Source organism: Ictalurus furcatus, chromosome 20 (genome assembly GCF_023375685.1).
Source record: "Ictalurus furcatus strain D&B chromosome 20, Billie_1.0, whole genome shotgun sequence".
NCBI lineage: Eukaryota > Metazoa > Chordata > Actinopteri > Siluriformes > Ictaluridae > Ictalurus > Ictalurus furcatus.
In genome coordinates, this window is record NC_071274.1 from 19,061,731 (window position 1) to 19,133,561 (window position 71,831).

Consider the following 71,831-nt stretch of genomic DNA (forward strand, 5'->3'; position numbering starts at 1 on the left):
CCTGGAGCCTATCCCAGGGAACTAGAGGCACAGGGAGGTGGACACCCTGGACGCGGGGCAAATATACATTTACACACCCTTTCACACATTACTGACAGAGATGCCGATCAGCCTATAACATATGTCTTTGGACTGGGGAGGAAACCGGAGTACCCGGAGAAAACCCCCAAACATGCAAAGTCCACACGAACAAGGCAGAGGAGGGATTCGAATCCCCAAACCTGGATGTGTAAGGCAAACAGGGCTTTGGCTGCATGAGCGTTGTGATGACTTCACATGACGTGTCTTGGCCCAAATCTGTGGTAATTTTGAAAAACTGCAAGCTCCTCCGAATACTGAAGAGTTTGCTTGATTTTGTGTTAATTTCTGCGATCACAAAAAATTGTTTCTAAAACAAATCGGTGTAGAGACATGCTGAAAGCACAGGACAGATGTAAGAACCACACCATTATAATTTATTAGGTTTGAAGGTACAACAAATGCATGGGAAATCAAACCATACTACACTGTTGGTCGAATTTAATAGAATTATGGCCTCATAACAGAAGGATTTTTACATTTCACCAGCAGATGTAATAACTCAGACACCATATACTCAAACAACAAAGTCTTTTTGAGTGAAACAAAGCAACATTTATTGTAGTAACATTGCAAGAATTACATATTGTGGGGAAAGATTTCATTAAAGAAAGTTTCATTCTCGTATCTCGTAAATTCTTCCTACCCTCAGGTAGGTCAGGGTACTTCCTCCATGTTCTCAGTATTAATCCCCTCTTATTTTTTCCTGATTGCAATCTCAGCAGGCTGTCATCTCACAGCTGGGTAAGTATGCGAGTCTAACATGGTCATATTAGAGTACCAAAGTCTTAGAATAAACATACAGCATCTATTCAATCACCCGAACAACCTCACATAATGGGTGTTCCTCATTCTCACTCTGGTTGTTGTTACTTAAGCCATGTCTCACAAAAAAAAAGAAGAAATAAATAACCTTTTATTATTGATATGGGCAGTATCTGCTTACAAAGTACACCACACCAAAGTAAAGGAAACCATTCACATCAGTCAGTCAGTCAGAGGAGAGGAATAGATTAAAAAAAAAAGAAAAAAAAAAAAAGAAAAGAACATGAAGCTATGTTCTGGATATTTAATTCCCTGTTTAATTTCAGATGTATAGTCTACATTTAGCTTTGATACTACCAATGAGAATAACTAGAACATGAAAGCGCTATGCACACAAGCAGTGAACGGCAGAAATAAACATTTTGTAATTTCTTATAAATCAGACGACAAAAGGCTTTAAATTAACAACTGTGACTCCAAGAGTGGAAGTTTTTCCTCCCAGTTTAGAGCAAAGACTAAAAAGGTAGTAACGCCAAGCTGTTGTGACACTAAGCAAGGAATAACTGCAAGGCATGAACATTCTAGGGTTAATGAAAATGACAAGGCATCACATGTTGCTGCATCAAAGCATTATACGAGCACAGCTTTAGAAAAGAAAGGATTTATATTTAAAAAAGAAAAAATAAGTCTTAGATCATGAAGTGGATATTTTGGTACACCTCACATTCATATCTAGACTATAGAAATGAAATATGCAATTTAGGTATTAAAATAATAAAGACAGTAAGTAAGGGGTAAAGCAACTTCAACAACCAATGACAGGGGGAAAAAAAACAACAACTTAATCACAAAATAAGAGAGACAATTAATATGGAGGCACATACACAACCTCCTTAGCAGAACACTACCATCTATGCGCACACTGGCATCCAAGTAAGCAAGAGATGAGTACAGCAGCCTCTCTCAGTCTGCTTGTGGTAAACAGATACAACAGAGAGAATCCCACCTGCCTGACCTTTACCCTTTAACAAAACGGCCACTTTTGTGATTTTGGGCTATATTTAACTCATGGTTCAAACTCAAGTATAGGAATAAATTAACTGAAGAACTCAGTCTGATATGTGGTGCATTATAATGACTTTTACTAAATAGGTGGGCGATTATGGGGGTGGGGTGGGTGGGTAGAGAAATCTTTTTTCGTTTTGCAGCACTGCCTGTAGGGGAAGCATAAAGATTTTAATGCCGGTACTGAAGCCAGAGGAGCTGACCACAATCGATATGCTACTTGCTAGAACTGCTGTTGAACACGAGAGCAGCACTTTACTCGTCCTACAGGTTGAGCTAATTCTCTGAACTCTGTATTATCTCCTGCAGTCTTGTCAGCTCACGTTATGCAGCTCACTGTGAAGAATAGCGGCTCGACCACTGGCTTTTTGGCTCGTTTTCTTGTGCGCCTGTGACCTCAGGGTTTCCCCATATAGAGACATCAACAAGCCACTAACGACCTAACCCTAAATTTAGGTTCTGCTGCAATTGTTTATCCGGGTTCAAAACAATTTGTTTAAAATGGCAAAGAAAAACTTCAAATCTCTCAACTCTTCCATTTTGATATATTGTTAAAAAAAAATATCACAAAGCCATTTGTTAAGACTCTCCTCCTTTTCCATTGTTAGACACCCAGAGCAGGTGACATCTCTCACAGCTGTTCCATTTCTGAACCACTAATCCACAACCTTCAACCAGAAAACTTTCCTCAAAGTTGAATCTTTCTTCAGAGACTCCTAGCACCATTTGTAAAGATGGGACCACCAGAAAAGAAAAAAAAAACTGAGTAAAACCAGAACCCTCTGCCGTAGATGTTTCCCCATCCTCTCAAAGATGTTTGGTGGTAATATCTCAAAGTCAGATTCCAACTTTGAAGGGAAAATTTTCCCCAAAATCAGCTGCTTAAAAGCGTTTTTTAAAAAAATCATCTTTATTTGATCTTTTTTAAATTTTTTTTTTTTTTTTTTAAAGACGTCACCTCATCTTTCAGCTTGTGGAGACGACAGAGCAAGCGTGGCGTTTTTTTTGCAGGTAGTTTTAAGAGAACTTCGTCTTCTCTCCGTCTCAGGTGGCAGAGCGAGGTCTGCGGCTGCCGGCTGCAGCCTGGCGAGAGAGAGGAGGCAGGTAAGGGACTGCCCTGCTCCCCAGGAGGCGCCTCGACTATGCGGAGTTGCAGATCGAAGATCTCGTTTGGTTTCCCTCCTACATCGTCTCCTCCTATGCTGCGTCTGCTCCTCTCTACTCCTTCCCATCCTTAGCGAGTGGTGGGGTGGTTTCCTCCCGCCACTCTCTTTCGTTCCCTCTTTTCTTATCCTGCTTTTCTCCCTCTTTTTTCACACGTGATTGGTTTGATTCTCTCCTGTTGTTCTCACACCATGGTGCTTCAGTTGTAACAGTGGAAAACGGGCATCCATGTTTGTTCTTTTTTTATATTTACCCAGATTTAAAATGCTGATGAACTAAGCTCAGCGTAGGCCTAGCTCCAGTTCCAACAACCTGAGGATGCAAGAAAAAGAGCTCCATCAACATTACTGCTACACTCTGAGGACTGGTTTATAGAATACTATATTCCTAAAAGCAGTATGGCACTGCAAGGAGTGTTGGGAACGGTGCAAAACTTATATAAAATATTAAAATAGCATGCAACACCACATTTATTTTTGTATTGTGCAAGACTACACAATATAAATAAAATAAATAATTAATGAAACATGAATCACATTGTTCATCTTGTTTTAGTTTGTTCTTTTATTCAAATAATGTGTCGTGCATATCATGGCCTGTGCATAGGTGTTGTGGTATTGTGTGCACGTGTTCTTACACTCTAGTACTGAGAGAGTCCGGTCACTCCTCCGTGCTGGTATGCCCGTTCACCCTGGTAAGTGGAATCCTGGGACAGAGCCACATCCATCTGAGACTTGAACTCATCACCCAGGTAACTGTCCTGTTGGGTAAAGGAGGAGGACAAGATCATTACAGACAAATCAATACAAAAGTTCTTCTGACTGATCCTGTTTCTCCTGTAATGAAACGTTTTCCTCCGGATGCGGATAACCCCAACCACAGGGTACAAGGGCTCACTGAATGGTTTGAATGGAGTATGAAAATGATGTACACTACCGGTCAAAGGTTTGTAGACTCTTGACTGAAATGTTTCTCATGATCTTAAAAACCTTTTGATCTGAAGGTGGATGATTAAATGTTTGAAATCGGTGTTGTAGACAAAAAAATATATAATTGTGCCAACATATTAATTTCTTTCATTAGAAAACTAACATTTTATTTACAAAAAAAGCTAAATATTCCAAAAATCAGCCAATAAGTGTCCAGTGTAGGTGTGAACAACTTTAATACTGCTTTAAAAAAAAGCATCTCCGGGAGATTCCTCAAGAAATCAGTTGCGAAAATGCCAAGAATACATTTCTGGAAATTCAAGGCAAAAAGTCTACTTTTGGATGCTAAAATATGAAATTATTTTGATTTATTTTGGATTTTTAATCACAACATAATTCCCATAATTTCATTTGTGTTATTCCAGCGTTTTGATGACTATTATTATTCTAAAATGCGGGGGAAAAAAGAAATAAAGAATTAGTGTTTCTACACTTTTGACCGGTAGTGTATATGCATATGCTATGGCATGTTCACCAGATCTCCACCCAACTGAACACCTATGGGAGTTTCTGGAATAATGTTTTAGACACTTCTCTCAATGACCACCTCCACTAAACACCAACTGAGAGAATATGCTTTGGAAGAACGATGTTTTGTCACTCCAGAGCTGTTTGAGATTTGTAGAATGTATGCTAAGGCACATCGTAACTGTTCTGTCTTTTCTTGCAGCAGCCCAACACCTTACAATGACAATTTCCACATTCACAAACAATATTATTCAAGTTATAAAGCACCTTTCACAAATACACAGTCGTTTTGCCTCAAATATAGAATACCAATATGAACAAAATCAGTCACCGCAATGAAGAAGTGTGTGCGTGTGTGTACCTGGGATAGTTCAGGCTGGGACAGGCCTGGCTGGCTCATCTGTGAGGGCTGGCTCATGGTAATGTAGCCCTGGGTGAGTGGGCCCTGGGAGAAGGGCTGAGACACCAGATCCTGACTGGCCTGGCTGTTCGCCATGTTAGTCTGTCCACTGCCATGGTTACCCATGCCACGATTCCTCTGACGTCCACCACGCCCACCCGTCTTACCCTTTGGAGCTCCGCGGCCTGAGCGAGAGTGGAAAAACACTAATTTAAGAGATGTAAACCAATTCCACATTATTTAATCTGACACTCTCCTAGCTAGCCAAATTCTACATCAGAGGTTCTACGTCAGCAGAGAATATAAAAGGGCCGGAGTAAGAGTGCAGAGCCATCATACCAGCAGCCGGGCCATTAATCTGGCCCAGGTAACCCGGTGGGGGCATGGGGGGCATGACCAGGTTGAAGGGTATGGGAATATTCATTGAGGCCATAGGGTTCGGCCCTGCTCCAATCATCCCGATCTGGTCGTGAGTTTGGAAATACATGTTCGACGGACGACCTGGAATGACAAAAATAAAATATACAGTACAGAGTGGGAGTTTTATTTTTGTGCTTTGTCAAATCTAGCAGAAGATGAACAGGTCTGTTTAAAATCAACCAATGGTTCCAGTTCCAATGTTCTGTACAAACTTAGCCCAGCTCATGAAGCACATGATTAACTAAAGAATTGATCTAGGCATGATGGACATGATCTGAAAATGCTCAGAGCTTTGGAGAAATTGTACCGAGTAAACAGCACTAAAAGAACTTACAAGATTCATTAAAAAAATGCTATCTTGATTTGTTTCTTAATGCAATGCAATTCAAGAACCGAATTGATTCTACAGCATTTGCACTCAAGCAACTACTGTGCAGCCCTTCAAAGAATGATACGCAAGAATAAAAGTCTTTTTGCATTCCTCACCAGTGTTGCTCCGGTCATACACAGAGCCAGGGATCATGGCCTCCCTGGCATCATACATGGCAGTGCTCATAAAACGAGCTCCCTGGGACACAAAGAACACACAAATGAACTTACTTCAACTGACACCAAGACATAACGTTAATCAAAGCTTTAGATCAAGGCCCAATCAATTCAATATGAACTGAAATTTAAAAAAAATATATATTTTTTTATTTCTCCCCATCTGCAAGCATTCACATAACCCCAAACCCCACCCATGTGTGCACCAGATCAGTCACAGTCTGTCAATGTTTATGGTATTGTTCATGGTTAGTCACTGCAGTGCAGTGAAAATACAAACCAGCCACACGCTTTCTTAACGGCAGGGTCTGAAAAGGTTTTGTAACCTCTGTGGAAAGGCACCGAATAAGATATCAGAGCCTAGACCATTTGGCTGTCTGATGAAAGACTTCTAGCAGAGCCACAAGAGCTACTAAAACCAATTACATTTTTAAAACCTCTCCATTTATGTACATGACATAAATGCCCATGCTATGAGGTTAGTATAACAGCAGCACTGCCCTAAACCTCCTGCCTCTGACTGTGTGCATGTGCAAATGCAAGTGAAACACTCACAGGGTTGATGGTGTTGACGAGCTTGCGAGGTTTGCTGAACTGCATGAGGCTCTCTCTCAGGTTGTTGAGGGGCCCCTCCACCAGAACCTTCTGCTCCTTGTAGTAGTTCAGCAGGTGGTTCCAGAGTGGCTGTTTAGACAGAGCTTTAGGATTCCCCACAATGATCACACCGTATCTGATGCACAAAAAAAAAAAACCCACAACACAGATTCATATTTGTTTCCAATTAAAAACTAATTATGCAGAGTTGTGGCATTCACCAAGTGGGTCATAATTTGAAGATTAACAAGTGTGTTGAAGACAAAATTAACACAATAAAATGTAACACACTAGTGTGCAGTCCTGTGGATAAGCATATTACCTGGCTCTGGTGAGGGCCACGTTCAGCCTGCGTGGATCATTAAGAAAGCCGATGCCTTGGTGCTCATTGGCCCGGACACAGGATAGAATAATGAAGTCCTTCTCACGACCCTGGAAGGCATCCACGCTGGCTATCTCTACCTCCTTGAGGGTAAGAAAAAAACACACTTATTACCGATACACCATAGTGCATGCACATGGTCGACTACTTAAAATTTCAAATGTTATCACACTAACTATTTTTACAAGCACCTTAAACAGACTGTTATTAAGCAGACCAATAACTCAGTTAGATTAAAACATTTATGGAAGCACCTAAACATGCATCCAATCATCACCACTCTAAAAAAAATTATGGACATAATGAACTTGTGTAGTAAACTGTAAATAACTACTGTGACTCAGCGTGTAAGCAGTGTCTGTTTGCACCTGGTAGAGCTTAGTATGAAGAGAACCGCTGAACTGCATGTACTGCACCAGGTAGGAGCGCTGGCCCTCGTATGGAGTGATTATGCCGATCTGGTCAGGTTTGGCTCCGGCCTTCAAAAGGCGAGTGGTGATTTTCTCTACATTAGCAGCCTCAGTCCTGCACACACAACTTACGTCTCATTCACAGCTCCCAGGAGAAGCCTAAAGCTAGTCTTATACAAGGCCTCTTGAAACAACTTGACACAGAGTAGAACAGTAGTTAATCTAGTCAAAGGTAGGCTGAGATCTAAACTTCAATATATTATTTAAATATGCATTAGGTAAGGTTAGAATATTCAATGTGGGATTTCACAGCAACTTAATACACTTTTGCTAAGGTGTTTTTTTCCGTAATACAACATTACAATTTCTCTCCAAAGGAAATATTGATCCTTAACAGTATACCTGTTAAGATAGGAGGTGCCTGAGCTGGCAATCTCTTCCTGGCCCTGTGTCACATAGAAGAACATGGGCTTATCTGGCTGAGGCCACTGGAAATCAAAGCCCTTCTTGATGCGGTCAGCTAAAGGAGAGAAAAGAAAACACTTAACTTAAACAAATTCATAAAAGAGCTCTTAACAGAACTCCATAAACATTAACGAGCTAAACATGTACTCAGACTGCCTCCATAACTTTAAATTCCATCACTTAAAATATAGTATTCAAATGCCTTCATGTATTAATAAGCCTATAATGCTATACTGCCACAGAGCAAACATTGGCAGTGATACATAACTACACGTTTATGTTGCATAAACAACAGAAAATTAAATAGAGAATGAGGTCAAATTTAACTCTTAACATTTTTGTGTCATATGACTCGAGTATCAGGATAACGAATCGAAATCGAAAATTTGTAATGTAATGAGCTAATTTGCAAATTAACATGTAATACAGCAACCATATTTCAGTTTGTCTGACCAGAGACACATGACCACAAGTGCACAATCTCTATGCAAGACACAGGAAATGATCAGGTGTAAATATGTTGTTATATTGGGTGACTAAATTTAGAACATGGGGTTCGAAACGTTTATTGTGGACACAAACTGATCAGGCTAGATGTTATGAAAACATGGATAATGTTCAAGCAATGAAATCTGTTTCAAAAGCCCTAACGCTGAAAATACATGTTCACACCAGGGATGCACCGAATGTTCGGCAACCGAAATTATCCAGCCGAAAATATATTTTAAAAAATAATAATAATAAAAAAACACTTTCGGTGTTCGGCCAAATAAGTGAAAAGGCCGAATAAATTTAACCGAACAATGACGTGTTTGATGACGCGACCAAATAGCCTAGCAACCAGAGTGAGACGCGCGAATGTCATGACCTCCACTTCCGGCAGCGCGCTCGGAGAGATGAGGGGGAGCACACATGCATGATCTACGTGCATGAGTGCTCAGCAAGCGCGTGCTCTTCAGATGTTGACAACTGTGACGTTGTTTACTGTGGACACGTGTGTTTGTTTTGTTTCTGTTCCGGAGTATTCTGTCACGTCGCGAGACATAAGGGAGTAGAGTACAGATGCAGGTAAAGACGTATTTATTTAAGGGCAGGCAGACAAATCCAAATCGTAATCCAAAAAAATGTAGTCAAGACAGGCAAAGGGTCGGGTGATCGGCAAACAGGAATCAAAGTCATGGTCACAGATAACAGGGTCAAAACACAAAACAAGAAACATGAACTAGTACTATGGACTGGGAGCAGAAAAACCAGTGGGGACTAAATGAACTAATCTATAAACTAACTAAATCCATCAAGGACCATGACATTAACAACGTATCTAACTATACTATATCTACTATAATACTCCACAAGGGGTACAGGGACGCGAGCGGTATACAGCCCCAATATAATCAGCCGTATAGAACCATTTTTTGCACTCTTGTCTTTTTTGTTGTAGGCTACAGAGTGTTACATTCTTTCAGCAGTCAGTTATAGGCCTAACATAGGCTATTCAAGGGGGGCTCAAAGATAAGCACATAAAAATATTTTTATTTTACTCATTTACTTATTTAAAGTTATATTGTGCCTTTTTGGTAGCATATGCTTGCTGGAATGAAAAAAAAAATGTTCAGTGTTAAATAAATATTTTGAAATTGTAGTTTTTGTAATTGATTTTTTTCTTTGAAAAGCAAGACAAAATAGTAAAAAGCACGTTTTGACTATTTAATTTATGCAATGGTGAAAAAAATGGCAAAATAAATGGAAAAAACGTGTTCGGTATTCGGCCAAGTTTTTCATTTTATCTGGCTTCAGACAAGAATTTTCATTTCGGTGCATCCCTAGTTCACACAGTCAGTCATATATACAGGAAGAAAAAAATAATAATAAAAACCACATACCAGCAGTGACTCCATTCTGGAGAGATCCTTCATAGAAGATATTGGAGGGGAAAGCGCTGAGTGCAGGGTGCATACGATACTGCACTTGAAGGCGGATGGGTCGGATGCCCAGCACCACCAGTCTCTCGAAAAGAGACTGGGACAGACCCGCCTTAGCAGCCTTTTTACACATGACCACTGGACCTAGCTGGCAGTGATCACCCACCAGGATCAGCTAACAGATGAGGGAGAAAGCAAGAGAGCTGCCAGTTACCAGTGGGAAAATATATATTTTCAAATGCTCGTGTATCTAAGTTTAAACGTAAGAAAAAGCAGTCTGTTTGGGTGATACCTGCTTGGCTCCCAGCACTACTGGCACCATGCATTCCGGCTCAGTAGCCTGGGTACTCTCATCTATCAGGATGGAGCGGAACTGCATTTTAGCCAGACGAGGATCACCCGCACCCACACAAGTACAACAGATCACATCTGCATTCTGTCACAGAACGAGAGACAATCAAGTTGCAGGGATATGGAAAAAATAAAGGATGCCCTTGTTTCTACCGGACATTGTCTGAGAACACTGCTTACAAGTAAACAAAAATATTTCGTCACAAACTCATTTTCGCATTCTTCCCTGAAAAATCTGTCGTGCAGAACATTAGCGTACACAGAAACGAACAGATAGCTCCTATGTTCGCTGACATTCTTATTTCAAACCACATGCTTTCCTCCAAACAAACTCGCTCGTATGCAGAGAGAATGAAACAAACCATGAGTAGCTCCCGTTCTGCAGTGCGTTTCAGGGCCCTGTAGCGCTTCTCATCCGAGGAAGACAGCTCTCCTGTTTCATCCTTCAGCTGTTGCAGCTTTTGCAGTTCTGGCATGCTGTACATGCACACACAAAACACATCAAACAATACCATAAGCATGTCGATTTTCACTCAAATTCAATTAGCCAAAATCCACATAATTGACAGTCCACCAGGACAACGTTCATCAATTTGCAGGTGCTCTGAACTGATACGAAAAGGGCCTTTTTTTTTTTTTTTTTTTACCTGTCCATGTTGCGAATCTGGTTGTGAAGAGCCAGGAAGGACACAGGAGAGTCGATGGCCTCTCGGCTCTTGGCACAAAGACGCACCACTTTCAGTCCTGTTTGGTGAATTTTCTCTGTCAGCTGGTCCACCGCGATATTGCTGGGAGCACATACCAGAACCGGCCTGGGTCCCAAGAAGAAACAGTGCAATGTGTTTGATCAGGCTCAAGAAACTGCCTAAAAATGTACTAGAGGTATTTATACACCTTTACTCTCAAAAAAAATGGAAGAATCTATGAATATACACATTATATGGAAATGCCCCTTGTCTTCCTGGCATGCCGACCTCACCCATCCTCCCTCACTATGTTGTGGCTTATAACAAAGCATGACAGCCCAAAAAAAACCCAAAAGGAAAAAAAAGGAGACGCAAGTAGCCACATTAAGGAAATTAAGGACATCCAACCTCACACGTTGGATGTAAAGTCCAAAGAAGAGGTGTGCAATTGCCAAAATTGGGCATCGGAAGCTATGATAACCCTGGTTATCTATCTAGTTTTCTTTAACGGTCACTGCGTGTATATTACTGTAGGAAAAATAATTTTGGCAAAACTAGGACAAGGTAGAAAAATAGAACAAGCAACAGGTAAGTATTTATGGTACCAGAAGACACAAATTTCAATGCTTAAATAGTGATAGCTAAACATTACAAAGCTAACAAAGATAGGGCAAATATCTGTTTTGCAATAAAATCTCTCAGAACAATGTGTAGTACATTATTAAAGCTTTTTTAAAGTTCTTTGCTAATTTTGATTCCACATCTGTGAAGATGATTTACATATTTCCTGTTTCAGTATAACTAATCCACTCTTCTGTGTTCTTACTATGTTCACTTAACACTTGATCAGTGGTGTGCGACATGAGTTTCAAGTATGGAAAAATGAGCAGATGTCTAAAAGCAAGCGAGTAACAGAATCACAGCCACATGTAAAAATGTATGACTAGTGTAGCTGAACAAGAGAAGTCACATGTCTCACCCGTTGCCCTGTCTAGCCAGATGGTAAACAATAGTTGCTGAGGTAACAGTTTTGCCAGTACCAGGAGGCCCCTGGATCAGACTGAGGGGACGCTGGAGCACCGTTTTAACAGCATACACCTGAACAAGCACAAACGGTACTGCTTCAATAACTTTGACCCAACACACCCTGGTTATAACCAAATGCATTCTTAGTATAAACATATTTCATCTTAATAAAATAGCTGGCTGGGCACAGCGGAGTCACTGCTTTTTAAACATAAAAGTACACATTAATAATATAGAGAAACTGGACGCGTGGCCCCACTGAGGCTCACCTGTGAGTGGTTGAGGTCAGGCAGGCCCTGGGCAGTGAAACGCTTGGGTAACTGGCACTTAATGATCACGTCCTCTACCTCGTGGCCAAGCAACTTGTGATAGATGTAACCAGACACGGATGTCTCATCTACTGCAAACGTTTTCAGGGCACTCTGCATGCTTTAAAAACAACATGAAACTAAATCATAAGGCTTTCCCCCCCCAGTAACACAAGCAAAACAGGGTAAAACAAGCTCAGAATTTTTTGCTTGAGATAAAATTTAACATTGGTTAATATTTATGGTCAAAAGCAAGCAATTGCTAGGGGGAAAAAGTCTGTTCTGATTTCAGACTACAAGGAACAGACCAAAAAAACCCCCCCAAAAAACAACCACTTGCTTAATAAGCAAAGTTACTTAATAACCTACTAACCGGTCAAAGGAAGTGGATTTCCAGACAAAGTCCACCTGGAAGTTGTGGGGCACCTCCACAGGAGCTCCAGCACTGCTCCTCAGTTCTATAGCAATCTCATCTCCATAGTCTGAGAGGAACTCATTAAGGAATATTACACTTAAAGCTTCCGAAAGCAATTCTGCCTGACATTCAGGCTATAATGAGCACTTTTATGTGTTGCTAATTATTTATTTAAACAGCTGGCATTTCAAAGCCACTAAAGACATTAATGGATGAATAAATATTACAACGAAAACACCATGCAAAGTGAGCAGGAAGGATACTATCCGGGACCTTGATTACATGTCCGATACCCTTCCAGAGAGGAGCCAAGTCTCCTTTGTAACGTAGGCAGATCTCATCCCCTTGCATAAGACGCATGTCTGCAACAGAACACACAATGGTTCATTTTATGCTGCTTACTTTCAGTTCGATTTATTAAATACCCACCAGATAGTGATGCATAAACATTTACAAAAAACCCACACATACAACCACAGACAGACAGACAGACACACACAGAAGTGCATGCGTCCGTGCATACATCGATGAGGGATGCATGGGGCACGGAGTTGGGGATGGGATGGATATGAACCATTGGTAGACACAGAAGATGATGAAAGTAAATATTACCACCTGAATCCGTCTTGGGAAGGGTGAAATAAGCAATCCTTTTTTTATTCAGTCCCAAATCCCACCTGACAGTTATATTGTCTTGGGTCTGAAAAGATCAATATGGAAGAAAAAGAACAAGAACAATTAAAAATAAGAAAATTATAGAACTATTGCCCTTAAAAAAAAAAAAAAAAAAAAAAAAAAAAAAACACTACTGACAGGACTATTCTTGTTTCACATTTGAAAAATCTTGCAGACAAAATGACTGTTAAATACTTTAACGCAGTGAAAGTTTCTAAATGAAGAGTAAAAAGGTGAGACGTTTTGTCAGAGCACCTGGGACTCTTTAAGCTTCTTGTCATAGTCTGCCTCCAGTTTGACCAATGGGCCAAAGATGTTCTGATACTGGTAGGCATCCTCATAGCGGAGCAGCACATGCTGAGGCTCTTCATCTACACCAGGCTTCTCCAAATCCTCAAGCGTCGCAGTTGGATTCTCCTGCAAACCGAAGACACAAATATAAGGATGCGAGATCAGGGCCACTCGCTCGGGCATTACGGCCAAAGGGTCATAAAAGTCCAGCTTTAGAAGCATTCTCAAGATGTTATCACAAAAGACATACAATGTTTACACAAAAGGAAAAGATTAGAGAAGATCTTGAACATGTTGGAGAACAGACACAAATCAACAAAATATTTCAGTCTGGAAATAATATCTTCCTCGTCCACACTTCAAAGATATGTTATTTAGCCCACGCAATCATACTCCAAACACGAATTCTTCTTGCATGTTCTGTTACCTTCCAGAGCTCCTCCAGTTTGTTGATCTGCTGGGCGGTGATCTGGCGTGCCCTGAGTTGCTCCTGCTCAGATGGAATCTTCACCAGCCAGGACAGAAAGCACCGGTCCTGGATCAAAGGCTGCCACTGGGAGCTGTCCCAGTTAATGTCCTTCAGACTGCTCTGACTGGCACATGGCTGCCTAAACACACAAACACACACCCATGTGAATATACTGTTTGAGATCTCACTTTGATCAACAGTGTTATTTCCCCCCCCCCAATTTTAACATATAAATGTTTTAAAAGAGTAACCATTGTTCAGATTAGGCTTGGGATATAGAAAGGGGATAAGTCTGATTCCGTGCCTATTTTATATTAGAGATGCAACAACTAATCGATAATGAAAATCATTGTCAAGGAATCTCATTATCGATTAGTCGGTCTGCTCATGGCACATTTACTCACAACATTACTTCTCTTCCGAAAACACGCTTCAGAAAGTAAATACTAAAGTTGTGACCCAAGTGACGTACTACATACTTACACTATGTACTCTACCATCTAGTGTGTGAATTTTAGACAGGCAATATCTCAAATGGAATACTAGCGTTTTTTTTACTAACCGGAAGTATAAGCCGCTTCCTAGTCAGTGGCGCATGACGTCATACACACGTAATGTGTCGCCGCTAGCCAGAATACCCAGAGTCACCAACAATAACTTTCTTCAGCTTACTGTTGATATCAACGTTACCTTTTATTCCCAACATGAGCTCAGCCACAATCAGACGGAGGAATAATCATCAAGTAACTGAGGAAGAAAGTGTGTGACCCAAGTCCTTTAAGGCAAGGGGGCATTTTATATTAAACAACCTGAAGATCAAACTTTAAAAAGCGGAGTCTGTGTAGCACGGAAGCACGACAGTGATGCTATCACGAGTTGCTTAAAAGGTTCAGTTTAATTTAAGTTTTTGGTCATTATATGCTGCATCAGTGTAACTTCTGTCGTTTATTATATCGGAGGTGATGTGTTAGTAAGGAGGCCACGTTGCTCCTCACGCACGGTGTAGACGCGGTGATACACACTGGGAGCGCAAGTAAGGTCTATAATATCTAATTAAAACACTACGATCAAAAGTAAAACGATATTCCTAAAGGCAGTGAGTAACAAACCACAAGGTGCAGTGAAAGTTTTTATTAGTCATTTAGGACTGTAGTTTAATTCAGTGCTTTTTGTGCATCCATAAAAAGTAATGCACATAAATAAAATAAGACACCACCAACAGTACAGCCGTAGCTCACGGATCAGTTTTCCACATTACAGAAACTTTGACACACCTCTTCTTTATTTGTTCCTGTTCTTTCTCTTCATCACATTAATATTGGTTAAACATTGCTACGTGTTCCTCCATGTTGATTATCCTCCCCTACTCCTTGTAATAAGGATCAACAATTGTGACAAAGACTATAGACATCTTGCCATGAGCGCGTTCATCTGGTGACAATCAGAACCTACTTGTCCAGAGCGTGCTCCAAAACACAAAGCTCTATCTGGTCTTTCTTAAAGTCTCACATTTTCAGCCAGAAGTTTGAGACATGCCCTGTAACTTAAACCGCATACCTGAGCAGTGCATGCTCTTGTTGTGAACACAGAATATATCACGATGACGTTTAAATGGTACCCAAAGCAACACGACCAATGTCATTTTAATGGGTTAATTGCTGCATTATTTGTTGTAGTGCAGGAGGAGGGTTCTTTTATCCAGTTTGCAGAAAAGTTTGATTAGTAATTCCAAGTCTCCCCAGGTGACAAGGGTTTTAAAGAAGTGTCGATAAGTTCAAACATCGGGTTATTCAACATTTCTGCTATGTAACCTAAGCTTATTAAGTATACACACAGCTGTTTTATTCATGATGGAATTGGTTCAGAATCAAACTAATTTAAAAACACATCCTTTTGGAAAGCTTACTCTCATGTGGCATGACAACTTTCAACTCTATGAAAATAAGAAATGCAAATGTTTTTCACCTGCACAGGAGCACCACGACAGAATCGGCCTTGGCTGGAATGAAACCCAGAAGGAAAACGTTACGACAGCCACAGTTGTAACACTCCAACACGGTCTCCCCCAAAGGACCATCTTTATGCAGGGTCACCTCCTTACATTTGGCACGTACCAAATGGTTGACGATATGGCTGTGAAAGAAGAACAGTGGTGTCAGTTTAAATAAACAGCTACAGATTACACGAAGAGGAACATTTTCAAATGATTATGCATAATACAAGACACTTCTCAAGAAGCACAGTACTATGCAAGTCTTGGGCCCCTTATTTTTCTTTTTTAGTACAAACTTTGACAGATTTTTATTTTATGGCTTCTACATTACCGAGTCAGTGCAAAACCTTTTAGCTTAGTTTTCCAACACAAAATTAAATGTTACAGAAAAAAAAGTTTGTATGTCAGTAAAGAAAGCAGCATATTACGCAAGAGAACACTTTTCAGACCAAAAGAACCCCCCAAAAAACATAACGAAGGCAGCTGCGTTTTGCGGCAAAAATAAGCAGCAAGTGCGACAGTCAAAGTCTCCAGATGAACCGTGGCTGGTTCTGCAAGATGCTCAATAAAACTTACAGCTCATTTCCTTATAAAACGGCACAAACTGTACCCGAGACTACATTTTCTTTAAGCAAAGGGTTGTCACACCAAATATTGACTTTTGTTTCATTTATTGCTGTGTACTGCTCTCTATAGTATTTATTTTTCTTTTTTTTTTTCATTATTATTTCATATTTTTCATTACAAGTTCATTATTTTTGAAGGCATCTTTGCTCTTCAGCATTTCTTTGTATGTGCATAAGACTTTTGCACATTACTGTATGCAAAATATTTTCAAATATTTTGCTTATAAACAACCACCATCCATTTAAAGTCTCCAAAATGCACTGCCTGTTGCTTTACAGACTTTTACACTAGTTTTCCACAAGGTTTGAGCTTAACCTGAAAATATGCAAAAAAAAAAAAAAAAAAGTTGACTTCCATGTTACACTCTCACTGCGAGCTTCGCAGGTGGCAGCGTTTTCTCGATTATACTTTATTTAAATTTAGCCAACATGCTGTACAAATAAATAAAGAAATAAAACAGGACAGCACACAAACGCAAGGCGGTTGATTAATTCCAAAATATCCCAGGTTTGTAATTTTTTCCTTGTCCAATGCCAATGTGAGACCTATTGCCAAATCTACAACATTATCGTATGTATGTTTTATTGCAGCTACTCTGGTGAGTAGTAGCCTTGACTACACTAGTTTTTTTAAACAGTGGCTTAGAAAGCGTTACCTATTAATGCGTAACTATGGAGGATTAGTTGCCTCTAAACAAGATTAGTCAATTCAAAGTCACTATGTTTCATTCTGAAGTGTTGCTTCACATGATCACTTTTCACTAGTGCCACAGACGCTGAACAGAAGAGAGCTCGGTTTTGAAAATGACATACCTCACGCATACTTTTCCCTACAAACATCTTTAAAATCATTGCTTTTTTGACTTAATGTCTGGCTAGTCTCTGGTCTAATGAGATGCCTCCAGCTAAATAATGCAAATAACAGCATGCTATTGGATAAGCCACAACAGAGGATCTGCGACAGAAGTAACATTGGTTAACGTTTAGAAATCTGGAGTCGCTGAACTACGGCCAGGTATTTTTCCCCAGTTTTCCTTCACAAAAAGAGTATATACTTTTAATACATAGTATAAGTAGACGAATAGGGAAGCAGGTAGTATAAGTGAAAAGTCTGGTCCACTAAAATGTTTTGCCACATCCACAAACAGACCACAATCTGCCAGTTGGTTTTACCACCAAAATTACATACAAAAACGCAAACCTGACAGGCGGTTTATATAATAGCACGACACCTGACCTCTGAATTATGCCTAAATTGTGGGGGAAAAAAAAAAGTTACACTAAAGAAAAAAAAAAAAAAGAAAAAACTACTTTTGATTTAATTTGCCTACCTGCCAGAGGTGTTACCACGTCCATTGCAGAACCACTTCTTGCTAGTGTTGCAATACACCACACAGGCAGGATCATGAATGCCACAGTAACTATGGGGAAAAAAAACAATAATTAGTTGGTTTTTTTTATTATTTTTTTATGACTGTCACTTTTGAGTAACCAAGGCTCCATTTACCTTGGCCTTGATGCACAATTCTCATGTTTGCACCCAGATCTGATTTTTACCTGAACCATATCCTATTACCACATTTATATAATCATTCCCCTTACCAAAATGCATTAGGCTGAAAGCAGCAACTTTTTTTTACCATTGTGCTCGTAAAAAGACAAGCAATTCTATCGCTTCCAACTGTGATTATCACAGCCTTTACCTTCTTTATGTTTTATCATTATACGTTCATTCGACATTGATGCTGTAGCACGGACACACTCGATCCTCATTCTATCATGGTCCGAGACATGTCCTCCTTGCTATTAATAAGAAAATTAACAAATTGAGTCCAGATATGTCAGATATTTTGGATTTAGAACCTCATTTGAATGTGAGGGAAAAAATGCTAGCTGTTTATTTACATCCACGTAAAAGTATATGAAATGTATCAGAAGAGAGCAAAGCCAATCTGAACTGGGTGTCAATGGAAAAGCAGCCCAAGTGTCATCTCTTTAGAAAGCAACTACAGCAGAACTTGTTAGGGAGTAGGGTCACATTATTTACTTTAATATTAAGAGTTCCTTAAAGTAGTTCATAAATGCTAGTAAAAAAAAACCGCACAGTGAAGTGATGAGAAGGAGGCTACCTGCAGGCGTGCACAGGGAGATCCTTGGTGTAATAGGTGTCCTCTTCATCCTCCTCGAAATTCAACTCTGCCAGAAGTTGACTGGTTTTCACCACAGCATCATCACCGTTCTGCAGAACTCCTTCAGGCCCGTTCACCTTCGCGTAAACACCAAGACTCAAGTTATAAAAGCGCAAAAAACCCAAACACTTACAAGGGACTGACTAACTTCGGGAAAGGACAGTGAAAGTGAAACAGTAGCGCGCTACCAGGGCTAATTTGCGCCTCTCCGCGGTATAGCCTAGCCTAGCCTAGCCTAGCCTAGCTTAGCTTAGCTTAGCTTGCCAGCTGTGGGCACGCTAAGTTTCGGTAAGCTAGCTAGGTTGGTTAGCTAGCTAGCTAACTGACTGACAGTTGAATATGAAATGCAAATAAACTGGTTAAATTGCGGTGTTTGAGTTAGTGACAGACAGCTCTTTAAGATACCGTTAATTCGGTTATTTAGGCGACGCAGCTTGGCAACCTAGCTTCACAGCTAAGCTAACTGTAATGCTAGCAAGCACGATTTTCGAATGCGCAGAAAGCAACAAGCCCGCTAATTCTTAATTCCGTGTCGCGGCTTCGCCTGTGGATTTGTTCTGCAGACTCACTCGGTCGGAGTGACATAAAGTATACAGCAGCGCACCTGGTTGTCTAGCTGGCTCTGGGTTTGGCCTTGTGTTTGGGTCTGGCTCGGCAGGGTAAAGTCGGTAAACTCGAACTCCGAGCCCTGCGTGTCGGCTCCGAGCAGCTCCGCTTCCTCCGTGTCCAGGAAGGTGAGAGTCTGCGAGCTCGGCCCGTACGCCTCTACGCTCATTTTTATCTCCCAACCAGCAAGGTCCGCTTTCACAATTAAAAAAACAAACAAACAAAAAAAACCCCGCAAACGATATTACAATTAATATGTTTTTTTAAACAAAAAAACAAACACGCTCGCGATATTGTTTTGATGTAAACTCAAAAGCGTTAGCACGAATGAACGCGTACGGCTTCGAAAGGAAGCTTCAACTCCCACTCGAAATGGTGACGTGAGCACAAGCGGCGCGTAGAGCTCAGAAACGGGTGACGTCAGCGCAGAAGTGCACACATTTGAGAAAGTTTAGAGCGGGATCAATCCTCACTGAACGCTGTATTTAGAAAATGAACTATTTGGGGGTTCCTAATTATGAAACAGAACTGGAAAAGTAATATTTTATTTGTCATTTAATTATATTACTTGAAAAGTATTATATACATATATTATATGGACAAAAGTTTGTGCACACTTGACTATCACACCCATATGTGGGCCTTCCTCAAACTTTTGAAAAAAGTTGGCACCTGTCAATGGGAAGGATATATTAGGCAGCAAGTGAACAGTCAGTTCTTGAAAGAACTTGCCCGTTAAAAGCAGGGAAAATGGGCAAGCGTAAGGATCTGAGCAACTTTGGCAAGAGCCAAATTGTGATGGCTAGAAGACTGGGTCAGAGCATCTCCAAACCGGAGGTCTTGTGGGGTGTTCCCGGTATGCAGTGGTTAGTACCTACCAAAAGTAGTGCAAGGAAATACAACCGGTGAACTGGAGACACGGTCATGGGAGCCCAAGGTCATTGATGCGCATGGAGCGAAGGCTAGATCGTCTGCTCCAATCCCACAGAAGAGCTACTGTAGCACAAATTGCTGAAAAAGTTAATGCTGGCTATGATAAAAAAGGTGTCAGAACACACAGCTCACTACAGCTTGCTGTTTATGCTTCTTGCTGCAAATCCGTGCCTCAAAGAAAAAAAAGCCCAAGGTGGAGCAACAAAGTACTAATTGTGATTTTATTTTTGTTGATGATTCCATATTTTTTTTCCTCAACATTGAGTGATTCCATAATTTTTTTCCTCTATTTGATTTGAAAAAAAAAAGTAATTAAGTAAAATAATTTCATTACATTTGTTTGATGTGTGTTTTACGAAGCCAGAATGTTCAGCTATTAAACAAAAATTGTTTTGTTTCACATCTGTGATTTGATTATTTGTTACGAAGTAAAAAATCTGGGTGAACATCATCTAGGTGTTGTGATTCCATAATTCTTGAAAATGCCTTGGTGGAAGAGTGGGGTAACATCTCACAGCAAGAGCTGACAAATCTGGTGCAGTCCATGAGAATGAGACGCACTGTAGTACTTAAAGCAGCTGGTGGGCCACCACATACTGTTACTTCTGATATCGCCCCCCACTTTGTTCAGGGACTCATTACTCCATTTCTGTTCATCACATGTCTGTGAAACTTGTTCAGTTGTTGAATCTTTTTATATTAATACAAATATTTACACGTTAAGAAATTTGCTGGAAATAAAAGCAGTTGAATGTGAGAGGACATTTCTTTTTTTGTTGAGCTTATATATGTATGTATGTATAAATATGTGTATACGTCAATGAAGTAAAAGAGATTGATCCACACAATGTACAACCCTGAAATAAAAAATATATAAATGCATAAAGGCTATTGTTAGATTTCTAAGTATCTCAAGAATCTCATATTATGTCTTCAGATCTCCGTCAGCCCTTTCAGCCTGTTTTACAATTACTTCTATTAACTTTTAGTTCTGTGCTTAGAAAGTGTGGTTTTCCTCAGAGCGTTTCAGATCAATCTGGGGAGACTAAGATGAACACACACTGACACATGCATGCTCACAGAGACGTCCTGTTAATTCATTTCAACACAGAAGTATTTATACACATTGATAACAAGCAGTGCGTGGACGGTTTCTACTGGTGCAGGTGCCAGACAGATTTAGACAAAACACACAGCACACAGGGTCACACTACAAAATAAGTCTACATGTTTCAGCTATATTAAAGGATGGGAGTTGATCAGCTTATTCAAAGAGGTAATTAAACGAATACATTCATCATAGGTATTTGATAGCACAGAGACACACAAACAGAAACTATAACCCAGTATTCCCCATATCCAAGGTGTCTTAATAACAGTTCATAATATAAGAGTACATGATATAAGAGAATTTCCTTTCAGCTATGTAAGACAACAGTTTATTAGTTTAAATAACATTATTTATTGTAGCATTGTAGTTTGCCAGAGAAGCCAGACATAAAGCTGTAAATGAATAGGGCATGTTAATCAGAGAACACATTTCTACATTTATAGAAAGTAATGTAGCATACATCATTAAGCATTCCATGGGTTACACATAAAATTGAAAGAATCAGTTTAACAGTTGGCCAAAGGACAAAAAAATTCCAAGGATAATATCTTTATGAATAAGCAAAAAATGTGTGTGTGTGTGGTGGTGGTGGTGGGGGGGGCATTAAACAAATACTAACTGCCTAAGTATTTTCTATAAATATGTCTATAACTATTCATTATAATATTTTTATTACTTCATATCAGGCACAATTCACATTTCTGTCATAGATTCTGAATACAGACAATTTGTACATAAAGTCAGTGTGAAGACTAGTCATAATTTACAAATGTCATACATATATAAGTGTGATTTCATAATATTATTAATAATATTCCTAATATAATATAATATTCATAATATTATGCTTCAAAAATAGCTGGCAGTTAGCAGGTTGTGATATATACAAAACACAACAATGTTTCCAGTGTGCTTTCAGATGTGTGCTTTGACTGTATTAATGTATTAAAGTTTATTCAGACAGCTGGTTGCTTGCATTTTTGCGCTCACATACAAATATGCGGCACATACTAATACATCTAAAGTCATCCCTAGAAGGCCAGACTAAAAAATTTTCTATTAATACTCCAGCTACAATACAAGGACATATTAGTCTTCCCACATAAAAAATATATATATAAAATGAGTCATACTGTACTTGTATCTAAAGTGAATTTTGTTAAAAAAAACAAACATGGATACTTCTGGGTATGAGTGGTGTGTGTGTGTGTGTGTGTGTGTGTGTGTGTGTGTGTATAGTGGGAGGTAATCATGGAAAACCTACTGCACATGGCTGTGTATGTGCTGATGGGCTAATGATTCATGTCGATTGACAAATACATTTTATACATAGCACCACATCTCGGCGTCTCATGACTATACCCCACAAAGGGCTGTCTATCCTTGTCCGAGTTGAGCAGCAGCAGGCTTTAGTCTGGTGTTTTTAGTTACATCACAAATCAGCCCAGTCCCGTAGTATGGTGTAGTGTATCACCAAACATACACTACATAGTGGGTTAAAGAGCTGTTCTGGGATTTTTCAATGACTGTGCTGGCAAAGCTGCTTTTCCGTACTATGCTCCAACAAGTCTAGCATCTCCAAGATCACAGCTCGGAGTGCCTGCGCCAGCTGTTCCGCACTGTAGGGGTTCCCCAGTGGGGGCACATGCACGAACGCAGATCGTCCCTTGCCCAGGTACAAGGATACGTAGTAGGTGTAGTCACACAGGTATCTAATGAGAGCCAAAATACACATAAGAAGGTGTTCAACAGTGCAACAGTGAAAATCCTTATGTAATGTGTGATGCGGCTTGATATGAAGCAGAGTTACTGATACCATCAAAAAAAGAATTATTTCTCTACAACAGCACATCCCGGAGTGTTTTATTTGCCAACGTTTAAATTTCTTATTTATTGATAAAATACTGAACTTTTTAACCATTTATTCTTACGTTTAATGTTGTGGAACATCTGTGAAACAAGTTATCACTTGCAATATAACAACTATTGCATTATAACTGATGCTTCCTCAGCAACATCATGACAGCGTATTAGAACGAGAAACCTCTGATCTAATTTACAGCTGAAACCCCTGACAGAGCTGCTGTTACTTATGAAATTAATCAACACCTTCTGACCAATCAAACAGAGAATTCAACAGTGCTGTGGTACAAATGTGATATTATAATTATTCTTATGGTGATTACACAAACACACTATTTCTTGTGCTTTTATATGGACCGCATACCTGCCTGCATCTTTTGAAACGGATACAGAGACTCCGAGGTCTGAGTTGTTGACCCTCTTGCAGACAACATCCATATCGATGGCTGACTTGATGCAGTCCGGCCCCCCCTCCATACAGCAGCCGGACTTAGGACAGAAGGCGCAGTTGTCAGGTCGCATATAGCCGCGGTTATGACCGCATTTTTCAAGGGTTACTGTTGTAGCCATTCCAGAAACTCCAACGTGGACCACTAACTGTAGAGCAGAAACAAAAAAGCAAGTTGGTCAATTAAAAAAATATATACACTATATACACACACACATCACACAGAGAGAGTTTGCCAGTATCTGCATTACACACTGACTGGATCAAATTGCAGTCACAGGCTTTTTTTTTTTATGCATAACATGCTCCCTCTCTTTTTTTTAAAAATTGATGCTCAGTATGATTCAGATCAGATGACTCCCATGGAGTCAAGACTCAGATTGTGTGGACACTTTGCTGAAAGCTGATTGGCAATGAGCATGGCTGTGTTTAACCACAGAGCAGGTACTTGGTACACGTTTATTTTCATCCCATCTATTTTTAAGAACTCTAAAGGCTTCCTTATGCTGTTAATTGTAGTGAACCTTCTTGTCGAGACTTGTCTGTGGACGCTAACCCTATAAGCGTTCTCTTTCCTTATTGATTTGTTCCGAACCTGATAAAACATCATCCAGTGCTACAGTCTTCTCAGTCAATGTCTGCCGATTGCAGTGCGATCTTACTTGTAATCAACGAGGAATACAATTGACTTTGAAACGGTTGATACTTTCGCTCTGTCTCGGATTGATTTCATCTCCATTTACTGCGTCACAGAGCCTGCTTTATTGACACTGAAAAGTCTTTCAAGAAACAACAAAAAATTACTGATGTGGCTATAACAATTAGGATCCACTTTTGGTCTTTTTTTTAATTAGATCTCTTACGCATTAACAATACCTCAGCTACAGTGCCCTCCACTAATATTAGCACCCTTGGCAAAGAACGCTGTGAAAAATTGACTTTATTGTTTAACCTTTTGATCATCCGTTCAAAAAATGCACAGAAATATACACATAAAAATGCACATGGATATCAAACAATTGCAAACAAAACACAGGTTTATATATATATATATATATATATATATATTATATATATATATATATATATATATATATATATATAAATTAAATATAGGTGTGCAACAATTATTGGCACCCTTTTAGTCAATGTTTTATGCTACCTCCCTTTGCAAAGATGACAGCTCTGAGTCTTCTCCTATAATGCCTGATGAGGTTGGATAATACATTGCAAGGGATCTGAGGCCGTTCCTCCATACAGAATCTCTCCAGATCCTTCAAATTTCGAGGTCCATGCTGGTGGACTCTCTGCTTCAGTTCACCACACAGGTTGTCTATGGGTTTCAAGTCAGGGGACTGGGATGAACATGGGAGGACCTTGGCTTTGTGGTCAGTAAACCATTTGTGTTGATTTTGATGTATGTTTTGGCTTTTTCCTGCTGGATGATCCAACCACAGCCCATTTGAAGCTTTCTGGCAGAGGCAGTTAGGTTTTCGTTTAATATCTGTTGATATTTGTCCATGATGCCATGTATCCTAACAACGTGTCCAGATCCTCTGGCAGAAAAACAGCCCCAAAACATGAAAGAACCACCACCATATTTAACCGTGGGCATGAGGTACTTTTCCATATGGCTACCTCTCTGTGTGCACCAAAATCACCTCTGGTGTTTATTACCAAAAAGCTCTATTTTGGTCTCATCTGACCATAGAACCCGATCCCATTTGAAGTTCCAGTAGTGTCTGGCACACTGAAGACGCTCGAGTTTGTTTTTGGAGTAGAGGCTTTTTTCTTGAAACCCTTCCAAACAACTTGTGGTGATGTAGGTGACTTCGGATTGTAGTTTTGGAGACTTTCTGACCCCAAGATGTAACTAACATCTACAATTCTCCAGCTGTGATCCTTGGAGATTTTTTGATCACTCAAACCATCCTCTATCTTTTGCTGCACATCAGAGCTATATTCCTTGGTCTAACCCATTGATATGAATGACTAAGGAAATTTGGCCCATGGTGTTACCCCATATTTATATCCCTGTGAAACAGGAAGTCATCGTTGAACAATTTCCTGTTCCTAGTCACCCAGGTGTACTAAAAAAAAACTGTAAAATATCAATGGGAATATACTTCAAATAGATTTTTCTCATATGAACTCACAGGGGGGCCAATAATTGTTTCACACCTATATTTAAAAAGGTTTTTTTTTTTTTTTGATAAACTTGTGTTGTGTTTGCAATTGTTTGATATCCATGAGAGCAGATTATTTTTGTGAATTTTTTGAACAATCAAAAAAGGTTAAACAATAAAGACAATTTTTCAAAGCCTTCTTTGCTCATATTTACCAAGGCTGCCAATATTATATTATATGCGTTGTGATGACATCAGATGATGTGTCTTGGCTCAAATCTGTGCTAAATTTGTACAAAAAAAAAAAAAATTGCACGCTTCTCCAAATATTGCAGCGTTTGCTTGATTTTGCGTACATGTCTGCAAGCATGAAATCCTGGAGGGACTAAATAAAAAGTAGTCGACTTCTCCATAGTTAAGGCAAAAACTGATTCATTGCTATTTTTAGGTTATTTTAGATAATGTGGAGTTTTGCATGGTCTCCATGTCTTTGTGCGGATTTCCTCTGGGTGCACTGGTTTCCTCTCACCTCCCATAACATACTAGTAATTAGACTGGCTACTTTAAATTGCCCCTAGGTGACTGGGTGTGCATCGTGCCCTGCACTGAACTGGCATCCCACGAAGGGCATATTCCTATGGGATTTCCGTGTGAGACTCCGGGACCTACCATGACCCTGACCAGGATAAAGCGATTACTGAAAATTGATGATGAGCAAAAAAGTGGTCAGTAACAGAGTACCTGGGGGTGATACTGATCCCATAATGAGGGTAGAAGATTCTGGACTGCTTGGTACTCCACAGGAACCTCAGTAATGTGAAGATCCACATTTGGTCCGAGCCCCAACTTCTTTAACTCCTGTAATTCGGAACACACACACACACACACACACACACACACACACACACCTCAAATAAAGAACTCATGCTTAATCAGACAATATCTAAGAAGTGTTGAAAAAGGGGATGCATTCAGGGAACCTGAAGGCTCAAAAGTATCTAAGGATCCATAAAGGACACAAATGATTGTCCATAAAGGACTATGCCTTGAGCATACTCTACACTTCATCTGAGATACAGCCAAATAATTAACGTTCATAAAGTGACCTGCAATGTTTCCTTATCACATTTATTGCATCAGACAGACATACATCACAGTCCACAGCACTCATCTCGTGGTCATTCTGGTTACTTTTTAACTTCTAACAGTTCTAAAAGTGCAAACTACAATACCCGCACTGCCACCCAGCTTGCATTAACAGCATGTTCTCCAAAAGGTTCAAAACCTGTAGAAAGACAAAGTGATGAATAGCATGATAAATAGCATCTTTCTTTTCTTTTTTCACTTAAACACACACACACACACACACACACACACACACACAAACCAGGCGTCCAGATACTTCAATCCATCTACATCAACTTAACTCAATTAATGAATAACCTTCATTACAGGATGGTTAAATGCCTAACCTTTAATTACATGAAGTCTGTAGTCCCACACATCATTAACAAACCTTTCAGAAATCAAATAGAATTGTCTACACTTTCGGTTTTTTGTTTATAATAATTTGCCAGACGTTGTCATAAATTATATATATTTTTAAATAAATTATAAACAACCCCTACACTAACTGTACACTCACTTCTAACACAACCAATGGCATATCGACAGCTGTCATAACAATAAGCTCCGTAAAAACTCCCTGATAAAAGCTGCGCTCGTGCTTCGCTTGTTTGCCCACCAACAGTTTACCGAGACGAAACAAAATGTTTACCTGTCACAATAACCGTCTTCTTTTGCTCCATGACACTGAAACTAGCGTGATAACCGAGCGATCTGTATATTTTTAAGATGATAGAATAATGTTACATAGGACAACCGAACAGCCAGCTTGCTTATTGGTGCTCAGATAAATACAACTCCCATCAGCGCTTCCTGTAGCGCTCTATCTCTCCTCTATTAGCGCAGCCGCCACAGCGCCTTGAAGCACCACAGCGCCCCCTTCTGTTCCGGTTACTCACCACACGTACAGGTGATAGTAGCTTGGAGGCTAAAATCGATTAAATCTATCAAAAGCTCAACAATCACAATGTCTTATCAATGGAATAATAAGAATGATGTCTTTTTTAAAAAAAATATTTCTTATTGATATAAATAACGTGGAAAATAAGAAATGACCATTAGTCGTTTCTCAATACGGATTCTTAAGTGATCTTGTGATCTTGCATACTCCTCCTACGTCATCATCCACCTCTGAAGTTCAATTCCAATCCTCAAGAACGCAAGTACGTGGGACGCATGAAATTACCCGGATGTGTTCTTGATATCGAGGATGCATCGGATGCAGACTTGAACCCACGGAACCTGCTCGAAGTCCCAGCGGCAGTACGATGTCGGATGACGGAAACCTGACCCATAACGTCTTTTTTAACGACAATAATGTATGTGCATATAAAAAGAATGATTTTGATATATGATTTAAATTGAGTGCGCACGATGGCTAGCATGTTCGCCTCACACCTCCAGGGTTGGGGGTTCGATTCCCGCCGTGGCCCTGTGTGTGTGGAGTTTGCATGTTCTCCCTGTGTGTATATATATATATATATATATATAAAACAAAAAGTTGTTCTCTCGTAATCTAGACTTAATTTTCTCGTGAGCTTGAAATAACCAAAAGCTGTTTTCTCACGACGTAAACTTTATCCCGAGAAGATCTCACGCTTTGTGAATGAGACTGTTGTTACATGCATGTTGGCATCTCCGCCATTATAAATGTAATAATTGCCTATCCCTTTATCTAGAGAGAGGGATGTCCCCTTCTCAAGTGTCGGACACTAATATGGAAGTCATCAACCCTGCAGGGATGACGTATTTTTGTAGGCCACCCCAGAAGTTAGCATCACCCTGGTTCCCTCGACAAAAAGACAATGGGATTTTTCCACTGGCTTTTGGATTATTGCAGAAAATAAACTCTGTGAACAACAAAAGTTCATGATTCTTACATGCTTCCTTCATCAAGATAATCTTCACAAAGAAGCACAACTTTTATGCATTTTGAAGCCTAAATGCAGTCGCCAGAAGTAAATAGCTAATGTCATGCTATAAATGAACTACACCACAGTCGCATGACTTCAACGTCACCACTGCTACATTTCCGACAACTCTTTCAACATTTATTTAAATAACAATACGATTGGAAAATACAATAGATTGATAAATCTACAAGTAGGAAAGGTTGAGTCGGAATAGTTTGCAAGAGCGCGAATATAAACACAACGAGACTGTAATAGATGATACTTCCTGTTCGGCGTGATGACGTTTAATGTCCCCGACAACCTCTGTAGTACTATTTAGCCACTTGTTAGCAACAGTCCTTTTCAAGACACGCAAAAGCTTTTTTTTTTAATCCTGAGTGGTGTATTACTGATGTATTTTATGTCGTAGTATAAAACGTGAACACATCTTGAGCTTGTGTTAAACACAAGACTTTATTTCGGGCATTTCACAAAAAACCCATTCAAAAATCCCATTGATTTCGGGACAATGGATGTCGAGTACACAGAAAAAATCACTAGAAAACAAGAAAGAAAAAATTAATAACGCATGGCCGCTTAGGGCTTCGTTACAATTAAGAATTTATCCAATTTGTCCAGTAAATCTTGGACATCATTGCAGATCATGTGTTAATCATGTGATTAATATGTAATTCGTTTAGGATGGAATTTTCCTTTAAATGTAGTGGTTAGTACATAGCTATTATATACATACATACATTTTATATATATATATATATATATATATATATATATATATATATATATATATATATATATATATATATATATTTGTATGTATGTATGTGTGTATGTATGTGTGTGTGTGTGTGTGTATATATATATATTTGTATACATATATATATATATACATATATATATATATATATATATACATACATACATATACATATATACATACATATTCAATTTAATCTAAATTCCCATGTTACTTTAGTACTTTACAGTCAAAAAAAATTCAGGATTGTATTTGTAAATGGGCTTTATGTAAACTCACACTGAAATTCTCTTCTTTCTTGTTGCTCAGGATCTTGTTCATTGCTCTCATTGTTTTCCTGTAACCTTTAATGTGTTCCTTCTTGAGCAACAACCTGGACAACCGGTTATTTGGGAACTGTGTGTGTAATATATAAATGAATAAGGAATGTATCAAAGGACTAAAATACAACGAATGATCTTTTGACTTTAAATATATGAGGGCAGATTTTTTTTCCCTCTATAAAACACTGGTTTCAAAGATTTTGGCACCACTACATTTTGTATGCCTTCCATTGAAAGAATAACAGTACTAAGCCTCTTCCTGTAAGGTCTAACAACCAGTGTGAGAAATTCTGAGAGGGATCTTGGGGTACAGGGGAGGATGTGGAGATGGTACAGTCCTACAACTACCTGCTGATGGTTTAGCTAAACAACATACTGAGCTGAACAGATGGTACTGAACAAGAAATGCAAGTGCAAGCTCTTTCTACCAATCAATTGTGGCCTTACTCTGTGGATGCAGTGACAGTGAAGAGTATAGTAGCAGTACTGGAGAATGTTTGGATTGATTCTGCCCATCTCCACTATGGCATGATATCCAGAAGCACCTTTGGCACTTGTAGTACAAGTTTGAGAAAAGAGTTTCTTTTGTGTAATCTTTCTAAACTGCTTGTAGTTGTGGATATGGCATCTACTAATTGATTTTTTAAAAATTGGGAACTTAAAATGTCATAAAACTATAGACCAACATCTCATTTTCAAAACTCACAAAACTGTATGGCAACTGGTTCAGCTTTAATAATTTTTTTTTCTTTTTTTAAAAATATCTATTACTTGGATTATGCAGTGTTTATCTGCCATTGGTTTAGTACATGACCTCACATTTACACCTCAAGTCAAAAAGGCCATGGTCAAAGGCAACCATAGAGATACTAGAGGCTAAGAACAACCTTAAAAAAGGAGACAATTTGTTTATTATTTATTATTCTCAAAAATATTATTTCGAAAATCATTTTTGTTACAGGAAATGTAAATATGTTTGTGTAGTGTGTTTATTTTATGTAGTCATCTGGAGCATATGGTGACTGTATATGTAATATTCATTTTAACCCCATAAATGTAAACCCAGCTAGCTAACTTTAAAGCTAGTCAGTGCATGGCAGAGCAATGTTATATTCCACCTGGAACTGTCTGACTGAGACAAACTATGGAGTAAAAATCACAGTCTATTAATCCTATTAAATTATGCATGCATGCAATAATGCATGGGGCATGTCTAAATATTCCTTTTGCAAAGTAATTACTGTCAAAAGGAGCAACATATTGAAGATATGTCATATTTCACAATGATAGTACATAATACGAGCTAAATTTGGCTTATTTAGCTTTGCATATTCTAAAATATAACAAATACTGTGCTATGTAAACACATTAAGACTATGTTGCTATGTTGGTTTTTGAATTAACTGCATGTAATTGTAGTAAAACATGACTTATTAGAAAAACATGCACGCATCATACAACTCTACCAATGCAAATTTGTAAAAACAAATGGTTCTATGTTTCTGCTTATTTTATGCTGCAGCTTTCTAGAACGTAATAACTGAAAATAATAAAAGAAAAATATGCGTAAATAGTTGACTAGCTCCTCAAGCTATTGTGCTTGGCAACAAACATCTCTGTACTCTGTTTAAATAGCCATCTAACCACAAATTTGAAAAATATTCATTGAATTGATTTGAGTGGCAGCCACAGATCATTAAAATCAGGCCCGCTGGCTCAAACCTGCATGACAACACAGAGAAAAAAGATCTGGTTCAAACCTGTTTGCGTGAGTTGGTCTCAGAAAAAAAAACAAAAAAACTCTGGGGCGTTGTAAGTCCTTGTGTTTTAGAGCAATGCCTTTGCAACTGTGGTATTCATATATTATAATCACCTCTGTTCTTCTTGGCCTTGGGCTCCACACATGTGTGTGAGTCATGAAGTGGAGCCATGTAACTGAGCTCAGAGGAGGCCAATGAAAAGGGCCTGCAGTTTTACTGTGCAAGTGCTTTATTCCCATCCAGCTGCATGTAACTAGTGTTACCAGTGCTGCAGTGTCTGAACTCAAAGTGTCACTCACTTTTGAATCAAATGTATACCATGAAAAATGACAAGACACATCCCCATGGATAAGAACAGATTAATTGCCTGGCTAGGAATTGAACTAACAGCCCTCTGACTCCCACTATGGCGTCGTAATCTCAGATGAGTACAAAACTGAATAAACCAAGACTGTGACATTTTTATGAATACAATCTCATCTCCTTTCCTCCCCATCATTAACAGCAAATAATTTCCAAGGCTTAAAAATATCAGTTTTCTGCCACCTACACATCTTCAGGTGCCCCGCATCCTCCACATCCTTTCTTCCCTCCTCTGCTTCATTCGCCTGCTTCTGCGTCAGACCCCATGTCAGTGTTGCCATAGTAACAAGCAACGCTGGTGCTGCTCTCTGATGCAAATGGTCCACGGACGTCACTGTTCCCTGTCGTCATATCGGTTTGTCCCCTCTGCTTCTTTCTCTGCATGCACAGCTATTTTTAGAAACCATAGAAGCAACCACATGCAGAAACGAGCGTGATTCATTCACATCTTCAAGGCAAACACCAACGTTTCCTCACAGATACAGATCTCAGACATGAGTATGGAGTACAAATGAAAAAATATGATTCTGTATGCATGATCTGGTCATACAACTGAATCAGAATGAATTATTTTAGAGTTTTATAGAAAGCTGCAGAAAACACCCCACATAGAGCCATTTCTATTATTTTGGTTTGGTAGAGTTGTATGATGCACGGATGTTCTTCTAATAATTCATGTTTTACTACAATTAGATATAGTTAGACCATCCATGTTGTTTAATAGCTAACATACAGAGTTTCAATATGTTTAAATTGTGTTTGTTATGATTTAGACTGTGCAAATGTAAGCCACTTAATTTGGATAAATCACACTATATAAAAATCCATCCATCCATCCATCCATTTTCTGTACTGCTTATCCTACACAAGGTCGTGGGAACCTGGAGCCTATCCCAGGAGACCCGAGGCACAAGAGAGAGGACACCCTGAACAGGGTGTCAACCCATCGCAGGGCACAATCGCACACATTCACACACTACGTACAATTTAGGGATGCCAATCAGCCTACAACGTATGTGGACTGGGGAGGAAACCAGTGTACCTGGAGGAAACCCCTGAAGGACAGGGAGAACATGCTAAACTCGGCGCACACAAGGCGGAGGTGGGATTCGAATCCCCAACCACGAAGGTCCCAGGCAAACGTGCTATTATATAAAAATATAAATCATAAATCATTTTAAGAGCCAAATTATGTCAAAAGCAGGATTGTAGTGTTTTACTAAACTCACAGCTTCATCTGCCAGAGCAGAAAGGCTAAAATTTGAACTTAAACATGACATTTTTGTCTCATTTTGTTCCTATAAACTTTGATAAGTGTGTGTTCAATTTCAACACCAATCCTATTGACATGTAAATGTGTAAAAACCCTGACCGGTATCGTTTCTCGAATGTAAAATGAATGGAAAATTGCGTTTTAAACGTTCGAAAACGTTCACAGGCTGAAAGAAAGCAACATTTTCCTGTAGACTCTGTGGCTGGCCTCGAGCTGTCCCCACCCTCGCGCTCTCTACGTTCTTTATGACATCAACCCACAATGCATCGCGCTGTTTGCAGTTGTCCCGATTTCTCCATAGCGACGGAGCCTAGCGCCACCCCTTATTCAAATGAAACCGGAAGAAAACGTCATTTTTGTCCAATCTGAGCGCTCTGAAATGACATAATGGAATTTTCTGGGATAGAAAACTTGCAAATGCTTATTTTTACGCCCATAGATAGAGTTTCTCAAGACCGGGGAGAGTCTCTTTAGAGGACGGGGAAAGAAGCTCATCAAACAGGAAACCTAGCAAGAAAGAAGGTGATCAAATAAGTTACGTAAGAAAGACGTAGCTTAAACATACTGCTAGAAAAAGACAACACAGGAAAGCGAGTGTTGTTTTTTTTTGTTGTTTTTTTTTTTCACGCACGACTTGGCGATAAGGAAAAGTAAAACGAACAGTTTGGATAACAAGCCCATCTCACCCCTGATCGGGGGTGTAGAATGGAAACGATCGTCTGTGTCCAGAACCGCAGCGCCACGGCACCATGAAGAAAGACATGAGTTTAAACCTGGACGACCAGAACAGCTCTAACCTCAAACCGGATTTGCGGGACGCGGAAGGTATACTTAGCTCCCAGGACCTGGGACTCCTAAAACTGGCCTCGCCTGAGCTGGAGAGGCTAATTATCCAGTCCAACGGCATGGTCACGACGACCCCGACCTCGCAGTTCGTCTACCCGAAACCGGTCAGCGACGAGCAGGAGTTCGCAGAAGGTTTCGTGAAAGCCCTGGAGGACCTGCACAAGCAGAACCAGCTGAACGGAGGCGCAGCGACTCTAAACCGCCTCGCAACAGGCGCCGCTCTCGCCTTACCGTCCGACCTTCCGGTCTACACGAACTTGAGCACATATGGAAGCGGCGCTCTGGGCACAGCTGTGAACTACTCCACGGACACGATCCCTTTCCCTCCGCCACCTCCAGCGTCGTCGTCGTCGTCTTCGTCGTCGCCGTCATCGTCGTCACACGCGAACACGCCGAACGCGCAGCAGCACGCCACGCACGCGCGGATCCGTTCGCCCAAGGACGAACCGCAGACCGTCCCCGACGTGCAGAGTTTCGGCGACAGTCCGCCCCTGTCACCCATCGACATGGACACGCAGGAGCGCATCAAGGCAGAGCGCAAGAAGCTGCGCAACCGCATCGCCGCCTCCAAGTGCCGCAAGAGGAAGCTGGAGAGGATCTCGCGCCTGGAGGACAAAGTCAAGACGCTGAAGACGCAAAACAGCGAGCTCGCGTCCACCGCCAGCGTGTTGCGCGAGCAGGTCGCGCAGCTCAAGCAGCGGGTCATGAATCACGTGAACAACGGCTGCCAGCTGCTGCCTACCCAGGTGCAGGCATACTGACAATCCTTTTCACTTTCAGCACAACTGTGCCAAAAAGTGCGGACACTGATTTTGGTGCTCATGTAAATAAGAGACGTTGTGGATTTTTTTTATTATTATTATAATTATAGCTATATACATGTTTACACCGTTTTGTAGCAAATGGATTGATATGAACTCTGAGAAATAACCCTCCCTGTGGAGCTTTGCTTACATGCAGAGTTCATTTCCTGTATGCATCTAATAAAACATGGCATAAGATCAAAAAGGTTCCGAAGAGATTAGTTGATTCAGGTGTGTTATATGGTTTAAACTAAACAGCAGGAAGGTAGGCCTAAATTTGTCTTACTGACAACCAGTCTACGACAATTGCATTTACACTACTACGTGTCATAGGTCTGAGACTCTGGGCCTATCTGAGACAGGAGAAGACTTAAAGCATCAGCAGTGTTTTTGCATGATAATGAGACAAACTCAATGAGTGCAACCAAACACAGATGTCGTGCATGCACGCTTAATGTGTAAAGCCTTAACTGTGTACAAAACACTTATTAACCAATGACCTTATCTAATTTATATACAGCTATTCACACAATGTCTTATTTCTTGCTGTTGTGACTTGTCATTGATTTACTTGTTTGTTTGTCACATGTCCGAGTACCGCCTTCAAGATTTCTTGAGATACTGTCCAATAAAAGTGATCTTGTATTTGCATTGTTGTTGTTGAGTAAAATTTTTTTTTAAAGAAAAAAAAAAAATGATGTCCGTCTCACTGGCTTACTTGGACACAGTTACTGGTTTTACAAGTTATATGTGCTTCACCTCACTGACATATTTTGTGAGGATAGCATAGCAGTGAATATGAAAAAAAACCTCTAGCTCTTTATTACAGAAAAGGATGACATCTAATGTTTATATGTGGTACATCACAAGGGCCCTTCTTCAGTAATTTATTGTTTAATTTTAATTACAGTGCCCTCCACTAATATTGGCACCCTTGGAAAATATGAGCAAAGTGAAAAATTCTCTTTATTGTTTAACCTTTTGGTCTTTTGTTAAGAAAAAAATCACAAAATACTTTGCTCTCATGAATATCAAACAATTGCAAACGCAACACAGGTTTAAAAAAAAAAATTGTTTTATAAACACAGGTTTAAAAAAAGTCAAATTCATAACAATGGGTAAGACCAAGGAGTATAGCTGTGATGTGCGGCAAAAGGTTGTTGAGCTTCACACAATGGGAAGTGGCTATAAGAAAATAGCACCAGCATTGAAAATGCCCTTTTCCACCATCAGGGCAATAATGAAAAAGTTCCAGTCAATTGGAAATGTTATGAATCAACCTGGAATTGGATGTGTGTCTATATTGTCTCAACGCACTGTGAAGAGGACGGTTTGAGTGGACAAAACATCTCCAAGGAGTCACCTACATCACCACAGGTTTTTTGGAAGGGTTTTGAGAAAAAAGCCTCTACTCTTATCTGAAAACAAACTCAAGCATTTTCAGTTTGCCAGACACTACTGGGACTTTAAATGGGATCGGGTTCTATGGTCAGATGAAACCAAAATAAAGCTTTTTGGCAGTCAACACCAGAGGTGGTTTTGGCGCACACAGAGAGGTAGCCAAATGGAAAAGTACATCATGTCTACGGTTAAATATGGTGGTGGATCTTTAATGTTTTGGGGCTGTTTTTCCTCCAGAGGACCTGGACATTTTGTTAGGATACATGGCATCATGGACAAATATCAACAGATATTAAATGAAAACCTGCCTGCCTCTGAAAGAAAGCTTCAAATGGGCCGTGGTTGGATCTTCCAGCAGGACAATGATCCAAAAAATACATCCAAATCAACACAAATGGTTTACTGACCACAAAATCAAGGTCCTGCCATGGCCATCCCAGTCCCCTGACTTGAACCCATAGAAAACCTGTGGGGTGAACTGAAGAGGAGTGTCTACCAGCATAGATCTTAAAATTTGAAGGATCTGGAGAGATTCTGTATAGAGGGAGGAATGGTCTCAGATCCCTTGCCATGTATTCACTAGCCTCATCAGGCATTATAGGAGAAGACTCAGAACTGTTATCTTGGCAAAGTTAGCACAAAATATTGACTAAAAGGGTGCCAATAATTGTTGCACACCTATATTTAATTGACAAACCTGTGTTTTGTTTGCAATTGTTTGATATCCTTGAGAGCAGAGTATTTCTGTGCATTTTTTGAACAAAATATACAAAGGTAAAACAATAAAGGAAATTTTTCACACCGTTCTTTGCTCATATTTACCAAGGGTGCCAATATTAGAAGAGGGCACCGAATTTTGAAAAAGTAGTTTGAGGTCAATAGCAAAAATCAAAAGTGAGCATGAATAAAAGAGGCATTTAGCAAAAACATTGAGCTGTGAAATAGAGTTGAGCTGTATTTACCTGTTCCAAGTGATCAGTTTGTCTAAGTTCATAACATCTCCATCAGATTTAGTTCACATTTCAAATATCACTAAAACCCTCTCTGAGATTCTGTGATTACTTCTTTTTTTCTTGTTTATTTGCTTAAATCATAATGCCAGATACATGTATCACATTTAATGCCATTCTGGGTGTTTTGCTGGAACATGTTCACTCAGACATTTGATATTTGTGCCAATGCTTCACATTTCTCTGTGTTAATAGCTTAAACAGAACTGTAGCCTATTTACCAAGGCATTACTACACCTATTCAGTGACATTTCAAGATCCTGCCTTCTGTCTGTTAATGTGAGGGCCATAAGCAAGGAGAGGAAATACCTTCTTAATGATCACATCAGCCCGATATATTATCTATCTGGAATAGTTTAACCATTTAGAACTAATTAAAGATACTACTTGAATGTATACTCGATATGGTGAAAATGAGCAAGCGACAGGGTGTGTTTAAAATGTAGAACACGATTTATTATGTTTATGCCAGATTGAAGCCGAGATAAACTGTGATTTCATATTTTAGGATAACATCAATGGATGTGTGTCAAATAAAAAGTTTCACACTAGAGTTAGCACACTAGAGTTACTGCGAATTTCCCAGAAGAAGTTACATTTCCCCAGAAAAAGCTAACACGGACACTCCCTTGTGGTAAGAAAACAATAATACCACAATGTATACACAAGTCATGCCATTGCAGCACCACCCTGTTAAACACGTGAGGTGTGACACAGCTACACCGCCTTATCAGCATGTTTGTTAGCAACAGTACAGTGTTCATTTGTGGCAACTGGAACAGTGCACAATAATTTTGTGCAATCCTTTAGTGCTTGGTTCCGGGCTACTCTTGAAACACCCTGAAGTGCTAGTATGTAATCAAAAGCCTCCTGCTGAATTCTTGGATTTGAGGGTGGAACATGCAGCAGAGAATAAGAAAAGATGATTCGCATGGATTGTGCTCTTTTGGAAGCTTATATTTGAATTCACATTCTAGCAGATAGGATGGGTTATACATAGAAATCCAGTGTCTTGACTGACTGCTCACATGCCAAGCAGAGAAAAAGTTTTTGGTGGAACTGGAAATTGTGAAGTGGTACAAAGCAATACATCTCATTCGCCAAGGGCTATCATAAAGGAATACTTTATGTTAGCCCTTGGCGATATAATAAATATAATAAATCAGTCCAGGCAAATCCTAAAACACAGAACTGAGTGATAATATTTGAAACAATTGTCTGATGTCTGTTTTTTTTTTTTTAAATATATATTTTATTCGAGGTTCCATTTGGTTCTTTGTACATATAGAAGGCATCTTTTTCAGTCACAAAGCAAATAGCGCAAAGGTAAGTATAACACAAAAAAAACAGATAACACACAGACAAAGAACATGAAGCACATGAGCACATGAGGTTCTTTAACAAAAATAAAATGGACATACTAGACTACCATCACTGTACCTCTAACCTTTGACAATTAATTAACTGAAAGACAGAAAAGACTGTGGCGAATTCATAGACGTTAGGATGTAAATAATATGTCATGTACATTATTAGATAGCCATTATTTGAGGAAAGTACAGGGTGTCCCAAAAGCCTCCATACATAGGGGAAATTAACACTTAATTTCAGACAGACATTAAGAACGCCATTCACAAAAGAAGAACGTGTCGAAATCATTCTCATGGCTGGATCAGGAAACTGTCGCAGGGTTGCAATGGACTTTTTAACAAGAAACATGGTGGGCAAACCAACGTGGTGCTGACAAACATAGTCCCCTATATGGAGACTTTGGGACGCCCTGTATTTCTGGCAAAAAATCTGATGTCTAGTTTTTTAGTGGACTAGTGCAAAATTATAATGGTGCCCATCCATACATTTTCCATGCCATTTATCCTACACAGGGTCACAGGGTCACAGGGGAGCCTGGAGCCTATCCCAGGTAGCTGCACTAGGAAGCGGATACCTTTAATGGAGGGCCAACCAATCACAGGGCACAATCGCACACACATTCACACACTACATACAATTTGGAAATGCCAATCAAACGTGCTAACCACTAAGCCACCATGCCCCTATTATAATGCTGTATACGATTTTTAGATATTAGAGTTCTTAGAGTCATATTATTAATCAACATCACATTCCCAATCTAACACTTTGAAGCATATTTTGGGTAAAGTTTGGGTTGCTGTCTGTGTGGTTTTTTGTTTTTTTTGTATGTGCTTATGTGGGTTTATTTCCATTGTCCAAAAACACTATGCTATAGGTGTGTGTGTGTGTGTGTGTGTGTGTGTGTGTGTGTGTGTGTGTGTGTGTGTGTGTGTGTGTGTGCGTGCATGGTGCCCTGCTACTCTTCCTGGGAAAGACTCCAGATCCACCATGACCCTAACCAGGATAAAGCTCTTACTGAAGAAAGAATAATAATAAAAAAAATTGAATGGCTAGTTGTACCAACAGCTTTGTCCAGCAGAGGGAGACACATGGTAGACATTGTCCCACTTCCCTTTAGGTATATAATTTGAGAATCTTTAAAATGAATAGACATAGCTTTTCTCTCTTGTGTCTTGCATTCAATCAAACTCCAAATCCACTTCTCTATATTGCCGTGTCCTCTACTGTGCCCTTCATGAATTCCTGCATGCTAGCCATCCAGACTGTTTATTAGCCTTTCAGACATGTCTGCCCTGCTGACCTTAACTAGATCTATTGTAATTCTGGGAAAGACCGAGGTTAATTAAAAATCCCACCGAGTCAGCAGGTGACTCAGGGCTGTCTGCAGGCCTGCAGCAACTGTATAAATTACAGAATAGGCGTCAGTGATTGTTTTCCCTCAAATCCCTTTGCTCTTTCCATCTCATGGTCTAGGTCCAGAATCATCTGCTTGACTGAAATAGTTAATTATTTCAGTGAGAATCAGCACATCTGAATAGCATGAAGCTGGCAGGGTTTTAGTTTTCCTCGTTAATAGGCCTTTGCGTGAACTTCCTGAGTCATCCATGACATCTGGCCACCTAGAGCATAACCACAAAACGTACCCATTGTACTTTTGTCCCAGACTTCTATTTTAAACAAGGGAATGACCAGACCAAATACAATAGAAGGTCAAATAAAGAACTAAATTCATGCTGATAAAAACAATACATTTTCTCGAGAAATGTCTTTAAAATAACACTCCAGTGTTTAGCACTGGACATTCCAGGGCAAACAGAACAATGCAGTGTGTGTGTGTGTGTGTGTATGTGTGATCCATAACCATTTACCGTAAAAATCAAAATGAATGCTTCCTCAACACTGTGAATGGAAGTGGAAGTAAATGCATAAACAAATGGCTGAAATATATTGAAACCATTCAGAAATCCTCTTATGTGAATAAACATGTGGAGGCACATTTCACCTTATTAAACTCTGAAACTGCACCTGTGAACACATGTAAACACATTTCATCATGTGAACAATATGTGATTTCATGTGGAAAAGAATAATTCATGGGAGAGAATCACAATAATAACAAAATGCAACCCCAATTCCAAAAAAGTTGGGACTCTGTGTAAAATGTAACTAAAAACCAAACGCAATGATTTGCAAATCTTATAAACCCGTATGTTATTCACCACAAAACATAGAAAACATATCAAATGTTTCAACTGAGGAAGTGTACCATTTTAGGAAAAAAATAAGGTAATTTTGAATTTGATGGCCGCAACACGTCTCAAAAAAGTTGGGACGGGGGCAAGAAAAGGCTGGAAAAGTAAGTGTTACTAAAAAGAAACAGGTGGAGGAACATTTTGCAACTAATTAGGTTAATTGACAACAGGTCAGCAACATGATTGGGTATAAAAAAGAGTATCTTAGAGAGGCAGATTCTCTCTGAAGTAAAGATGAGATGGAATCTGGATGGAAGCACATGTTGCTCTAAAACCTACATATTGGTTTATGAGATTTTCAAATCATTGCATTCTGTTTTTATTTACATTTTACATGGTCATATATCATGTAATCATGTAAAAATAAAATCCCTGTAAAATAAATGAATCGTATGCTTTAAAATAAAATCACATATGAAAATAAAGGAATCATCTGTAAAAAATAAAAATAAAAAAAAAATCACATTTGAGAAAAAATGAATCATTAAAATAAATGGATCATGTGTAAACATTACATGTGAAAAATAAATGTATCGTGTAAATAAAATCACACAAAAATGAATGAAGCATGCAAAAATCACGAGAAATAATTGAATCGTGCAAAAAAATCTTTTGATTCATTTCAATGAATTGTGCAAATAAAATCACATTAAAATAAAATTAATCATGTACAATCACATGTGAACATATAAAACCCATTTGCATTGTCTAAAAAACCATATGAGTTAATTTCACATGTTAATTTGATGTGTATTTCCTGTAGAGCTCTTCTGAGTGGATGAGAATGAGATATCTGGCAGATGCAGATCTGATGTGTCCTGTTTAAGTGTTCTCTCTGTCAAGAAAACAATAGAACGACTTTAGCTAACAGGCGGAAGAATAGCAATTCACATAGACCCTGTCATCAGAGGAAGACTTTACCCTTAGTGACTGAGCTCTCCTTCCAGTCATTACTTCAAAGGGAAATCGGTTTCTGGAAGCTGACTGTGCGTATGTTATCAAGATGCTAATCTAATCCCTGGTTAATTGTGAAATATTAAAGCAAGGGGCTTCAAGACTGTATTGCTTTATGATTAAAACCAGGCAATTATGTTAATATAATACACAATGTTTCAAAAATACATCTCAATGAGTGGAAAGTTCAGGAACAAACCTATAGTTTTAGAGTATCAGATATTACAGAGATTACTACAACAGAAAAGTGCTTTCCCTATCCTTGGGAGAGTAAGAGAGTCATGCACTCTGGGTGGGAGGTATGACATTCTCTCTCTCCCCTGTCAATTATAGTGACACTAGCTAATCATGGGAAGATAGCACTTTCCTCCTAGTGTGTTATGCTGCCCTTTGACACATTTTGAAAAAGATGTGGTGTCTCAGAGGAAGCACATGACCTCCCCAGTTGGTAGTTGTCATGCGATATTGGAGGGCTGGTTACTGAGTGACCAAACTGGTGAGAAAAATAGGGGGAAATAATACAAATAATAATAATAATAATAAAAAAATACAGATAGCAAAACATTTTTGCAATGAATGCTGATGAATCTCTGAGAAATTAAGCTGCACTCTGAAAGTATTGTGTTTTTCAGTTATGGCTGAGATCACTCAGGGCAATACAGAAAAGTGTTTCTAGGATGCATACATACCATAAATACCATCACCATCCAGGCTATTCTTGGTCATAAATGAAAAAGAATAATAATAATAATAATAAAAAAAGCTAGAGCAGAAGCAAGAAATGTGATGAAGGAAGGCTCAGGAGTGCCAGAAATGGTCCAACTTTAATCACCACAATGTTTTAAATTACTAGTGGCCTCTATTTCACTGGTTGACTTTCAGCTTCTGTAATAACATTTAAAGCACCAGGAATGCTTATCTTAAAAATGGCTTCAGTCCAGATCGGTCTTGGACTGCCCACGCAGAATAACCAAAGGTATAAATCGTGACATAATTTACTATTCACTAATAAGCCAACAAGGGAAAACAGTTTCGTTGTACTGTAATATCACTGGCAAATACCGTGACAAATTATGGGATTTAAGCAACACCAGTGTGAGTTGGGTGAAACATGATGATGGTTCCAGGGACCCACAACTGGAGAGAGAAAAAATTCTGTAAGGTGTATTAATGAATTCAAAATATTATAGCCTAAGGGCTGAGATAAATGTTACTTTAAGGACCCAGATTTCCTGCATACACCCCCGGGCTTAAGAAGAATCATATCCTAAAATGAAGCACGTCCAAATCCTACTCTCATGTGTGTAGTTTGAATTTCCAAGTTCTATATTCATGCATATATTTGTTGTCCTACCAACTTCTAAGATATGATTTTTGCATCCAAGTTGTGAACCGCTCTGCCAAGAAACGTCAATACAAGCCAACTCATACTGTCTGTTTTGACAGGTTATCAAGTATGCCAAACATCCACAGCACCACTTTGGATTAGTTACTGCTGGAGCTCAGTGTGTGAAAAATCAAAGTTCTTCCAAGAAATTAGTCTAAACACTATTGAGTTGGGTGTGAAATTAGCTTCCTGTCAGCTCAGGATTTGAACATGTCAGCATTTCACGGTGCTCTTCCATCTTTGCAGCAACTTGATGCTCGTTAATCTCCATCACAGTTAACGACGACGACAGAGGGAAGACTGGATGTAATTGTCATCAAGTCCAAACACCATAAACACTGCATGCAGAGCAGAATGCTTTCTAACAAGTGTGTGTTTTGTACATAGACCAAGCATGGTAACAGCTGGCGTATGTGTGAATGATTATAAATGAGCAGATCATTTTTAACTGATCATAATAAGCAGGAAACAAAACAAAGGATGGCAGCAGCACTCATGTGAATCACAAGTGACATCATATACATAATATGTGATGATGTGAAAAAGAATTGTCCATGGAAGAAAATCACGTCCAGAAAATAAAACTACATGACCTACAAGTGGAAAATGAACGTTAAATGAAATGAATCATGGGTAAGAAATCTCATGTAATATAAGCAGTATTTTATGATGAATAGCACAACCTGCATCATACGGTCTGTTGTATGTATTGTTAGATATGCACACATATCTAATATAGATCCTCATATCGAAAACTATGATACTATATGCCATATTGTTACACTGCTAGTTAAAATAACATTTTTTCTTAGAAATGCTAGTTAAAAGGGGGAAAAATGGTTCAAATGTCCCTTTTATAACAGAGTGCTTCCTTATTAGAAACAAGTAGAACCCTTTTATTAAAGTATAGAACCCTTAATTATCCAGTTAATTATGAAGAACCCCTGAAGAACCTTTTGGCAAGGTGTATGCTTATCAAGGTTGGCTGCAGGGGTTGTGCAGGGCAATCAGTCTTCAAGGCCTTCAGCATACTAGCGTCACTGCAGGTAAGAGGAGGAACGCCATCAGCAATTTCTCAGAGGCAGGTGAAAGGGCCTCAGATAAGGAGAGGTGGGCCATGGGGAACAGCTTAATGCTACTCGAACATGAGCCCCAGTCTGATCAACCTTGGCTAGGTCACCTGGAAATACCTGATGATACCTGATACATACATCCTGGATACACAAATACCTGAACATCACTAATGATGTGTTCAGGAGCACTGTAAGATGTATGCACACATCAGAACACAATATTCCAAGTAGAACCCTTTTAAGATGTTAAGAAGAACCCTTAATCATCCAATTAATTATGAAGAACCCCTGAAGAACCTTTTCATCCTCTCTAATAGTATAGTTTTTGTGTTCTCTCTTTCACATCTCACATTTTACATCTTTATTTGTCACCGTTTGGGCTTTCTGAAATATTAAAGTGCATTTCTGTCCAGAATGCAGAAGAACGGATGTCTCATTAGTTACTGTCTGTCGACCATAGCAACAGCCTAGTCAGAGTGCTTACAAATCGGGCAGCTTTGTGCACTCGGCTCTCATTCATTAAACAACAACAACTGCCGTTATCATCATCACTGATGTCATCATCGAGTATGGCAACCATGATTCACAAACAAAGATAGAATAGATGTAAAATGTTTGTATGTACAGCATGCACATATTCTGAATATATATAAATTAGTAAGCAGGATTTGTCAATGATTTGATCATTCAGTTATATAAGTCAGTGTTACACCTACCCCCTGGGCATGCATTCAGTACACTGCAAAACAATATACCGTATACTGTATATAAAACTTCATCTGCAACAGATAATCCATCTCCGTCTTGCATTATGTTCGATTGTTTTGAACTTTATGACAGAAGGATTGACTGTGTGGGCTTTGCTGCTGATAAAAAAAAAAGAAAGAATATTCTTTCTAAAGAAGTACACCAAGTACGATGCAGTACTTGTTCATCTGAGTTATTTAAAATCTCAAAAGGACACAAATCCTCACTGCCCTCTGCCACCATCTGCATCCATTTTGGAAATGCTAAAATACAGAGGCCAGAACATACAGGTCGTCATCTTCCCTGAACAGACTGTTTCCATAGGAACATAGTTGTGCAGAAATTTGACCAGCACATCATAATTATGAGCCAATCGAGATAACTACAGAGGTAGGACTCATTTATAATGTGAAAGGAACACTGAAAAAATGTGTGTGTGTTTTTTTTTAAAGAAGGTGTGCTGTAATTATCCACTAGTTCATGTCTTGTATTAAACAAAACCATACTTTCTTTAGCTCGTTGATGCATGTAACAGAAAGAAAGGCATATTCTGTGATTTGCGGTGGACTGACATGCTGTCATGCAGAATTTTTTCAGGCTCTCCATTATAGAAAGGCCTTTAGGGAAAAGCTTTTAGATTTGGAGACAAAATGCAGACACCATCCCCCCATCCCCCCCATCCCCCAAGACTGAGGCATGGATGCACATATACAACACACACACACACACACACACACACACACACGCACACACGCACACACATGCTCTTCTGTCATTTTTTGACAGGTGCTTCCACCACCCCCAGCACCCCACCCCACAGGTGTGTGTGTATTTTAGTATGTGCTGATTAGAGTTGGTGTGCTGGAATGTAGGACGCCTACATCTCATTTCGATCCTGTATGTCCTTGCCCCAAAACATAATTGGTGTACGTGATGTTCCTAACCTGCCCAAAATTTTTCTGTCAGCTTTTAGTCTCTTTTGCATTCGTGCTGGAGGCAGAGAGGGAGGCAGAGAGAGAGAGAGAGAGAGAGAGAGAGTGAGAGAGTGAAAGAGAGAGATTACAACTACTTTATACAGTAGCATATCTTATGACTCATCCTCATGTTTTAGCCCAGGCGTAACTCAGTGTTTTTTAGCTGAGCTTTGCAGATGTAGCTATAAATCTGGAGTATCCTCAAGTTCTGTTCCAAACAACTGTCAGGAGAGGTTACTCACTTAGTATGACTTATATTCATAGGTGGAAATGACTTGATATAAATCCACAGCTAGCAATGTGTCCTCTTTACAAAGTTTTTATTTTCTTGAGAAGTTGCAGTGTATTCGGCTGTAAGAACTTGAATCCAGATAAACAATTCTCTATATGAGCATGTTGTGGTTTGGGATTAGTGTCTTTTGAATGCCTGGAATCGGATAAGCACAGGGGAAAATACTGTGAATCACAACAAAAGAGTTCCAGCTGCACAGGCTTTGAAGTCTGTCAAACATGTAGAGGGGCTTCATAGACGGGAAGAGTTAGTTCAAAAATCCCCCCTTACACAAGAATTGTGCCTCCTTCTCTCCCTCCCTCCTTGCCTATCTCTCTGTCTCCTGCTCATGTTAGATCCTGCCTGCTTTGGTGGTGCTTGAAACCCCACCTCCTCTCCCTCCCTCTCTGTCTCTCTCTCTCTCTCTCTCTCCGTCTCTCCCCTCCCCGTCTCAGGCAGTGTGGAATCCTGGCTGTGTTTAATTGGCGAGTGGCAGGCGGGCTTGGGAGACAGAGCAGGAGTGTGGGAGATCTAAGGAAGCAATTGGGACTCACATGGAGAGGCAACTGCTCTCACTGGCTTTACGAGCCGCGACTTTGACTTTCTGAAAGAGAGAGAAAGAAACGGGGAAAGGGAGGAAGAAACTAAAACAGAGAGGCGGAGAACCAGTGAGCTAGAGTTTGTGAGGGGGTGAATTGACTGAGAAATTTTACAGAGTAGACAGAGAAGGGTTAAGAATATGGAAAAAAAGGAAGGGAGAGATAGAGTGAGGAAATGACAGAAGGAGCAACAAAGTGCAAACAGAATGAAGGATAGGTACAGGAAAGGCTGCAATGGAGTGAGAGAATAGTGTGGGGGGGGAGGTGGGAGAGAAAGAGGCCCACCGCTGGAGAGAGGGCAACAGCACTAACTGCATACGGGAAATGACAGAAGTTGAGGAGAGAGAGGGAGAGAGGGAAAGAGAAAGAGAGAAAAGAGGGAAAACAAGGGGAAGTTAGAAAAGGAAGGAAGGGGGAGGTGAGTCTTGAAAGGGATAGAAAAAGTGGTAGAGGAGAAGTTGAAAGAAACAGCATGTGAGAAAAGGGAACAGAATGGGGAAAAGGAGAGAAAGACAGTAGAGTGTGAGAAAAAGACCTACGCAGATGAGAAAAACAGCCTTAGTGAATGGCCTGGGTGGGGAAAGAGAGAGGAGGTAACTGGTTGTTTTGTAAGTCGTCAGCCTGGGCAGCTTTTAGTCTCCTACTGCTATGCACTCAGAGAAGGTGGCAAAAGGACAACGTGCCCTCCATCCAGCCCAGGACTACTGCCACCTCTGCCTACAACAGGGACCAGCATTAACACATTACAGGCATGAGCTCAGTGATGTGCAATGTCCACCTTTGGAGCCTAGTCTAAGGTCACACGTGTGGAGGGAGGACTTGTCTTTACCCTTTCCTCTTGATCTGGAAACACTTGAGGACAGGTCGGGGAACCATAATCATCATGACCTGCAGAGACGGCAGGTCTACTTGGGGCCAAACCACTACACTGTGTCTGAGAGGTGTAGCCCACCGTGCTACTTGTGGAGGGAGGTGAGGGTACCTAGATGGGACCCCCGGCATCCCCCATCCACATGTGTGTGGGAGAGATCAGCACTGGCCCATCATGGGCAAGAGGTCACTGATGGGCGAGTGGCAGGCAGGCTTGAGAGACATAGTGACTGTGGCTCTGGGAGGGACTGGTACCAGCATGAGCAGCCACACCCCCTCAATGGTGGCCCCATGCTGGCAAAGGTCAGGAGCCAGCGGTACTACAGGGAATCTCGGAACGTGTCAGAGGAGCATGACTTGGACTGCATGAGCGAGAAATATCACCAGAATACACATCTACCAAAGCTAGAATGGAACAGTAGACATAAATTTGGATACAATGGACACTGTGAAAGGAGGCATGTTACTTTTGAGGGTCATGATGATGGACACAGTGTAGAGAATAATGGACCAGCCAGTCCTATCAAGAACCACTATAATGGAGCTAAGGCATTCTTTTCAACTGAGGTTCCCCAGAGCAAGTTTACAGTCTCCAAGACATCAGGACCTAAGCGGCCAGTGAGTGGAATCCATTGTGGAGAAACCAAACTGAGTCAAGCAGACAGGTCAGAGGTTGGGGGAAGCCAGAGTAACCACAGGAAGAGCCAGGGAACAGTGCGCGAGCAGATCAAACAAGTGGTGACGGAGTTAGAGGATGTGCTCAGTGGCCTCAAACAGGTTCAAATGGAGATGAAAGAGGTAAGAGGAAGAGTACAGTTTTTTGTTTTAATAGTACATGGAAGTGCAGGAAATATTTTGCAGAAGGTTTAGAGTCATTAGTTCAAGAGGTTTCTTATTTGCTACTACAAGTGCGCAGTAACAAATAGCTATTGTTTGCACCCCCATTAGCAGCCAGATTTTCCTTTTTATATTCTTTGATGCATGAAAAAGTGGGACAGTGGTCACTCAGGGGTTAAACTTTATGGCTAGTGATCTGAAAATTGAAAGTTCAAATCCAGGCATTGAGCAAGACCCCTAACATTCAATTACTCAGTTCTCTGTTCACACTGTATCTTGGCTCAGTTGTAACTTGCTTCATATAAATAAATAAATAGAAATGTACTATACAATCCATATTGCCCTTATTGTTAGTATTAATCTTGCTCGTGTTTCAGATGTTTTTAAGAAGGGGCCTTGTTATGAAAAAAAAAACTGGCCATCATTAGAACATCATTGTAATGAATCCAATGTGACAACTACAGAAACATAAATTGAACTCTGGTGAACATGAGCTCAACCCAAAACAAGCAGGAAATAAAGTATACAGATGCAGATGAGCTCAAAGCCTCTCCTTGTTACATGGTATGGGGCAACAGTGCTGGAAATGTTTAGGTAGTCTTAATGGACATTGTATCTTTATCTGGGTAGGGTACTGAACATCTGGGCCAAGGAATAAAAGGAAATCACAGCAGATGTGGAAGGCTATTTTTACTTCAGAAGATTGGACTATTACTCTTTTAAGAGGGTCTCAGGCTGGACATTAGAAAAGGAAGCACTGCAAAGATCAATAGCTAAAGATACCTATGCTCTATGTAGATCTGCATTAGTAATAATGGACTATATGAGCTGAAATAGTAAATAAATTATTTAGAATTGGATGCTACATTTAAGTAGACGTGTGTTAGTTGCTGTCGATATGACAGTTAAGTGGCTGGGGGTAATTTTAGGGAATCAGATTAAAAGAAACTAACTGATGAGTTGCTGAGACCTGGTAGGTTGAAATGGTAGGGTGCAACCTTTCTTTAATGATGTCTAGCTCAAGAAATTGTAGGGTAATGCTATTTGGAATGCTTTCAAATAAATGGCTTTGATTTACAAGAGCGTTGGACATAAAATTCATCATTTAACAAGCAGTGTCATGTAGGTCTGTTTGGAAGAATTTAGCCGACATTCCCAAGATACTCTATAGCTGAATATAACAAGCTAGCAGTTAATTGTTCATTGCGTGAATGGCATCTGATGTGACAGTGAAGGGAATGTGTCGGCTTTGATAAACGTGTAATTGACAAATTAATTGTTCTAATTATTCTGGTTTAAGAATTTGCCTGATATTTCCACGTCTACATCTCAAGGTTCCTTCACAAATATTGGGTTATACATTACGAAGAGAAAAACTTTAAGCATATTTTATATCATTTGGTTTATAATGACTGTGTTTGTCTGTGTAGGTGGTCCAACAGATTGATGTTCTGACTTCCGACATCGACCTGGGAGAGGAGGAGCAAGGACTATTCAATGGTCTGCCACAGGAATCCACGCACCAAGCCAAACGTATTGGAGTTGTGGCGCTTGTCCATAATGCAAACAGAGATGCAGAATCACCACAAAAAGACAGCACACGTGCCATTGTCAAATCACAGACCACTCGTTCCCTGTCAGACCATAGCTTGTCTGCTGTGATTTCCTCTCTCCCTGACAGTCATTCTGCCACAAAGATCCACACGAATCCATCCACCCAAGTTCATGGTCTGGTGACTGTTGAGTCTGCACAAAGCAGCCAGATGAATCATACGTCTGCTCTGGAGATTCAGAGGACAAGGAGCACTGCCAATGGAGACTGCCTGCGAGCCAGACCTCCCAGAGCCAAAGTCAAAGAGCTCCAGCATCTAAGAAATAGAACAGATCATACAAAGAATCCCGACCCTCCTTATCCTCTAGCACCAATTAGCTCGGCTAAAACTCAGAGACCCCCACCGTACCCACAAAATGGACTGGTCAAAGTGCCCTCGAGGGATTCGAATGTCCTGAAGACGCCTCCTTACCCTGGAAAACAGAAACAGCTAACCTCCACCATGGTGTAAAGGTGGGGTGACAAGGAAGTTCCACTGGCTCAGAGCTCTGACTGCACTCATGAGGACAACACACACCCACACACACAGACACACAAAGAACGTAAATAGGATGTTTTTTCCCCTCAGCATCCACATGGTTAGGTAACACAGGGTGAGTGGACAATGGGTGCTCTCAAAAGTCGATTTTCAGTATGAATATATATTTGCATTTGTGTGAGTGTGTTGCCATAGTACTTGACGGGCAAATGTGTGTGTACACTGTAATGAACAGCATTTACTTATAAAGTATTAAATTGATCTGTAAAGATATTTGGCCTATATTGAAAGAGGAACAAAAAACCATCAACTTCACCAAGACTCCTTCTCGTTTAGTCATTCTTCCTGGGAAGCAGAGGAGGTTGAAGTTGAATCATTTCTACAGAAACTGAAACTCTGCCATTTGTGAAAACGCAAAACACACATTTGCCCGCTAACATGGTTCTAATGTGAGTCACGAACGATTTGTTCCATCTGTTTGCCCGTAGACTGCGCTTCAGTTCTCAGGTTTCTGGTTGTGTTGTTGTTTTCCTGCGTACTGGAGTCAGTGGTTGTGAGTGCTGCGTATTTCAGACCTAATCAACTCAGGCGAGTGTGAAGGAGATTGGCTCATTGTGGGCCCTGGAGCATGCAGCTTTTCCATATTATTCATCAATCCTGCATGCAATCAAACATGTTTTGATTCTAAAAAAATAATGGATTATTTACAGTATTTATGAGTAGAGAACAAAAGTTTAAAAAGGAGCTTGAAGCTATACTAATGTTCTGCTTTAGTTTAAGTGTTAGCTGATGAGAGTCACATGACTGATTAGCCTGTATGATGAACATGTGGAAATTGATTGTGTTTAAGTAAGAGGATCACATAATGACCTATGGGTGCAATCACTTGGAAAGTATTTGGCGTGCTTCAGCTTAGCAGTGGCAGGAAATGGTGATTTTTAAAAGCTAAACATTTATCTTGCATCACTCTGGTTTTCAGTCTTCAAACTTCTGAAACAATCCTGTGTGTACAGGAAGAGCCTGATTTTTTCCCTGCCATGTTTTGAAAACAGTGGTTGAGGTTTGGCAGACACTGCTTGCCACCCTCTGTTGGACGGAATGTGCTATGACGGGCTATTTTTCACTCTCCAGCCATGTTTGTCAGTCTGGTTTTGATTAGACGCCACCTGGCTCGGTGCTAGACTGAAGGAGGGCGGATTTGTATAGTATTTGCATTGCAAAATAGTAGTTGCCTACAGCTGGGAGGACACATGACTTACCTCATCACCCAAAGCAGGAAGCATAGAGAAGTAAACATGAGCTAAACAAATGCTCCGTCCACACATCCCAGCAGTGTTTTAATAACACTTGCTTAGAGTGGACAGTCAGTGTACGTTAACCTTTGACCAGATAAAGAAACTGGTTTTGAGTCTTTAGGCCTCAAAAAATGACTTCCTTTACAGCAGTGGCTGCTATGAACGTTTCATTATTTCCTGGTGGTATTCATTAAAATGCAATCTAACTTCCCACAGTCTGACAGAAGACCTGTGTGTGTGTGTGTGTGTGTGTGTGTGTATGAATCCCACACAGACTTTAAACTCTACATGGTTACGAGTGTCTCAGCATATGGTGCTCTGGTAGCCTGACCTGATTGTGGTTTATTGAATTAACATTCCAAATGTCCCAGGATCTAGTGTGTTAAAATACTGTGCGAATAGTTTCACTATAGCAAATATTTCACCTGTGCCAAACCAGAGACACAAAAAAACCCTTCTGCTATACCATTAAATAGCTCGTCATTGCCCACTGAATGACTCAATAAAGAGATAAGGATGTCTAATTTCCAAGTCAATTTAAACTAGCACCACTAATTAAATGCAGTACAAGGAAACAAAACCGTATGAACTTTCATCTTTTTTATATGAGTGCTGTAAAAAAAAAAAAAAAAAAAAAACTTGAACGCGAACGAAATAAAACGAGAAGGCTTTTTATTTCAGAGCGCCGTGTGAATAATAAACCCTGTCTTTCAGAAAGCCTTGACCTGACAATACTGCACTTATTTTCACTCCAGACTCACTGAGATGTGCAGACACTTAGGATGATTCAGCAGATAACAGGATCCTTTCGGTTATTTTCAGGAGGTTTAACGTCACCGGAATGAAAAACCTGACTGGAGTGCACCGGGTACAACAGGCATCAGTCTGAACATACACACTTTTATATATATATATATATATATATATATATATATATATATATATATATATATATATATATATATATATAGTAAATTAAGCTATAAAAGGCATACATAAGCACCATTGGTCAGAGAACACACCATACCATTATAGAAACACTCTTTTATGTACAATTTCTATTCTGAGAGACTGACTTAGTCTTTTAAATCAATTATTATAGATTCAGCAGATCAAGGTAGTTTTAAGACTTACATCAGTCAGGCTGGCATGGTAGGTTACCATGGTTACAGTGTTAGTGTAAGGACCAATTTTTATACCTGCGAGACAGACTAACAGCTCAAAGACATCACAGTCCTACATAACCTACATATAGTGTATGAAAACAGAAATGAAGAGAAAAATGATACAGCCCCAATTCCAAAAAAGTTGGGACGCTGTGTAAAATGTAAATGAAAACAGAATGCAATGATTTGCATATCTCATAAATCCATGTGTTATTCACAATAGAACATAGAAAACATCGGGACCATCCGGCTTTTTATCAATGCTCAGTTTAAAAGCCTGCATCTCTGATGGTATGGGGGTGCATTAGTGCCTATGGAATGGTCAGCTTGCACATCTGGAAAGGCACCATCAATGCTGAAAGGTATATACAGGTTTTAGAGTAACATATGCTTCTATTCGGATTCCATCCCATCATTAATTCTGAGAGACTCTGCCTCTCTAAGATACTCTTTTTATACCCAATCATGTGACTGACCTGTTGCCAGTTAACCTAATTAGTTGCAAAATGTTCCTCCAGCTGTTTCTTTTTACTAACACTTACTTTTCCAGCCTTTTGTTGCCCCCGTCCCCACTTTTCTGAGACATGTTGCGGCCATCAAATTCAAAATGACCTTATTTTTTCCTTAAAATGGTACACTTCCTCAGTTTAAACATTTTATACATTTTGCATGTTCTATTGTGAATAACATATGGGTTTATCACATCTGCAAATCAGTTTTTACTGACATTTTACACAGCGTCCCAACTTTTTTGGAATTGGGGTTGTATATATAATTCTAATAATATAATTAGATATATTGATACACATACAAACAAAATGGTATAAGAAGGCGCATAATTTGTGATTGTTATGAAAAGCGAAAGGTTGTTAGGACAACCTAGCAGATTTACTTTAGTCATGACGCCCTGTTTTTCACTCTCGTCCTAGATCGATAGCATTTTATAAGCAGCGTAACTTGTTCCAAATGTACGCTCTGGCACCTCTGGTGCTGCATTTAAACCGTGGCAAAAGCAACACTCTGAAAAGCTCTCGCCTAATCAGCGTGCTGTCCTCCAGCACCGAAAACATTAATCACACTCCTAAATCACAGTGTAAAACAAGAACAGGCTTGGTGTAATGCCATCCTACATTTTTGTAGTGCCGCTAATATTTTGGCTCTAATATGAGCTATTATTCAAATGTAGAGATTAAAAACTACAAATGAATGAGGCAGTAAAAGTAGCATTTTAGTTTGTTGATGGACTTCTACAGTTGTGTACAAAAGTCTTCATGCACTTAGGACGAAATGAAGATTGTGTTTAATTGTGTTCGGCTGGGACACGTTAACAGTAGTCAAATACTACGTGTTATGATATCACTAGTGAAAGAAATCAAAATGAAATCAGTGCAAAAGTTTGCATCACCTACTTTAAATGTAAAAATTTGCATGCCACAAACTTTGCCTTTACAGCTCCCTTTAACCTCTGTTGTGTCCTCATTAACTTTCGCCAATGTCATACATTTCAGATGAAGTCTCCAGAATGACAAAATCATGGCCAAACAATTTTCACACAGAAACTGGGTTTGGGTCATCAGGGTTTTTTTTTTTTTGCATTTAACAGTCTGCAACATCTGTGCCTAGTTAATGATTGAAGCACAGATAAAACTGTGATAATCTTGCACTTTTTTGTGCTATAAAAATCTTTTTTTTTAAGCTGAATTATTCTAAATGTTTTATTTATTTATTTATTTTTTATTGCAGGGATTCCACAAAGAAGAGATGCATCTAACAGCAGTGCATGGACAACTTACTAGAACTTTCCCATGGAAAACACTAGAAATGACCTGTCCTGTCCTGTCAGCCCCCCCCCCCCCACCCCCCTTCAATCCTGACTGCACTACAGCCATCAGAACAAGTTGCCCTTTTTGCCATACCTGGGAACCAGCCTCTGAGTTTTCGCCCCTTAAAGGCACTTAAAGGCACTACAGAGGAATAAGCTGCTCCTAAACTGGAAAACAAAAAAAAGTCTAGACTCCCGTCTTGACTCCCAAATATTATGCAACATATTCCTAAAGCTTGCATAGGATTTGAAGCCTGTGAATGGACTGTTCAGACAACCAAAGAGAATTGAAAGTCTTTTATAAGTCTTTACTATTGGTTAAATCTTTAAGAGCAAAAAGCTACAGCGTCAAAGGGTTATATTCAACCTGTGTCTCGGCATCAGTCTGTAAACCCTACACTTTATATTGCAATTAGTTCATGAGTTATTTAAAGCCAGTGTAAGGCATTTAGTTTTGTATTTAATATGTATCATTGATATATGCTGTCCAGAAGAGGGCACTACAGGCCATAAATGTGTCCCTGAACTTTTATGACACTCACAGGAAATAAAAAAAGGAGACATTTGGAACATATTCTGATTAAGTCATGTCATCATTTCAAATCAACCTACAAGTTTACTTACTGTATCTACCTAGATAAGTGTATGTACCTTAAAAATCTTATGAAATAACTTGCTGTTTTATGCAGCATGAAAACTGATTTAACATGCAGTGATACCAGAAGTATGGTTTCTATAGAATATTTGCACAGTTGAGTACAGTGTCTCCAGTCTTGACAGTGTCTGTGTCTGTATTTATTTAAGTCTTGAATGAGAATTTTATCACTCTTGCCTGAGAAGACCCTCTTCCCTATTTACCCCCTGCCAAAAAAACCCCCAACAACAATAGAAACCATACAAATAATAAATAGAAACAATACAAATAATAGAATTTGTAATGGTTTTAATGGCGATAATGGGAATTATATTGGTTTTAACTGAAACTCTAATGGTCCCTGTGGGTCACTACTGGTACTTTGTTGCCTTCTATTGCTGGCATGTTATGTCTAGCGGATACCATTAAGGACCAATAATAGTAATGGTTTTAATGGTTAACAGCTGATGGATTGTAATGGTATTTGTAGTGGCATCCATTAGAATTTCTGCGATGGTTTGTATTGTTTTTTTCAGCAGAGATGCCAATAGCACCGAGGGCTGTGTCTCAATTCTGAGACCACCAAGTACAGCATGTTATAATTAATCAATATTATAATGTAATAGTTACACTCATATACACACTAACTTGTGCCTGACTTGATGCACATTAGCAGACCTACTGTCATGGGCAGACAACTGGGCACGTTGTTGTTCCATTCCTGGGCTGAGTGAGTCCCCAGGGGAAGCACTGACATGTGAGCAAGGACACTTTGATCAAAATATGTAATTTATGTCCATGTTTCCAACAGCACAACTGCTTGTCAGCCTGGATGCAAATACAGCCTGATGCTAGTGTTGATAAATTCAAAAGCGGTTATTATTCCATATCCACATCACATTTTTCTCCTCTGACTGGTCAGAAGGCTTGATTAATTAAAAAAAAAAGAGTTGTTTTTTTATGGCAGCAGGTATGACAATAGTTCTGTCTGTAAATCAAGTCAGTTTATTAATGAGCTCATTCCAATATCATGTCTATAGTAACAACTAATACAGGAATTTAAATGTAGAACATAAGCAGTTTAAACAGATTAAAAACCTTATAATCTCTGAGGAGCCATGTACTTAGGGGCTGCTGTGGGGGCGGCTGTGGGGCAGCTGTGGGGGCAGCTGTGGCTCAGGTGGTAGAGCGGGTTGTCCACTAATCGTAGGGTTGGTGGTTCGATTCCCGGCCCACATGATTCCAAATGCCGAAGTGTCCTTGGACAAGACATTGAACCCCAAGTTGCTCCCGATGGCAAGTTAGCGCCTTGTGTAGCAGCTCTGCTATTTGGTGTGTGAGTGTGTGTGTGAATGGGTGAATGAAACACAGTGTAAAGTGCTTTGGATAAAAGCACTATATAGGTGTGCTATTTACCATTTACTTAACATTAATGGAAGTGTCAATGCTTTGTAACAGTCAGTAGGTTTTCCACCATGAAGGAGTCTTCAGGAGAGAAGACATTACATTATCTGGTTCCTCTCTAACACACCATGCTGCCTTTTTGTCTTATTGACTTAAAGAGAAATAGAAAAACGAGAGGCTGGTCATAGAACAACTGCTAATATCTGTTTATAACTTAATCGATAACAGTAACTAACTTGTTTCAAAGGCATTCAACAACATGAAATGTAACTATAAATGATTAAACTACAATGTAATTCATTAAAATATTTATATTATAATGCAAATTGCTGTAGTATAAGATTAATAAAAGACTTGTTGATATTGGATTGTTTTCCTATAACAACACACTCTGCCATCTTTTATTCCTTATATAGTTTCATATTTATGAGAGTTGTGGTCATTTTTTCACCTCATTTTGACAGGATGGGTTTGTGTTGGTTCTAATTTGAACGCTTAGTTACTAATATGTGGTCACTGAAATAGAGTGCTGTAAATATTTGGTCATCATGCTTTATTTATTTATTTTTGTGGGCAGCATGTGGTGCCACAGAAACTTGGCGCTAAATTCTACAGCAATGCCAACATGCTAGAACAACAAACCAAGTCTATTATGTTCATGACTTGTGTTTACTCTATAACTAATGTCCACTCCACCAACTGTGCTGTCTTCCTCTAAATCTCATCTATTATTACTGCTGAAGTCAGTCAAAGCTCAAAATGTCAACTAGGGAAGACCATAAAGACCATAGGTCCCTCCCTCATGGGTCCTCTTGCTGTCGTGAAGAAAAGTGATGGTGTATAGGATTGATAGGGCCTCAGGCCTTGTAACGACTTGTTACGTGGGCTCAGGGTTAGTGCAGAGCACACACTCATTATTCTCTGTCTGGGACATGGATCCAACTATACAATATGCAGCTTATTTTTGCATTGCCTGCAATCAGTCATACCGTCTTAATACACATACCGATGGAAAAAAATTTGGAGAAAAAAAGGTGTCATTAATTAAAGATTAAGGGCGTGTTTTTGTTTCATTTGACTTCGCACGTTCAACCAATTTGCAAGAACACAAGTGGGAGGTTCAAAGTAGATGGACTGTGTGTAGCTTTTATATTATGTTTCCAAAGAAAACTCATGGAAAAAAAGATCATTTTGAAAAATGGTGTTTGGCGCTGATTTGTTTATAAAACACATGCCTAGAATTAAATGATGCTTAATAAGTATGCAAGAATTCTACATCTAAAGACTGGCAAGCGATAAATCCTTTAATATTCCACCTTTGTTATAAAATCTCCATTCCATTTTTATCATATTTTATTTGATTAAATAATATTCCAAATCCATTTTATTTACGAAAACAAGAACACGTTAGAAATAAAAATAAAAACCAAGGTTTTTTGCACTTATAAACCAAACTTAAGGTCCTGTTCCTGTTTTAGGAATAAAACATGAGCATTGTGTTCCCCACAAGTAAATACAGTCATAATGTCAACGCTTCTCCGGACCACTTGCGTTTATTTCTACAACTCAAAGCAGAGCAGGAAATGATTTAGCATAGCAAACATGACTGTAAATGAGCAGTGGAGCTGTAGAATTGGAAAGCTACCACAAAACATCAGTGTACTCAGTGGCCTCGATCATACCTCAGGCATTAGGTAAGAGTGAGAGTTAGACAGGCTTTGACCCTGTATCTATCCTCATTACGTTCTACCGCTGCATCCAACCCTCTTTTTAGTAGTCTTGTGCGACAGAAAGATGGCTGTGTTTATGAATTCTCTGTCTACTTTCCCCTCTCTCTTTTTCACAATGGTATGTCTATCCCTGTGGAATGTCAGACCGCTGTTTGCACCAAAAACAACACCCTGAAACTAATGTTCATTCAAACAACCAACCTTCTGATTTTGCAGTCTTTGGCCCAAGAATAATAAAGTAATCAAGTGCTCCAGTCTTGCCTGACTAAGAATAGGTGAGCAACTCCCGGAGATGCTCTGAGCAGATGGGCTGCTCATAGGGTTGGAGGAAGGAGAAAGGAGGAAAAGTACAGTGAGAACGAGAGGAAGGAGGAGAGAACGAGAGAATGAGAAGCTGAAGCATTCATCAGAGCTGTTGAATGACAGGGGTGTGCTAAGAGTTACACCGAGTATCCATGCACAAACAGAGCTTGCAAAGCCATCATCTCTCTTTCTTTCTGTTTCTGGTAAAATGACATTATTAAAGGAAAAATCCACCCTGAATGACTTGCATATTAATCTTTATAATTAACAATGGTGTCAAAGATTAATTGGAGTTTATTATTTATTTATTTATTTATTTCACTTTGGTTAATGGTTTCCTACTTTACCCACAATGCTGTTTGGCTACCTGCTGATAGCACCACCAGTGGGATTTAGCCCTTGCTTCATCTCGACCTAAACAGAGTTGATGCAGCAGTGCTTTATTCCTTATCTGTAAACTCTGTCCAAACAGATCAGCTTCCAAACCTTCAATTTCCATGCTGTCAAAGCCAGCATGCTTCTGATCTTGTACATCACTGTGGTGGCTGTGGCTCAGGTGGTAGAGCGGGTTGTCCACTAATCGTAGAGTTGATGGTTTGATTCCCGGCCCATGTGACTCCACATGCCGACGTGTCCTTGGGCAAGACACTGAACCTCAAGTTGCTCCTGATGGTAAGTTAGTACCTTGCATGGCAGCTCTGCTACCATTGGTGTGTGAATGGGTGAATTTCACACAGTGTAGAGTGCTGTATAAGTACAGACCGTTTACATTGCTGACTAGCCGAGCTGAGTCTCCACCGTAACTCAGCGTAAATACATTGTATATCTGAAACTTTGAGTCCAACGTTGGCTGTCACCACTACTTCGTTGGAAATGTGACTTTGTTGGAAAATGTTGCATGAGAAGCTCTTGCTCTTTTGTTCTGAGGAGCAAATATTGTATAATGCACTAGCAATGTCCACCTACTTCTCACAGGAGTAATGACAACACAGCACCAGCAAATTAGCACCAGAATCACTAAGCACAACACACATATTTCAAAATAAACACATTGATTGGTTTCTGGATGGTGTTTGATCTGCATTTACCAAGTCATAGTCATTCTAGTCATTCCAATGATAAATCACTGAAAATAAGTCAGATATTAGCTCATAATAAGCATTTGGTGTATTTGATAATAAGAATTTGATGTAGATTTGGAGCCTGAACAATGGGGTTTGGGACATGGCCCCTTGAAATCCAGACAATATACTGTACATGTCCCAAAATGTCAGATCTCCTGATGATTTCCTTTACTGCTGTGCCACTTGGAAGCCAAGAATGTAATCTGTAATGTGTGTGTCAACATGACTGTCACAGTTACCAAGTACAAAGCACAAAAAAACCCCCGTTTCCATTAACCAGAGCTTGTCTTTTAGATAGTGAGCTAGCTTTGTTGACTGTGTGAGCTCTGTTCTGTTACCTCAGCAGTCTGTACATCTCTAGCCTGATTGCTAAAACTGATGTGGAACTGTGCTCTTTCAAGCCAGCAGATGAAATTAGCTACTTGGATTAGCTGCTTGGGGATTTTCTGTGCAAGTCTGAGGCTGATAGCAGTGATCTAGCTGGCTAGTTCAGTGAGGAGATCAAAACTTTTACCCCTGGTGTGTGAGTTTTCATTCCTTGACCTGTGTTCTTTGAACACTATATTTTGTTATCTGATCTGATTTGTGTTCTCAAGCCTTTTTTTTTTTCTTACTAGCTAGTGTAAACTGGCCAGCTTGCTACCATCAGTGACTAGCAGCTCAGAAACTTTATGTTTTTAAAATGAGGTTTATCACATAATCTTACACACCACAATTTAAACAGACATTTAATGAAGCAGATTTAATCCAGCTGACTGTCTTTTGAAAAGGAACTTGTTTCTGTAGTATGTCACTGTCCAGTTAAAATGAACCTGGTGCTTTGTGGTTGGAACTGTACCAACACTCTTGTAATAAAATGCAACCTGTAAGAAACAGAGTAAACTGTGCTCTAACACAGGCTTATGGACCAACGCTGAATAATAAAAAATTGTAGGCATATTCATGGTTTCTGTAAACAGGTAAAGCTGAATAAAAATACAAGGCAAAATGTTTTTATAAACCCTGTATTTATTACGTCTGAAGGGCAGAGTGGGAGAGTCCAGCATTTTTTGGTTTCCTCCACACCCAGAACATTATGGTTTCACACACACGTATAAGTACATGTAGACAGAAAGTTAACCAAAAGTTTATTTTGGTGTTGTACCTGCAGAGAAGATTCCAAGAAGAGAGGCAAACATCCTCGCTGGTTTTGGCACCTAGCTGCTTCCTGTGACCAGAATTTGTCGAGATCATCGTCTGCAATATTATGTCTGAGTGGGGAAATCCACTCTATCCGTGTGTGAAAATGTTCAGGTCTACAAATGGGTGACAAGAAAACAAACAATGGCATGCTGTGGTTGCAATTTGCTGGCATGGTTTGGAGTTCCCTTAGAAAGAAATGTCACTGCAAATCAAAACAAAGCTCATCTCAGCTTCTTATGATTAAATGTTTCTATCGTGATGGGCGTGGTCTCTTCCAGGATGACCCCGGCCTCATTCACAGGGCAAGAGGCTCACGGAATAGTTTGATGAGGATGAAAATGGTGTAAAATGTCACCTACAGGAGATTTTGGAGTGATGTGTTAAAAAAAACACACCAACTCATATAATATGTTTTGTAAAGGATGATGTGCCTTTCCTCCAATACAGTTCCAGAGACTTTTAGAATCTATACCAAAGCGCATTGAAGCTGGTAGCTTGTAGTGGTTCACCTGTTTAGTAACAGACCTGTTGGTTTTTCCTATAATTCATTACCTAACTAGCAATAAATACAACTAAAGCCATTATTAGCCTGACAAACATTACGTTGGGCTTCTGTAATAAACATCCTTAAACAAACTTTGACTTGTTGATTCATTCCGTTACTTTCCCCTCCTTTTTTTTAAGCAGATAATGTCTTCCATTGAGTCCCATTTTAAACAAGAACATTTTACAACACCAGGTTCTTGTTTTAGCAAGCGGTTTGGACACACTCGCCAACCAGTGCACCCTGATAAATCATGTTTTCAGTAAATAATTACAGGCATACTCCAATTAGGAAAGGAAAACTCACAGACTGTGTAGGCCTGTAGTGCAGACAGAAACTGTCTCACTGCCCTGAACTGTTCACTTTGTGTAACATGGTCGAGAACATGCATACAGCCGTGAACGGTGCCAGACGTGGACGCTGTATGTTAGTCTTGGTGTCTGAGAGTTGTTTAAGTCGTCAACACTGTGGATGTTGGCGCTGCTGGATGATGATCAGGGCTTTATCACTTTCCTCTGCTTGTCTGTGATGACTCAGGGGCTGAGGAATTTCTCTGCTCTGTGTGTAAGATGGTGTGCCAGTGACGGGGCTCACACACACACACACACACACACACACACACACACACACACAAACACAAACACGCAACGTCCGGGTTACATGCAAGCACACACACACACAAACATTCACTCAGGAAACCTCCAGGCTACTGGCATTCTACCTCTACCTTTAACACACAGTATAAATCAATCAATCAATCAATCAATCAATCTATCTATCTATCTATCTATCTATCTATCTATCTGTCTGTCTGTCTGTCTGTCTATCTATGTGTCTATCTATCAGTGAATCTCAGGAACACTTGGTGTGAAAAGTGAACGCACCCTTGATAGGACACCATTCCATCACTGGGCACCATGCACATGCACCTTCACACCTAGAGGCAATTTATCTTAGCCAATCCACCTACTGCCATGTTTTTGGAACAGAAAAGGAAACCTGAGAACCCAGAAGAAACCCACACAGACACAGGAAGAACATGCACAGAAAGAAACCTGACCTCGGTATCGAATCAGGGACCCTGGAGTTGTGAGGTGGAAGTGCTACCTGCTGCACTAATGTGCCACCTTTTGAAGTGGTAGTTCAGAAATAAAATCTAATTTCATGCAATTTTCTACTTACCCTAAATTTAATCGATCAAGAAAGGCATATTATCTTGCTTCTTTAGTCTACTCTAACTACAGATAATGAAGCCAGCAAGTAATGGAAGTCTATCTCAACCAAAATCCATAAATTATTCCATAAAAATAAAGTTTGCATGTGCTCCACATGCTTTGGGGGTTTCCTCTGGGTAGTCCGGTTTTGTATTACTGCACAGCTGGGAGAGTTGAGGCAGATACTGATGAGCAGCATCATACACACTACCCATCCCACTTACATTACATCCAGATGGATAAAGGTGGTTCATCATTTAAGTGTACAATATATACAGTTAGGACAGTGGCAGACACCCAGCAGATGCTTCCTCCTGAGGTGTCCATGGGCAGCTGGACAAACAACAACCTCCTTCTTCTCCCGTTTGTGACATATTTCAGTGAAGCTCTCCATGGGCAGCCCCTGACGCACACAAACTAACACACTCAACAGCTCCTTGTCTTTCCAGTGCAAAATCTCACTGTGCCTTGAGGCGAGTTCCCCATCGCTACAAAAGACCTTTTGCAGGCCTCTATATTGACATCAAGGAAAGAGTGAATTTGCTGGGGTTTTTTTATGCACCGGGAGCCATGTTTACCATAAATAGCAGCAGGAGAGACCGGGCCTCATCCGCTAGTCAGACCAAGCGTCCATGTGAGTCAATATTAGGCAGGAATACAGAGACAGGGAAGAATGGAGGGAGAAAGGAGAAGGGGGGATTTTCCAGACATCTTTAAAAACAGAAAAGGAGGGTATTCTGGCTGAGCTTCAGCTTCCAGCTGGCCAGGACAAACTGTCCTCCATTTAAGTGCAGCTCTCATTAGCCTCAGATTTTACGTTTGGCTTCCTTTCACATTACTGCTCATGAAACCTTGGGTTTCTGTTAAACTGATGAGCTGCATAATGGCATAATTATGAGCTGTGTGACGATTTCAGCCAACATGTAGCTGCATAAATGTGAGTTTACAGAACTTGAGCCATATGAACTTGAATACCAGGTCATCACACACTAGTCATACCCCAACTCATGACGTAAATCTTTTTTCACAATGTGAGAACGTGTGTGTGTGTGTGTGTGTGTGTGTGTGTGTGTGTGTGTGTGTGTGTGATTCATTCTGCTATGGTGGACACATAGCAAGACAGTTTAATACTGTCCCAGCTCAGTCTTCACAAGTCACTGTGAGCAAACACACAGAGGTCCTCATACAGTCCTGTCTGCAGACGTTCAGACAGCCTCCATGTGCACTCAAAGATCATTACAATTACAACCAGTATGGACATACAATCCAGGTTACTGTTACCAACATAATGAAATCATTGTTACATTTGGATTTAGATTTGAATGAATATGCAGGGAAATAGAGACATATAACAGACATACAGCTCTGATATGTGGGCTTAGGACAGTCACATTTTATTGAGAAAGATATGTGGTGATATTCGTTAGGGAAAGCCTCTGTACCGTTTCTTTGTACCTTTCTTTTCTTTTCTTTCTTTCTTTTTTTTTTTTTTACTCAAAATGCCACCAGAGGAATGTATATTAGTTCAACTAATACAGAAAACAATTTCTTCATCCATCACTTATTGGAAATGACAAGAGGGAATCATTAACATCTACCAGCATTAGAAAAATCCATTTATAATAAATACTGCATTATTGTGCTCATATTAAACATGGTTAAAATATTTAAGTGATTAAAATCAAGGGAAATTCACCCAAATTAACCAGACAAAATGAACATAGTTGGCGAGACTTTGTTCCAGACACACTGAATCATTTATGCAGAAATTTCCCAAATACTGCAAAGTCTGCTGTCTCACCCAATTACGTCCTTGGTCAGACATCATTTTAATCAGCAGCGGTGTTTGTTTTTTTGCAAAGAATACATGTCCAATATCCCTGTTATTTCAACCCTGATAGTTCATTCAAATAGACAAAACAGCTTTCAGTGGGTTTATAATTTAATACAAAAAGAGATAGAAAGAAACAAGAAAACCCAATTTCAGTATTAGATTCTGTGATGTTTATTGTGTAACAGGGAAACAGCCTCAGCCTTAGAATGGCTCTTGTAATAATGAAAGCACTGGGACATTACACACAGTCAGACTGCATGTTTTTTTTTTTTTTGCTTTTTGGATGCGTCCTTGCATTCTTACACAGCATGAATGAAATACTTCATGTAGTTACCCTTTCTAGTGGTCTACTCTGGAGTCACCGAAATTAAACATAAGTAGAAAAAAAAAACCATAGGACTTAAAAGAAAAAAAATTGAAGAATACCATACCCTTACATTTTCCTATGTAATAAATACAAAGACCTCAAAAGCAATTGTCTATACACATAAAATAACAAAAAGCACATATTCAGAACAACAAGCTATAAATTAAATGTATTATAAAAATGTCATTTCTTGTACTCTAATAGGCTACTGCAAACAATATTCTGTTACACTAAAAATTAAAAAGAAATATTAAAGCAAATAATACATATACAGTACAACTGTTATAACACATTATTCCAATGATATTTCAAGTTTTTTGTTGAATGCTCTAATGAAAGGAATGACATATATGTAAACTGCCAGCTTACAACATACTTCACTTTGATTCGATTCAGTTTTATTCGTATAGCGCTTTTAACAATGGACATGGTCCCAAAGCAGCTTTACAGAAATATATAAATTCAGAATATAAATGTAAAATTTATGAATTTGTCCCTACAGACTGAGAGACTATGGAGGAAAAGATTTCCTAACATGTCCAAGGTTTTAGTTCCTGCGGAAAAAATAAAGAATTACTTGCTAATCCTTTAAAGCATGTAAAGAATGTAATTGTAATCCAGCAGCTGAATGAATCGTTTATGTTCAAACCGAATGTCGATCGAGTGAGTTACGTAAAATGAATTAAAAACGGTTGATGGATTAATAATGATCGAAGTATTCTACAATGAGAAAACGTAAATCTCACCTGGTTATCCTGCAATTTCGAGTCTGGACGTGATGACCGCTGTAGAAAACCTCACAGCGCACCACATTGTTGGAGAAATCAGACTCAGGAACCAGGAAGTTTGGATTAACTGTGATCTGTAAGCATGAAAAAACCCCCACAATACTATAAAGCTCATCTGTGAGTGTGTGTGTGTGTGTGTGTGTGTGTGTGTGTGTGTGAGACTGATTATATCTGAGTGTTAGATTCAACAAGCAGCACACTTCTCACCTTAAGGAAGTAGTTACCAGGACGAACATCTGTGATGTCGATCCACTGGCAATCAATGTTAGCAGCGTAGGTGTCATGGCACCCAGGGCTCAAACCCTATAAGTCATCAGTGTTAGATGTGCGTGCACGAGTATGTTTCCTCATTCGTGTGAGTCTGGGTTTGGTTGTGTTTATGTGAGTTTACCTGTGTGTGTGCAGTGCAAGCATAGCGACGACGGAAGCCTGGGTTACAGCCAGTGTCCTCCAGACAGAAGCTGGCTTTGTGTCCCTCTGCCACCTTACGGCCAGTGTTTATATCCAACAGATCATAGAGACTGAACGCATCCATGCTGTGGTAATGTCTGTGGAATGTTCACAAAGGAAGATGTAGCCTGTTTATTACATTTAAACCTATATCAAAATCTCCAGTCTGGCAAATTTTCATGGGCAATGTTGATGGACTTCTTCGGGACAAAAGTAATCGTATAACTGTGCTTACTGATGACAGCTGTGCCATTCCCATTGGTGTCTGGGTTTTACGGGCAGGAAGTCTGCAGTGCCGAGGTTTCGGACCTTCTGAGGGAAGCGTAGCAGAACCCTGTAGTCGAGGTCTCTAACTACTGGTCTATAAGCTGACCTTTGAAAGAACAAATAACAGCAATAACAGGTGGATGAGCTAATGGGGACATAAAGGCTTATGGGTGTGGTCTGCTCTGATAATTCATTGTTCATAATAATTCGAGTTTTTTTTGTTGTTTGTTACCAGAGCTGATTAAAAAAAGATCAATAATTACTTTATACATGTCTTGGATAATGTAAGCTTCAACATGATTTTTAAATACTACTTCCAGGAACACGTTTGAATACGGTGGATCTGCATTGCATACTCAGGTGTTTTATAGTAGGACACAATTAATTAGTGCTCACTTACCGCGCGAGACAGTTCTCTTCAGCTGCGCACCGGAGTGCATACATCTGCACGCGCTGGATATAGGAGCCAGCCTGAATGGAGTACGGATCTGGCACGAGGTCCGGAAGACCTGCACACATAACGAGATGAACAGTTGTAGGTTAAATCTATCATTCCTAAAGGAAAAGATTCTTAGTGTCGTTCCGACGCACAGCTCACCGTTGTGGAAATATCTCGTGCCGTACCCAGTTCCAGGTGGAGGCCGGCGCGTGCGCGCGGTAACAGCCCGTCCGCCAGATGGATACACGTTGTAGAAAACGGTATTCCTGTGGTTTTTCAGTGGGTTCCGAGGGTCGTCGCCGACCATGTTGTCGGGTGTCGCGTCTTCCTCGCTTGTTCCGAGCGGACCAAGCGCTGTAGCGACGACATCACCGACGCTCTCTTCCCCAGTGATGGTGGGATTAGGATAGGATTGATGCGCGTTCACGCTCTCCATGTGCGCGCTTTCCAAGTTTGTGGGCGCTGCACTCTCCAGATGCAGCTCTTGAATGGCAGTACTGGGCAACCCGACAATTCGGTTCGCGCTGTTATCATCCACCGGGGTCGAGGCTGATCTTCTCGGGACGCCGCTACCCGAGTACTCTGATAAGTGCGCTGAATTTGTGTTGTTTGATGCAGCGGCAGTGGCGTAACGTCTTGCGCCTGGTGCCCCCGCGAGTCCTTGCCGTGGAGGCGCGACCAGATGCGCGTGCCTAGCACCCGTGGCGCGTCCGTTCGCCATGACGTAGTGTCTGCCGTCCGGTCCCATGACCGTGGACGCGGTTCCGCTGGCACCTGAGTGCGTCGTCGTTATGCGAAAGTGCGCCAAAGAGTCTCGCGCTTCTCCTGGAGTAATGGGGCTGGCAGCCTGGCTTCGGCTACTCAGGTACACGCGGGACTCCCTCCTGGCGTGTAAGGGTGAGTGGTACTCAGTGCCCGTACTCAGTAAGCTGTACACGTGCCCGTTGTTCTCCCAGTGGATCCTCTGCGTCCACGGGCCGACTCGGTCCCGCGCGTGCTGCCCGACGACCAAACTGACCAGCGCGCAGCAGGAAAGCAAAACGACCAGTTTTGCCATCTTGACTACAAAATGATTAAATTTAAATGATTGAAGAGATCTGGAGGTTTTAACTGAAGAGTAACACTACTCCACCACCTAACTGATTTCACTAATTCTGCCTCGCACTGTAGCCTCCTCGAGGAAATTAGAAGAGGGAGCGCCGGCCGGTCATTTGTCAAAAACGATCTAGCTTACACACGCATGCACAGACCGGGTTCATCTTCGACGAGAAAACTGACTTAACTCTTTCTCACCCGAGTCCACGTACACCTCGTGCGATCATTCCGGCCCATAATTGTATTGACCCGAAGCAAACTTTGCGCACAGGCGCCACATTTAGGTCACGTGTCTGTCAACGTGGGGAACGCTGTCTCCATGCTGGCATCTGCACAAGCCACGAACTGTCCTGTTATCCAACGGTGAACATAATACGTCTACTATGAAACTATTGGGCAACGTCCCAAACCGCATACTACAGTGCTAAATACCATGTAAAAACTGGTCCGAAGCGACAGACTGCTCAATAGGGGTGTATGGCACTAGCCTTATTCTGGCATTATTTTCTGGACCATAGTTTTTTTTTTTTTATAAAGGTGTCCTAAATAGCGAGATTATGGATGACTGCAGTGAACTTGAGTGGACAGGTGGGCCAAGGGGATGACATTTGGCCAAGTGTATGGCAAAGTGTATATAGTGACCTGACCAGAGTGGTACACAATTTGAGCCATTTATGAACAGTAAAATTTGTCATTCTTGCTACCTCTTTTACAAAGTTACAAAACATTTCCAAGTATTTGAGATTCATATATATATATATATATAGAGAGATTCCAGTAAGATTTACAATTCTCGTGATATGATAATGAGTCTTTATTGATCACATATACAATACAGCACAGTGAAATTCTTTTCTTCACATACCCGGGCATGTCAGGAAGTTGGGGTCAGAGCACAGGGTCAGCCATGATACAGCACCCCTGAAGCAGAGAGGGTTAAGGACCTTTCTCAAGGGCCCAACAGTAGCAGCTTGGCAGTGCTGGGGCTTGAACCTCCAACCTTCTGATCAGTAACCCAGAGCCCTAACCGCCAAGCTACCACTGCCACCCAGCTGTAATATGGGCTGTAAATAGAAGAATAAATGAATCCCACATCATCTAGAATGATGGACAAGGAGGATGTATGGCTCTGAGAGACTAAGAGGAAAGGCGAAGAGAAACTTGGGTGATTATTATGAGGGCTACCAGTATGATGCAAAATCTAACTATATAGAATTCATAGTTGCTGTATGGTTCCTAATATTCTAGGAACTTGTGTAAAATACATACAGTGATGATGTAAATTGACATTTCTCTTTTATTTTAAACGTGGTAGCTTCCACCTGTGTCACCCATGTGGACATACTCCACAAAGCACACACACGACTACCTCTAAATTTCCAAACCCTGGTCCTGAAAAAAACCTGTCCTGCATATTTGAGTGTTTTCCCAGCTCCTGATTTAACTAATCATCTAATTAACAGCTCTTTTTGAAGTGAAGTGGGTGTGTTAGAGCAGGGAAACACTAAAATGTGCACGACATGAGGTATTCCAGGACCAGGGTAAAGTACATGTGATTTAAGTAAAAAAAACTAACTGAATCCTCATCAGCCGCCCACAAGGTGGCGCTACACGTTCAGTTATTGAAGAGAAACAACGCCTGCTCTTGCATTATAGCTTGTAACTAATACAATATCAATACAATCTGAACAAATCTAAGCGAATGGCTTGAACATGAGAAGTTCCAGATAACTGGTGTGAACAAAGGAAGGAGAGTAACATTATACCAGACCTCTTATTCGGCAATATTTCTAAAAATTTGACGTGTCGGAAGACAAAAGTACAAAACTATTGGGATATTTAAATCCAGCATGATGTTGTATTATATTACCAATATGAGCACAGGATTATAGGGTTTGAATTGTTTCATATTTCCAAATAAATCAATTATGATCCACAAATAAATGTAGCGAGAAATTTAAAACAAACAAATTCACAAATAAATAGAATGAAATCCACAAATATATGTTAGGAGTCTCACAAAAATTAATTAAATGCACAAATAAATAAATTGAGATTTGCAAACAATTTTTTTTTACAAATATGTTTTTATGTCACGTGATTGGTTGGAGTGAGAACATGCTACGATTGGTCAGTGCAATGTGGCCTTTATCCGATTGGCTTACGTAGACGATGGGCGGAGTCAAACTATTTGTGGGTTTGTGTACACTCTTGACTAGAAATGTTTCAAAATTCACAAATGCGTGCAGCAATCCACAAATGAATGCCAGGCAGAGTTGTGTTTGTGACATAAAAACATATCTGTAAAAAAAAATTATTCGCAAATCTCATTCTATTTATTTGTGAATTTGTTTAATTTTTGTGAATCTCGCTACATTTATTTGTGGATCACAATAAATTTTTTTTGGAAAAATGAAACAATTCTAACCCCATACAGGATTTTCACCTGTGATTGTGTGAATAATATGTGATCACGTGAAAGTCAACACGCCATGAAATTGCACCTGTGAACTCACAGACATCACGTGAACAAAGTCTGATCACATCCACACATCTAAGTGTCTAAAAAAAAAAACATGTGAATCGTGTGATTATTCACATGTGACTTGAATATCACTGTGATAAATTGGTATAAGCCTATAACGACCAACATATTGAACTTCCCATGATATAGGGCTACTGATATCCTGAACAGAGTTACTACAAATAATAGTGAATAAATAATAATTGGCGATAAATATTGCATAAATTCGTAACACGTCCTGTGCTCTCATACCTTCTCTTCCTAGAATTGCCTCTAGTAGCCTGATACGAGTGTAATTAAAATTCTGATGACAGACATTGGAAAGTAACTGGACAATAGGCGTTATAAACAAACAAATAAACTAAAAACAAGTAGGCAAGTAAAGTAAATCTGTGTTGTTTGTGTACTGCATGTTCTTTACAATTTTAGCGTATATCTTTACACATAGGATATATTTGATTTTTTCCCCCTATGCTATATTATGCTGGGTAATTCCACCTGTCCTGGGTGGCCTATAGTTCCCAGCCAAATAAGGCAAAAGCACAGCAAGCATCTGACATCTATAATTAGCCTAACTCGCAAGCTGAGGACCGCCTCCTCTGTCTCCCTTTACAACATATAAGAAGTGCGGATCCGGAAGAACCGTTTGGCTCAAGACACTTCCCTCCAACAGGATACTAAGATACAATGTAGGCTACAGTAAGTATAAAATATTACATTGAGTGTTTACTTGTGTATCTAAAAGTGGACAAAAAGTAAGAGTAAAATCCAATCACAAGCAAACGTTTGGACGCTGTCAGTTGTAGTAGAAAAGTTACTGGAAATCAAATATATGCAAATATTGGAAATAAAAATGTCTTGTC

At 39.9% G+C, this 71,831-nt stretch overlaps 5 protein-coding genes across 7 annotated transcripts; 2 read left to right on the top strand and 3 right to left on the bottom strand.

The window, feature by feature from the left end:
* Nucleotides 1-610: 610 nt before the first annotated feature.
* Nucleotides 611-19,689, bottom strand: upf1 (UPF1 RNA helicase and ATPase). Its single transcript, XM_053651174.1, has 24 exons — nt 19,302-19,689; nt 18,638-18,774; nt 17,840-17,929; nt 15,855-16,022; nt 13,848-14,028; nt 13,385-13,546; nt 13,067-13,154; nt 12,718-12,816; nt 12,413-12,521; nt 12,001-12,160; nt 11,685-11,803; nt 10,667-10,831; nt 10,382-10,496; nt 9,961-10,104; nt 9,630-9,843; nt 7,684-7,801; nt 7,240-7,396; nt 6,812-6,954; nt 6,451-6,625; nt 5,836-5,917; nt 5,269-5,430; nt 4,891-5,114; nt 3,710-3,832; nt 611-3,384 (listed from the first exon to the last, which is right to left on the bottom strand). The coding sequence occupies exons 1-23, from the start codon at nt 19,470-19,472 to the stop codon at nt 3,713-3,715; spliced, it is 3,303 nt and encodes a 1,100-aa protein (XP_053507149.1). The 5' UTR covers nt 19,473-19,689; the 3' UTR covers nt 611-3,384; nt 3,710-3,712.
* A 1,808-nt stretch (nt 19,690-21,497) lies between these two features.
* Nucleotides 21,498-28,046, bottom strand: pgpep1 (pyroglutamyl-peptidase I). Of its 2 annotated transcripts, none has more exons than XM_053651178.1 (5): nt 27,562-28,046; nt 27,017-27,069; nt 26,526-26,642; nt 23,579-23,807; nt 21,498-23,059 (listed from the first exon to the last, which is right to left on the bottom strand). In XM_053651178.1, exons 1-5 carry the CDS (start codon nt 27,590-27,592, stop codon nt 22,932-22,934), a joined length of 558 nt encoding a protein of 185 aa, XP_053507153.1. In that variant the 5' UTR covers nt 27,593-28,046; the 3' UTR covers nt 21,498-22,931. The 2 variants fall into 2 exon arrangements, with proteins under 2 accessions (XP_053507153.1, XP_053507152.1); XM_053651177.1 differs by having other exon boundaries at nt 21,502-23,059; nt 23,575-23,807.
* A 5,501-nt stretch (nt 28,047-33,547) lies between these two features.
* On the top strand, nt 33,548-35,598 carry jund (JunD proto-oncogene, AP-1 transcription factor subunit). Its single transcript, XM_053651175.1, has one exon. It carries the CDS (start codon nt 34,048-34,050, stop codon nt 34,903-34,905), a length of 858 nt encoding a protein of 285 aa, XP_053507150.1. The 5' UTR covers nt 33,548-34,047; the 3' UTR covers nt 34,906-35,598.
* Nucleotides 35,599-46,789: 11,191 nt separating this feature from the next.
* On the top strand, nt 46,790-56,266 carry si:ch211-178n15.1 (uncharacterized). Of its 2 annotated transcripts, none has more exons than XM_053652029.1 (3): nt 46,790-48,657; nt 50,127-50,761; nt 54,991-56,266. In XM_053652029.1, exons 1-2 carry the CDS (start codon nt 47,638-47,640, stop codon nt 50,757-50,759), a joined length of 1,653 nt encoding a protein of 550 aa, XP_053508004.1. In that variant the 5' UTR covers nt 46,790-47,637; the 3' UTR covers nt 50,760-50,761; nt 54,991-56,266. The 2 variants fall into 2 exon arrangements, 1 of the variants encoding a protein (XP_053508004.1); XR_008388764.1 differs by having other exon boundaries at nt 46,793-48,657; nt 50,127-50,901.
* A 9,031-nt stretch (nt 56,267-65,297) lies between these two features.
* On the bottom strand, nt 65,298-68,672 carry loxl5b (lysyl oxidase-like 5b). Its single transcript, XM_053652157.1, has 7 exons — nt 67,509-68,672; nt 67,311-67,419; nt 66,879-67,016; nt 66,585-66,741; nt 66,401-66,496; nt 66,152-66,267; nt 65,298-65,959 (listed from the first exon to the last, which is right to left on the bottom strand). Exons 1-7 carry the CDS (start codon nt 68,404-68,406, stop codon nt 65,953-65,955), a joined length of 1,521 nt encoding a protein of 506 aa, XP_053508132.1. The 5' UTR covers nt 68,407-68,672; the 3' UTR covers nt 65,298-65,952.
* Nucleotides 68,673-71,831: the final 3,159 nt, after the last annotated feature.

Excerpts from the sequence above, each read along its gene's own strand:
- upf1 (XM_053651174.1), bottom strand. The coding sequence starts at position 19,472 with ATGAGCGTAGAGGCGTACGGGCCGAGCTCGCAGACTCTCACCTTCCTG. Across the intron at positions 10,105-10,381 it reads CAGAACGGGAGCTACTCATG|AATGCAGATGTGATCTGTTG; the intron begins GTTTGTTTCATT and ends GTTCTGTGACAG. Across the intron at positions 7,397-7,683 it reads GGCACCTCCTATCTTAACAG|GACTGAGGCTGCTAATGTAG; the intron begins GTATACTGTTAA and ends TTGTGTGTGCAG.
- pgpep1 (XM_053651177.1), bottom strand. The coding sequence starts at position 27,592 with ATGGAGCAAAAGAAGACGGTTATTGTGACAG. Across the intron at positions 23,808-26,525 it reads GGGATCAGTATCACCCCCAG|TTAGTGGTCCACGTTGGAGT; the intron begins GTACTCTGTTAC and ends TCTGCTCTACAG. Across the intron at positions 23,060-23,574 it reads GTTTCAAAAGATGCAGGCAG|ATACCTGTGTGACTACACCT; the intron begins GTATGCGGTCCA and ends GGCTCTCATTAG.
- jund (XM_053651175.1), top strand. The coding sequence starts at position 34,048 with ATGAAGAAAGACATGAGTTTAAACCTGGACGACCAGAACAGCTCTAAC.
- si:ch211-178n15.1 (XM_053652029.1), top strand. The coding sequence starts at position 47,638 with ATGCACTCAGAGAAGGTGGCAAAAGGACAACGTGCCCTCCATCCAGCC. Across the intron at positions 48,658-50,126 it reads TTCAAATGGAGATGAAAGAG|GTGGTCCAACAGATTGATGT; the intron begins GTAAGAGGAAGA and ends TTGTCTGTGTAG.
- loxl5b (XM_053652157.1), bottom strand. The coding sequence starts at position 68,406 with ATGGCAAAACTGGTCGTTTTGCTTTCCTGCTGCGCGCTGGTCAGTTTG. Across the intron at positions 67,420-67,508 it reads CACGAGATATTTCCACAACG|GTCTTCCGGACCTCGTGCCA; the intron begins GTGAGCTGTGCG and ends TTATGTGTGCAG. Across the intron at positions 66,497-66,584 it reads CTTGCACTGCACACACACAG|GGTTTGAGCCCTGGGTGCCA; the intron begins GTAAACTCACAT and ends GATGACTTATAG.